At 46.3% G+C, this 72,089-nt stretch overlaps 1 protein-coding gene across 1 annotated transcript; it reads left to right on the forward strand.

Annotated features, from left to right (window-relative positions):
• The first annotated feature begins 3,042 nt into the window (after window positions 1-3,042).
• On the forward strand, window positions 3,043-42,334 carry LOC310779304 (ATP-binding cassette sub-family E member 1-like). Its single transcript, XM_083639836.1, has 18 exons — window positions 3,043-3,153; window positions 5,784-5,869; window positions 6,926-7,023; window positions 9,033-9,150; window positions 11,392-11,529; window positions 15,586-15,655; window positions 15,916-16,012; window positions 16,132-16,221; window positions 19,225-19,346; window positions 23,344-23,468; window positions 28,888-28,984; window positions 30,010-30,069; window positions 30,158-30,216; window positions 30,936-31,046; window positions 34,243-34,385; window positions 34,713-34,835; window positions 40,593-40,704; window positions 41,475-42,334. Exons 1-18 carry the CDS (start codon window positions 3,051-3,053, stop codon window positions 41,520-41,522), a joined length of 1,800 nt encoding a protein of 599 aa, XP_083495962.1. The 5' UTR covers window positions 3,043-3,050; the 3' UTR covers window positions 41,523-42,334.
• The last annotated feature ends 29,755 nt before the right edge of the window (window positions 42,335-72,089 follow it).

The raw sequence follows: 72,089 nt of genomic DNA on the forward strand, positions 1-72,089 counted from the left end.
TGGCAGCGGTTTTCACAAGACACTTTTTCTTCATCAACATCATTATTGTCCTTAGATGCATGCAAACATGCACTCAAAATATTTGAGGCCTTCGGCTTCAATGTAACCACTTCTGGTTTGCCATTGATTTATGTAATGATTATTTGATCATCACTTCAAGCTATTGTTAAGTTTTCACAGTTAGGTCTCCAAGTGCAACCATGTTCTTCATCAAAGGTCTGAGGTATTTGTTTTTTGCTACAGATATATGGCATCTGCAGCATGAAGATCTTGGGCAAATGAATCCTGAAGGTCTTCTTCCTCTGTGGTGTTTTATGGCAGTTGGCATCCTTTATGTTGCATTACCGCCTCCTTCTGAATTTATCAATCCACCGTTTCCCTACATTCTGTAAAACCCGATCCCCTCTCCTCTTCTGTTGGTCTTTTCTGAAAGTCTTCTTCTTCTTCTAATTGCTTTCTGGCAGACTGATTGATGCCTTGCGGTGGTCCTAAAAGGAAACATAAGTGGGCGGGCGGCGTGTGTGCCACGATTGTGATGTCACGATTGTCATGTATCAGTGACGTCATCAGTGATGTCACTTGAGCAATTGTGATGTCATCAGTGATGTCACTCGAGCAATTGTGATGTCATCAGTGATGTAATAAATCCTTTTGTGGTGTTTTATGGCAGTTGGCATCCTTTATGTTGCATTACCGCCTGGCTGAGGCTTTATAAGTCCAGAGTAAGTGTTTATTGTTTATTTATGTTTGTTTATTGTTTATTTGCACAAAGAAAATGAATAACAGATAGTACAAGTATCTTAATAAGCTATTATTAAGCTATACCTAATCTATTATAGCTAACTAGTAAGTGCTTATTAAGCTAGCCTGCTTTGAATGGTAACAGACAATGACTGTCATTGGTAACAGACAATAAATGGCGGTCAACTTACCCATAACCTTCGGATATGGAGACTTACGCTTAGTTCACACAGACAACCTACGCCTTGCCTTGCCTCAACCCACGCCTACGCCGAGCTGGGCGTGAACCTGTTACACGCTTTTGCGATCACACCGCACGCCTTTTGCACGCCGAACCTGGAGCCGAGTCACAAGCGCCTCTCCTCTCTCCCGACTGTATTTTCTCACGTGTTGTCCAGAATTGTCATGGGTAGCCTAGGTAAAATAAATCTGATATATTTAATGTTCTATTGATGCTGGATATGTATAACCAGGTCTGACTATAGTCTGACATTTTAGAGAGGTGATCTTGCAAGAATATGTGCTGGCACAACAACATTGTCCATCTTGCTTCTTCGGTCGCTATTCTCTCTCATGAAGATTTGTTTGCAGACAGGGAGAAAGCCCCACGTGATAGCCACCCGTCAATCTCTCTGTCTCTCTGCTCAACATGTTGTAGTAACTCCATTTTATTTTGAAATTCAGTTGACTTTGCCATTTCCCATGGATATTGTCGCGTTTTTCTTTCATGGCTTGACAGAAGAAGCCTGCCTGCATGCGTGAAAATAGAACTCACGCCTAAACGATAAAATCGGCAAGGCACAGGCAAGGCGTGGGTACACGCAGGGTTCACACTCAGGCGCCCTGTGTACACAGCCTCGTTGACTAAAACGGACGCCTATTTAAAAGCATGGGTAAAGGCAAGGCATAGGCAAGGCTTGGGTCGCCGTTGTGAACCCAGACTTAGCCTACCTGTCCACTCGTCTGCATGTTTGAGCTACAACTTGTGCTGTGCCTTGCCGAAATCAAATTGCCTCCAATGCGAGACTCGTGAATGACATGACTATGAAGTTATGGTTTGCGATGGCTGTCTGAGGGAACAAGATGTGCATGAAAACTCACCATTTTCCACTAACTGTAACATTAGAACATATTAGCCACACTTACATTTTTTATGTTTTGTTTTGTTATGTTACAGTATGTTTGGTAGGGATTTTCCCTAGCCCCGCCCCTTTCCTGACCACACCCCCTCCCACCTCCCACATACACTCCCCCCCGATACACCTGTCCATGCCCCCCTACCCACCTCTCGAATCCAGACTCTCTACGACCTTCCTAGCCCTAGCAACGGACCCTTTTCCCTAGCCCCGCCCCCTCCATTGAGCTGACCCAGATCAGATCCACCCCAAAATGTAATGGGTTCTTCCTTGGCCCATGTTACACCCTTCCACCAAGTTTCATGAAAATCGGCCCAGTAGTTTTGCCGTAATCCTCCTGCTAACAGACAAACGGTCAGACAAACGGCACCGAAAACACAACCTCCTTTGTGGAGACAATGCCAATTTTTCTGGGATTTTTAGTATGTTAAATTGGAAGGTTTCAAGAACTGAATACAACAAAAAATATTTCTGTTGCAATTAGTTTAAGGTTGGGTAATTTTTTCTAACAGATTCCCTAGACTATAAGTGCTCCAGCCAGTGCGTTTTCCATGCCAAAACGCCAACGTTGTGTGAACAGCCGCTACACAGCAGACTACCCCTGCTCTGTCATTATTATCATTGTAATAGATATTCTTACAGGCATATGGCTAATGCGAATTGAACCGCAAACTTGGATTCTGCTTGTGTTGTTTCCACACAGACCACCCAACCCCCCCGGCGAGTACCCGATTACTCGTCCATAATAGAAGGAGAGTACTCGAGTATTTAAATTACTTAAAAATGCCCATCCCTATTAGAAAGGTGGTGCACCTATGAGTGAGATAGGGAAAACCCTGCTGTTGTGCTGTTGATTTCAACCATATCGCCCAGCAATATTCAAGCCATTACTGTCAAGTCTAAATGTAGAACAGCAAACCAAATCAAGAGTCCACTTCCACTATCAATTTAATATCTTAAAGAAAACTATGGAGGACCTGTCAATGCAATATGGTCTCAATAGGATAAAATCGTGGTAAGAGCAAGAGCATCATGAGTTTGACATTTACACAAACTCCCTCTCTCTCTCTCTCTCTCCCTCTCTCTCTCTCTCTCTCTCTCCCCCCCTCTCTCTCTCCCTCTCTCTCTCTCTCTCTCTCTCTCAGCTCCTAGCCCCCCTCCTCCCGTTCCATCATGGCAGATAAAAACACCAGGATAGCCATCGTCAACCACGACAAGTGCAAACCCAAGAAATGCCGTCAGGAGTGTAAGAAGAGCTGCCCGGTCGTCCGCATGGGTGAGTCCAACCAGAGGGACTGAACTGTGACTGCTGGCCCTAGTCTGGATGAGACCATGTTCAGATCAATGTGTTGCTTATAGATTAGGGCTGTCCTCTAAAAGTCGGAATAGTCAAATCATCAGTCGAGAGAATTCCAATCTTAATTTCATTTGTTAATTTATTCTGGTTTAGATTTATTTAGGCCTATTCGTTTTTGAGAAATAGGCTAAAGAACTGTTTAAGTTATTATCCATGTAGGCTAACAGTGTTTACCCTAGAAAAAATGTCAGGCCTGGAGGGATTTCGAAACGTACCCCGACCGCAACGGCGGGCCCTCGCTGGCGACGCTAAACTTTTAGCTAACCTGTTCGCAATGGCATCTCGAGTATCATCATACTATTATGTGATGCGATGTGAACAGTTGTATTATGGGATGTGCGTTTCCCAGGCAACAACGTTTTGGAACAGCGCTGCACGCTGGCGCGATGCTCCTAAAAGCAAAATGCGTATTGTTTTGAATGATTTGGCATCTTCTATTACTGTCAACACCAGTAGTAATAGTATGCCATAAAGGTTTATTGAGATTTTGGAGAGAGCAGGGAAAAGAAGCTTAATTTGTTTTGTTGTTCTTTTCCCCCCAATTTTTTTCTGGCCTGGCGGGCCCGCCAGGCCTGTAGACTGGTAGGGGAAACACTGGATGTTGTTTTATTGTTTAAAAGGTGACATCAAAAATGCCTGCCTGTCTCATTATTCAGACAAATCCATTATCCAATAGCCCGGCGTCAGCAATTCAAATCTTGTATGATCACAAGTCTCATTGATTTTTAAATGCTCAAAAATGTGTCCCCATCACTCTGTTGCATTGACTGTTAATGTGGTCTAAATAATCACTGAAGATATTCTTATTTTTATTTTGTGTGTGTATAGAAGAGTAGTCGAATATTCGTGTTCGACTGTCAGAATCCTGAGTCGAGGACAGCCCTACTTATAGACATGATTCATTCATGTAGCTGTCTACAGCAGGGGTTCTCAAATGGGGCTCCGGGGACCCCCAGCGGTCCTTGAGGGGGTTCCAGGGGGTCCCCAGCCAAAAGGGGGGTCATTTATTTTCGCTATAATTCCATTCATAAGTAACACAATGACTATTTTGGTCACGGGTTTTATACACTTTCTGTAATAAAACATCTAAAAGCATCAATCTTATTATCATATTATGGGGTCTGTGGGGCAAAATCCTATCAAATGGGGGTCCGTGGTCTAATCGTTGTCAGTTTAGGGGTCCCTCATGTGAAAACATTTGAGAAGCGCTGGTCTACAGAGGAAGAGGAGCACTGGTCTACAGAGGAAGAGGAGCACTGGTCTACAGAGGAAGAGGAGCACTGGTCTACAGAGGAAGAGGAGCACTGGTCTACAGAGGAAGAGGAGCACTGGTCTACAGAGGAAGAGGAGCACTGGTCAACAGAGGAAGAGGAGCACTGGTCTACAGAGGAAGAGGAGCACTGGTCTACAGAGGAAGAGGATCACTGGTCTACAGAGGAAGAGGAGCACTGGTCTACAGAGGAAGAGGAGCACTGGTCTACAGAGGAAGAGGAGCACTGGTCTACAGAGGAAGAGGAGCACTGGTCTACAGAGGAAGAGGAGCACTGGTCTACAGAGGAAGAGGAGCAGTGGTCTACAGAGGAAGAGGAGCACTGGTCTACAGAGGAAGAGGAGCACTGGTCTACAGAGGAAGAGGAGCAGTGGTCTACAGAGGAAGAGGAGCACTGGTCTACAGAGGAAGAGGAGCACTGGTCTACAGAGGAAGAGGAGCACTGGTCTACAGAGGAAGAGGAGCACTGGTCTACAGAGGAAGAGGAGCACTGGTCTACAGAGGAAGAGGAGCACTGGTCTACAGAGGAAGAGGAGCACTGGTCTACAGAGGAAGAGGATCACTGGTCTACAGAGGAAGAGGAGCACTGGTCTACAGAGGAAGAGGAGCACTGGTCTACAGAGGAAGAGGAGCACTGGTCTACAGAGGAAGAGGAGCACTGGTCTACAGAGGAAGAGGAGCACTGGTCTACAGAGGAAGAGGAGCACTGGTCTACAGAGGAAGAGGAGCACTGGTCTACAGAGGAAGAGGAGCACTGGTCTACAGAGGAAGAGGAGCAGTGGTCTACAGAGGAAGAGGAGCAGTGGTCTACAGAGGAAGAGGAGCAGTGGTCTACAGAGGAAGAGGAGCAGTGGTCTACAGAGGAAGAGGAGCACTGGTCTACAGAGGAAGAGGAGCACTGGAGACAAACGTCATGATGAAACTGAGCCTGCTCACTTTCAGCCAGTCCTGTTTTCTGCCATCAGTTTAGGGCTGAAGGATTTTGAAAAAAATATTGCGATTATTTTTGACAGATTTGTAATTGCCATATGATTTGATATTAGAGGGAACGATCATGTTTACATCATTGTTTTAATTTTCATTGAAAAATGTGTTAAATGATAACTACTTCTTTTTTTGGCATGAAAACGGTCAAATTTAACAATGTTGAAAATCAGCACAAAATACCGTCTGATTGGCGACTTCATATAATATCAAACCCATGTGGGTGGAAGTGGAACCCTAATGTTGACACCAAGGATTCATTTGGATCCTAACCTGCGTGTGTTTGTGTCTGCAGGCAAGCTGTGTATCGAGGTCACCCCACAGAGTAAGATAGTGTGGATCTCAGAATCTCTCTGTATAGGCTGTGGCATCTGCATCAAGGTAACCACTTTCTCTTCATGACACTTCACACTGTTTTGTTTTATGTTTGTCAAGAAAATGTCAAATCCATCTCAAATACAACTGAGTCACCGAAAAGAAAATTAACTTACAAATATGAACTCGCTTACGAAATAAAAATGGACCTGAAAACGACTAACGGATGTAAATGAAAACATGAGTAAAATAGCAGAAATAGTACAGAACTAATAATAGTTTACACAAACCAATAACAAAACAAACACAAAAGTATAAAACAAGTACCGGTAAATGACAGAGTGAAAACGATTGATCCATACGGATAGAAGATAGAAATATGAATAGATAATAATGTTAAAGGTCCCAATTCGTGCAGCTGTAACCTCTTAAAAACGTGTGTCTCGTCCATAAAACATGATTCTGGATTAATTTGTCGAAAATATAGCAACCCCGTTTGTTCTGACGGAGTTGTCACTTCCTCATCTCGTCGCTTCCCAAGAATGGTCTGTTTCTATAATATATTCAGAACTAACAGTTCCCATTGGCCGCTGAGGGAGAGCCCGCCCCAGGCTCCCAGCGGCCAATCAGATTAGCGTCCGTGGACCAGCACGCTAGTTTGTGTCCACAACTAACGTTAGCAACGAGCTATCGCTAACTTAACGGTTGCTACGCTAAAGAGGACATCTCAAAATGCCTAGACTTACCGAATGCACCTCCGCAGTTGCTGGATCACGTACAGTTGGCGTCGCTCCAGCTAGAAGTGTTAATTTTGTGGCTATAGACAAAATGGTGCAGGTAGCTTGTGTGAGAGACACCGCGCGCAGTATGCTTAAGGACCCGAGTGACATCACATTAACCCGTCTGGGGGAACAGAGTGTAAGGGGCGTGGCTTGAAGGAGACTGCAGGGGGAAGCTGGATAGGGACAAATCCAACTGTGGCAGTTCTGAGGTTGTGACCACTCATTACAGGGAGGGATGACAGCAGTATATATGCATTTACAAGTAAAAACAGCTTTTGCACGGAATGGGACGTTTAACAGTTACAGATTGATTTGTGTGTGTGTGTGTGTGTGTGTGTAGAAATGTCCGTTCGGGGCGTTGTCCATCGTCAACCTGCCCAGCAACCTGGAGAAGGAGACGACCCACAGATACTGTGCCAACTCTTTCAAACTGCACCGGTGAGCCGCCAGTCACTGCATGCTGATCACACTCAGTACAGCCAGTCACTGCATGCTGATCATCACACTCAGTACAGCCAGTCACTGCATGCTGATCACACTCAGTACAGCCAGTCACTGCATGCTGATCATCACACTCAGTACAGCCAGTCACTGCATGCTGATCATCACACTCAGTACAGCCAGTCACTGCATGCTGATCATCACACTCAGTACAGGGCTCATGTTCATAGAGGCATAACATGTGAATATTTGTTTATTTGTTTAATATTTGTTTATAATATGAAGTATGAAGTAATTGGAAACCGACACACTCAACTCTCGCTTCACCAGAATGTGTTTGGTGCTGCTGAACTCTGTGTAAAAGATGTAAGATGAGTATATAATAGGGGTGTCACGATACACTCAGTTCACGATACGATACGTATCACGATACTGGGTTCACGATAACGATACGATACGATACGATTTTAACAATATTTTTTTAAACTTGAATAATGACAATATATGACTGGAAAAGTAGTATTTTATTTGAAATGCACAAATACAAAACATGCTGTTGTGGGAAATTGTTATTACAATAACAACTAGAAAAAACATGAGATTGGAGATGAGGCTTATCTTGAAATAGAATGAGTTACACCGTCACTTAGATTTACTTTGAACTAAAAGGTTTCTCAGCAGTATAAATTCTCATTATGCATCTTCAGTTTTTCTTCAAACTCAAACAACAAGACTTTTCTTAGTCTATTTTTTATGCATCTTCAGTTTTTCCTGTCAAGTAAACAGTTTTGCCAGAAACTCAATTGAATGGTTTCTCTCCTGTATAACTTCTCATGTGTCTCTTCAGAGACTTGTTCAACTGAACTACTTTCCACACATTGAACTTCAACAAACAAAGACGTTTCTTTGTCTACTTTTGAAAAAAAAAAAATCACGATATGAGATTTCATCTCAACGATACATATCGTGACGTTTTACTATCGCGAAATTTTGTGGGACGATATATTGTGACACCCCTAGTATATAATATAACAGCCAGTGGCTTTTCTTCATGAAAAGAGATGGGAAGCAGCCGCAAGGTGGACAAAAAGGCGGCCGATCTCGAAAAGCATAGTTTTATTTCTTCAGAACAGAGCGCTTTCAAACTTGAGAAATGTTCCACTTTTCAGATTAGCGCTGGGTGACGTGAGAGAGGCTCAACAGGCACGTGACTTTTCGCGACGTAATTTGCCCCGGAAGTAAGTTCTGCGTCCATTTTCTCCATAGACATTTTCGAGTTTTAAGGCTCGAACCAAGTCAAAAAGTCTTCCAGAGAATCTTGAGTGACCATAAAACACTCTGTTTAAGCGAGAACAAAAAATAACAACGGGGAGGGGGAATGGAAAAAAAAGTTCCTGTTATTTTTTGTTCTCGCTTAAACCGAGTGTTTTATGGTCACTCAAGATCCTCTGGATCACGTGTTGGCTTGGTTCGAGCCTTAAAACTATTTGGATTTATCGAAACGTCTATGGAGAAAATAAACGCGGAACTTACTTCCGGGGCAAATTACGTCACGAAAAGTCACGTCCCTGTTGAGCTCTATAACAGCAGCAAATATGGAGAAAGGGTATTCAGTGAATTGACATGACTGTAACAGCGATCATAAAGGCAGTATGCATACTGGACATGTATTGTAAATACCTGGTAAGCCTTTGCTTGTTGCACAACACTGTATTGTCTGCTAGAAGAGCTAACCAGCTTGGTTACTGAGCTAGCAGCTGCTAAGCTAACGGTTCACTTTTTATTTCTCCTCACAAAAAGCGCTCCTTTTTCCACACACAAAAAGACAGAAAAATGCTGTATGGATACACGCCCTTAAGGCCGCTTCACACTTAGAACTCTAACTTGAAAGATAACTCTTAACTATAAAAAGATGTATATAGAACAGAAGTGAAGTTCACACTTTAGTGCAGTTTCTTCATGATTGATAACATTGGATTTGATCTTGTGTGTGTGTGTGTGTCCAGGCTGCCCATTCCCCGGCCGGGTGAGGTCCTGGGTCTGGTCGGTACCAACGGTATCGGGAAGTCCACGGCTCTGAAGATCCTGGCCGGCAAACAGAAGCCCAACCTGGGCAAGTATGATGTGAGTATTAGCATGCAACAACCTACTAGTCCCGCGTAGCCACACAACAACAAGTTATCTCCGCCTACAAATTGTGCGGGGCTTCTTCTGATTCAAGAAAGTTGCGAGATCACCCGCTAACAACCCGGAGATACAGAGAATCACTTTTCAAACGAAGAAGCAACGTTACATCCTTTGATTCTGTTTACAAGCACACGACTTCTGCCTGTCACGTTCTGCACGAAGGGCTCCTCTAAACACTTTGGATTGTTTCCACCCAGTTTTGACAACAATCCAAGCTGAGAGGAAGTCCTCTAGTTTTGAGCCAAGCGGATAGAGCCTGAGAACTGAGTGTAGGAACAAGCTTCAAGCCTGAGGGGAGGCCTGGTGGAGAGCCTGGGGGGAGAGCCTGGGGGGAGGCCGGGTGGAGGGCCTGGTGGAGAGCCTGGGGGGAGAGCCTGGGGGGAGGCCGGGTGGAGAGCCTGGGAGGAGGGCGGGTGGAGAGCCTGGGGGGAGGGCGGGTGGAGAGCCTGGGAGGAGGGCGGGTGGAGAGCCTGGGGGGAGGGCGGGTGGAGAGCCTGGGGGGAGGGCGGGTGGAGAGCCTGGGGGGAGAGCCTGGGGGGAGGCCGGGTGGAGGGCCTGGGGGGGAGGCCGGGTGGAGAGCCTGGGGGGGAGGCCGGGTGGAGAGCCTGGGAGGAGGGCGGGTGGAGAGCCTGGGAGGGAGGCCGGGTGGAGAGCCTGGGAGGAGGGCGGGTGGAGAGCCTGGGGGGAGGGCGGGTGGAGAGCCTGGGAGGAGGGCGGGTGGAGAGCCTGGGGGGAGGGCGGGTGGAGAGCCTGGGAGGAGGGCGGGTGGAGAGCCTGGGGGGAGGGCGGGTGGAGAGCCTGGGGGGAGAGCCTGGGGGGAGGCCGGGTGGAGGGCCTGGGGGGGAGGCCGGGTGGAGAGCCTGGGGGGGAGGCCGGGTGGAGAGCCTGGGAGGGAGGCCGGGTGGAGAGCCTGGGGGGGAGGCCGGGTGGAGGGCCTGGGGGGAGGGCGGGTGGAGAGCCTGGGGGGGAGGCCGGGTGGAGAGCCTGGGGGGAGGCCGGGTGGAGGGCCTGGGGGGAGGCCGGGTGGAGGGCCTGGGGGGAGGCCGGGTGGAGGGCCTGGGGGGAGGCCGGGTGGAGGGCCTGGGGGGAGGCCGGGTGGAGGGCCTGGGGGGAGGGCGGGTGGAGAGCCTGGGGGGAGGGCGGGTGGAGAGCCTGGGGGGAGGCCGGGTGGAGAGCCTGGGGGGAGGGCGGGTGGAGAGCCTGGGGGGAGGGCCTGGGTGGAGGGCGGGTGGAGGGCCTGGGAGGAGGGCGGGTGGAGAGCCTGGGTGGAGGGCGGGTGGAGAGCCTGGGTGGAGGGCGGGTGGAGGGCCTGGGAGGAGGGCGGGTGGAGACCCTGGGTGGAGGGCGGGTGGAGAGCCTGGGTGGAGGGCGGGTGGAGGGCCTGGGGGGAGGGCGGGTGGAGGGCCTGGGAGGAGGGCGGGTGGAGAGCCTGGGAGGAGGGCGGGTGGAGGGCCTGGGAGGAGGGCGGGTGGAGAGCCTGGGTGGAGGGCGGGTGGAGAGCCTGGGAGGAGGGCGGGTGGAGAGCCTGGGTGGAGGGCGGGTGGAGGGCCTGGGAGGAGGGCGGGTGGAGAGCCTGGGTGGAGGGCGGGTGGAGGGCCTGGGAGGAGGGCGGGTGGAGAGCCTGGGTGGAGGGCGGGTGGAGGGCCTGGGAGGAGGGCGGGTGGAGGGCCTGGGTGGAGGGCGGGTGGAGGGCCTGGGTGGAGGGCCTGGGAGGAGGGCGGGTGGAGAGCCTGGGTGGAGGGCGGGTGTAGAGCCTGGGTGGAGGACGGGTGGAGGGCCTGGGGGGAGGGCGGGTGGAGGGCCTGGGTGGAGGGCGGGTGGAGGGCCTGGGTGGAGGGCGGGTGGAGAGCCTGGGTGGAGGACGGGTGGAGGGCCTGGGTGGAGGACGGGTGGAGGGCCTGGGAGGAGGGCGGGTGGAGAGCCTGGGTGGAGGGCGGGTGGAGAGCCTGGGTGGAGGGCGGGTGGAGAGCCTGGGTGGAGGGCGGGTGGCGGTTACAGCCTCCTGCTGTTCCCTTCCTGTATAGACAGGAGGTTACGGGCCCCAGATATTGGTCAAACCTCTGGATATATCTGGATCTATCGCATACCAATCTATCAGATCTATCGGATCATTTTCTGCTCAGGTGGTTTAAAAAAAGTTCCTGCCTGACGTGTAGACTTGTGCGTCTGTCTCCTCAGAACCCTCCAGACTGGCAGGAGATCCTGACCTACTTCCGAGGCTCGGAGCTGCAGAACTACTTCACTAAGATCCTGGAGGACGACCTGCGGGCCATCGTCAAGCCGCAGTACGTCGACCAGATCCCCAAGACCGTCAAGGTAACGCCACTCAGAGTCACAGTCAAACATTCTACAGCAAACACACACGTTTGTTTGGTGTGCCACGATGGCCGTCTGTCCTTGTTTGGAGATGTTTGGTCAGATTCCACATGTTCAATCCCCGTTTGTCTGTGTTAAGTCCATGGCACCACAATCAAACATTATCCAACAACTGCCTTGAAGGGCAATAGAGTACAGCAGGGATGCTGTAGTTTGGTACGCCAATCCAGAAGTCATGCACATCCTGGTTCCCTCCTCTCGAAGTCAATGGGATTTTTGTACGGGGATTTTGGTTAAATGTCTGAAATAACATCAACAACAAACAAGAACGACAGTTTATCAAACGGCGAACCTTGTGTTCAGCAGGATAATCTAACCAAAATCCCCATACAGAAATCCCATGAGGAGGGAAACGGAAGTGCTAACCATCTGGGTCTCAGGCAGGTCTTAGGACTCACTCCTGCAGTGATGTATTTTTGTAGGCTTACCCAGAAGTCCCTGCACTTCCTGGTTCTTCCTGGGATTGTTGTATGGGAATTTCGGGGTAAATGCATGAAATAAGCTATGTGGTTAACAAAGGTACTGTATATGAAACAGCAAAGTTTGTGTTCAGCAAGATCATGAGGAGCACTTTGATCGCTTGAAGCGTATTCTGAATACAAAAAGGCCATTTACACTTCCAAGATCATAACAGTGGTGCTCATTTGTGAAGAGGATCTTGCTGAACACAAACTTCACTGTATCATAAAGCTTTGTTGAGCACAATCAATTAGTATTATTATTATTTGAAGCATTGAACCAAAATCCCCATACAAAAATCCCATTGACTTTTACACCTAAGAACTGGAAGTGCTGACAAAGACATCCTCCGGACTCCTGCCTCCCTGCCGTACTCTGTGTAGCAGTGTTTCCTAGCCAGGGGTACCAGTACCACTAGGGCTACTTGAGCAGCTTGCAAGCGCTACGTGGAAAGATTGGGGATTACAATTTATTTCCCAAATAATATATATATTTCAAGTCATTTCGTAAGCCCATTGCTTACCTACGGTAGTCCCCACCCCATCCCCCCCCCCCCTGGCAGGTGTCAACTAGGGATGCAGCGCTTTCCGGTTTGAAGGTATACCGCAGTTTGAAAAAGTCACGGTATCAAAACCACTAAGATTTGCCGTCATACCTTCCTCACGGTATCAGCTGTTTCCCCAAAACAACGTGCCCAGGTCGCTTTGCAGAGTGCAGCTTACGTGGCCCCTCCCCCTGGCTGCATGCCTACCTAGACGCACAGTAGAGAGGAGCTGTGAGGAGCTGTCCCTGTGTGTTTACAACCGTGTGTGTGATAAAGCAGGAGAACGCAAGGACCCCCCTGAACTTTCCCCCATCTGAAAACGTTGGCTGTATGGGAATATTTCGGCTATTGTAAAAATACAGATGGCCATAGCCTCAACGCAAGACTCATCCGAATGACTGATGAGTCTCGCGTTGTTGAGCCTAGGATGGCCAGGGCTTAGATCTGCGTGAGCACGACCCGTCGTAATTTGTCAAATTCAAGGTACATTAAAACTATGGGTGGGGGAAAAAATCGATTCACCTAAGTATCGCGATTTTTAATGTCACGATTTTTTGAATCGATCTTTTATTCCAGAATCGATAACCGCAGTCAGGCCACTCACTGAACAGCAGGCCAGGCGCCGCCTACTGGTTTACTAGTGGTTTTATTACTTTATTAGTTAGTCTGAAGTAATAATTACACTTCAGGGTTAAAGTGGGTGCATCTCATTGTAAAATTGGACTTCAAACGGCCCAAATCTGGCTTCAAACGGCCCAAATTGGGCTTCAAACGGCCCAAATCTCACACGCGTCGGCCCATATCGGCCTGGCCTGCTTGGTATCTAATGCCCGGCCTGAATTATGATCCCAGTCCGCCCCTGTTTTTAACTATATTGATATAACTTTGTGTGTGTGTGTGAGAGAGAGAGACAGGGACGTGTGTGTGTGTGTGTGTGTGTGTGTGTGTGTGTGTGTGTGTGTGTGTGTGAGTGAGAGAGAGTGTGAGAGAAGGGACAGGGCTGTGTGTGTATGTGTCCTGTGTGAGACAGAGTGGGGGTGTATGTGTGAGGAAACAATCATTATGTGTCCAGTGTTCACCCACTACAAAAGAAGTGTGTATTTGATTTTTATGTTTTAGTTTTACATCAAATTAATTAGATGAACTAAATCGTTTACATACTATATTACCAAAGCACACACATACTTGCCAGTTAACTGTCATTACAGTTGGAGGTTACATTAACATGACTATTTTTTCTCAGTCCACATTTCAGCAAACTGTTAATAAAATACATTTTGTTCATTGGCATTTTTTATGCCACATAAAGGTCCGCGATACCGCGATACCGTGAAACCGTGGTATTTTTGTCCAAGGTTATCATACCGTCAAAAAATCATACCGTTGCATCCCTAGTGTCAACTGTTTTGCACTACTCTGTGAAGAAGTCACGTTCACACATGTCAAAACGGCAACTAGCGATATAACCAGCTATAAATTAACTACCGTAAATTCCGGACTATAAGGCGCACCGGTCTATAAGCCGCACCTTCAAAGTTGACTATTTTTTTCTTATATAAGCCGCACCGGTCTATAAGCCGCGGGTGTTTTGATGTTTAATTACCATATGTAAGGCTTCGTGCACAGAGGGGATTGTCGGGAAAGAGATGGCTGTTTGGGGAAGCTCCCATTTATTAACATTTCAACAAAACAAAAGTCAGGTCACTAATCCCCAGACAAAATCACACATTGTGAGATGCTTAAAAATCACCATCGGCGGGAGCTTTACTCCAGATGCTGTGCAGCCAAGAACACAAGTGAAATTCGTTCTCTCGTGACCTGTGGTTCTCAACGTGATGGACGATTCACCTTTCTTGTTAACAGTCCTAGTGAGAGGCAGGTCGAACGTCAAAGGCACTTCATCCATATTTATGATCTGCTCCGGTCCGATGGAATATTCCTTGATCTTTCTTTGTGTGAATTCGCCGAAGTTTGTAATTTTCTCCTGGTAGTCGGGAGGGAGTTGCTGACACAGTCGTCCGCGCCCTGACGGACAGTCCCTTTCGTCTCGGGTTTGTGCATGATCCTTTGCTGCTGCTGCTGCTGTTGTTGTTCCTGTCTCGCTACTGTCTCAGACATGGCTTTCAGGCTCAATCGCCGCCATCGTCGTAACACAGCCAGTTCTCCATCTTTTGAAGCATGATGTTAGATTACAACGAGCTAGTTGTGTGGCTTAGCCTTCCAAAATGTTGCTGTTAGTTTTTTAGAATGTAATACATAGAATTGGGAATGTTACATTCAATTTCATTCAGACTGTCTTTCAGGCTCAATCGCTGCCTTTTTCCCCCCGGAGCGAGGGAGGAGGGAGGGTGTTTTACCGTAGTGGCTGAGAGAGAGTAGTGGCACAGTGCTCCAATCAGGTCGCGAGGCACATTTTTTGCAACATCATCCAATCAGGGTCTCGCTCTCATAATGTCTGTCTTGCTCTCGTTCTGCCTCATACCAACATCCATAGATTTTGGAGGTTCCCGAGTGGCCGTTTGCTGGAAAAATCCATAGATAAGCCGCACCGTTATATAAGCCGCAGGGGGCAAAAAAGGCCAAAAAACGGGAAAAAAGCCGCGGCTTATAGTCCGGAATTTACGGTAGCTATAAATGGATATATGGCTCAAAAAGTTCCAGATTCAGCTTTAGTGGAAAGAGACCACGCCCAAACGCCGTCAGTTCAGTTACAAATACATTTTGTATGGATTTACTTGCATGTCTGTGGATCCACCGCAGCCACGGTGTTTTCTTTGCAGCACAAACAAACGTGCGTGAATCAATGAGACAGAGGGTACTATAATTGGCATGGCAAAACAGCTCAAGGGTACATAGAGTAAGACAAAAATGGTTGCTCTATAGTAACTTGTCTTGTACTGTTTATTTTTGCGTTTAGGGATTCATTCCATCATGAGTTCAGTTGTCATTGGTGTTGGTCTGCTCTGTGTTGTAATTCTCCTCTCTGCCACCAGGGGTCAGTAGGGGCCATCCTAAGCAGGAAGGATGACACGGACTCAGCGACCCTGGTCTGTAAACAGCTAGGTAACTCTCTCTCTTTCACTCTCGCTCTCTCTCTGTGACTGTCTCTCTCTCTATCCACGTCTCTCTCTGTCTCACCGCCACCTTCTTGTTGAACAGTTATGGACAAACACACACACCTCTGTACAGTAAGCTGTTATAAATGGTGTCAGTGCGTTACACTCAGTATTGATCGTCTCTGTGTGGGACAGTAGCGATTCTGAGGTGTCATACAGACTGTGTGCTCTGTGATTGGTTGACGTTGTTGCGTTGTCGCCGGGCAGATCTGACCCACCTGAGCGGGAGGAACGTGGAAGACCTGTCAGGAGGAGAGCTGCAGAGGTTCGCCTGCGCCGTGGTCTGCATCCAGAGGGCTGACATGTGAGCCAGGACACACACACACACACACACACACACACACACACACACACACTGTTGACCTCACACACACTCTTAACGAGCTCTGTCTCTAACGAGCCCCTGTGGTGTGTGTTGTCAAGTTTCATGTTTGACGAGCCGTCCAGTTACCTGGATGTGAAGCAGAGGCTGAAGGCTGCCATCACCATCCGCTCCCTCATCACACCAGACAGGTACCTCTCACATTCTACTGGCCTTTCAAAGTGTTTCTATAAACAGGTGGGAGAGTACATTTCCACATTTAAAGAGCATGGTGCAGGTCGGAGACCACATTGCATCCGATCCAAATTTTTTCAGTTCCCATTCCGATTCCGATACCTGAATTTGGATATCTGCCGATGCCGATATTATTTCCGATACCAGAGCAATTCTTTCTTGAATATACAGTACAGACGCAGGGTTTAGTGCTGACCTAGCAAGCTAACTAGAGACTGAACTAGAGATGGTGAGTTCCCAAACTCCACACAAACCACACATATAAACAGAGAGCTGCCCCTTGTTAGCGCAATATAGTTGTAACTAAGATATTCGATTAAAAAAATATTTTTTTCCAACCACAGATTTAGCAAATACCGTACTTTCCGCACTATAAGGCGCACCCTAATATAAGCCGCAGCAGCTAAATTGCATGTTTGTTACATACATAAGCCGCACCGGACTATAAGCCGCAGGTGTTTTAATGTCTTATCAGCGGAGACCGTTTTAAGTCCTTACCCTCATCGTCGTAACACAGCCAGTTCGCCATCTTTTGAAGCATGATGTTAGATTACAACGAGCTAGTTGTGTGGCTTAGCCTTCCAAAATGTTGCCGTTAGTTTTTTAGAAGTTAATACATAGAATTGGGAACGTTACATTCAATTTCATTCAGACTGTCTTTCTGGCTCAATCGTCGCCATTTTTCCCCCGGAGCGAGGGAGGTTGGGAGGAGGGAGGGTGTTTTACAGTAGTGGCTGAGAGAGCGTAGTGGCACAGTGCTCCAAGCAGGTCGCGAGGCACATTTTTTGCAACATCATCCAATCAGGGTCTGTCTGTCTTGCTCTCGTTCTGTCTCTCGTACCAAAATCCATAGATTTAGGAGGTCCCCTAGTGGCCGTTAGCTGTAAAAATCCATAGATAAGCCGCACCGTTATATAAGCCGCAGGGCCGAAAAATGGGGGAAAAGCCGCGGCTTATAGTCCGAAATTTACGGTACATCAACGAACTTCACATGTGGCCTTAGCTAATCGCTCCCTGCTAACGTGAGCTCCTGTTGCCAAATCTCACCAGAGTGCGTTGCTGAGACAGAGACGTGTTCTTGACTAAATTAAAGTTTGTCCTGATCTGTCTGTCTGAAAAATGCCATTTTAGTGTCAGAATATTCTGGAGATATTGTGGCTTCGGAGAATACGCTACTTTGATGAATATGGGGCGAAATAATCTGTCATCTGAGGTAGTGCTGCACGATTTGGGGAAAAGGTGCGATTAGCGATTAGGGTGGACAATATTGCGATTGCGATTGTGATTGCGATATAATAAACAAGAGTTTTTTTTTTTTTACCTTTATTTATACAGGGGGAGTCTCACTGAGAGCAATGCTCTCTTTTTAAGGAGTGCCCTGTTCACATTCACACACACATTCATACCTGGAAGCTGACCAGTACAACCACAGTCTGATCTGCTGGCCACTGATCAGCTCCACTGGAGCAGTTGGGGTTAAGGCCTTGCTCAAGGGCACCTCAGTGGTGGTAATGAGGGAGGGGCAAGCGCTGCCTTTTCACTTTCCCCACCCAGATTTATCCTGCCAGTCCCTGGGATTGAAGCTCGCTTCTCTAACCGTTGGGCCACCACTGCCACTAGGTATCTAGGGATGTGCCGGCATGAGTTTTTGACGGTATGATAACCTTGGACAAAAATACCACGGTTTCACATATCACAGACTAAAATACATGAAATATGTTACAATTTAAAATATATTAAAACTAAAAAAATAAAACAATTTGAAATTAAATTATCTTTACAAAAAAATAAAACATTTTGAGACATTTGCCTGTCCCAAACATGTAAAAAAGAAACACCAGTCAAATAGAAACTGCACTGTGTTACAGCACATAGAAGATGGCTCAGCAAAGTTGCAAAGTTAGTTACATGTCTGTCCAGCAATACTAATGAATGATACACCCCGTTTATTTATTTTGTAGCGACAGATGGCCTTAAACGCCACACTCACGTGACGCTTCTTGAGAGAGAGAGGTGAGAACGTGCATCTGCAGACTTTTAACGAGGGGACCATGAAGGCGTCATGTGACAGGCTAGTTAGCTAGCCTGGAGGTGATTCTGCCAGTGCTGGCAGCTGCGACAGTGTTTTGCTATCAACCTTGTTAATCTCGTTATATTCTTCATCACAGCGGGTCATCCCCACGGTGTACTTAATCGCGCACTAGTTCTGCATAAGCACCTGCAGCTCTCTCCTTATTTTACTGACGTTCTCACTGATCACACGGCTGTTTACATGCGTTTCTGAACGAACGGCTAGCTAGTTATTAGCATAGCTTGCTGTTAGCGATCATGGATGTTCTCTCTCGCCCTCTCTGTAGATAATATGTACCTTGCTGCACATAACATTACTTATTTGCGGGAGTGCATGGGAGAAGTCTCCCGCTAGTATTGATGCCCAGTGTGATGGCTGAGAAACGTGTGTTTGCTGCGTCGCGTGTAACGTTAGTTTAAAGGAGGCTCTCACACACACACACACACACACTCAAAAAGACGTGAAAAAAATAAAATAATCGCACACTTTTGCGGTTATGCAATCGCACGTGCTGACATCGCGATTGCGATTGCGATTCGATTAATCGTGCAGCACTAATCTGAGGTCACGTTCACTCCAGCCCCAGCACTGTGTCACTGTGTCAGCCCCAGCACTGTGTCACTGTGTCAGCCCCAGCACTGTGTCACTGTGTCAGCCCCAGCAGAAGCTCCAGCATCAAGTGATGTCACAGGTGTGACACGCCCATTTCAAATGCCACCTTTTATTTTCTCCATACGTCTTTTATTTCTTTTCTATTTTTAACCTGCACCACGCTTTTTAACTGAAGATATCAGCTGGGAGTCGGGGCGTAATCTGTGTGTGTGTGTGTGTGTGTGTGTGTGTGTGTGTATGTGTGTGTGTGCGCGCGTGTGTGTGTGTGTGTGTGTAGGTACATCATCGTGGTGGAGCATGACCTCAGTGTGCTGGACTACCTGTCAGACTTCATCTGCTGTCTGTACGGCGTGCCCAGCGCCTACGGAGTCGTCACCATGCCCTTCAGCGTGCGGGAAGGTACGCGCACGCACGCACACACACGCACACGCACACGCACACACACACACACACAGGCCCTGACACACCGGGTCAGTATCTGTGGGTCGAGTCTTTGTGGTGTGTCCCGTGTCGTTGGCTCCTCCTGAAGATGGAGCTTGTTGAATGTGTGTGGGTGAGAGGAATCACTCTGCTTGGTGCTTCAGTCAGTGTAGCTGCTGCTGCTGTAAGATGATCATGACATACCAGAGCAGGGCTCCAGACTCACTCCTCCACTAGTAGCACCAACCAGCTAGGGGTGGGAATCACCAGATGCCCACGATACGATACTAAAACGATACTTGAGTCACGATACGATAGTATTGCGATATTGCCGATATTGCGATATATTGAATATTGCGATATATTGAATATTGCGATATATTGAATATTGCGATATTTCGATATATTGTCTAACTCCTTTTCCTACCTTTTCCTTGACCTCACCGGAAGTATAACATGCAGTGTTTTTTTGTTTTGTTTTGTTTTTGCCCCACATGTTAGGCTACATTATTAAGCTTCTTTGGACTCAATATGCCACTGCAGGTGCGGACTGCAACATCGGGCGCTTTGGGCAGATGCCCAGTGGCCTGGCATGGCATGGCCTGCAAAATATATATATATATATATTTTTTTTTAAATATCGATACTAAATATCGATACTTTTTTAAATATCGATACAATATCGTCAGGCAAAATATCGCGATACCATGGTGTATCAATTTTTTCCCCCACCCCTACAACCAGCACATGATTTGGTGACACCGTTTTGTGTGTGTGTGTGTGTGTGTGTGGTGTGGGGGGGGGGTATTCTTGTATTGGCTTATATTGTCAATATATAGGCTAATAAAGGACTGCTGCGTTTGGCTGTGAACAAAGTGACTGTTGTCTTGTGCAGTGGCTCAGATCTGGTGTGAGGCAGACAGACAACAGGCAGACAAACAGACAAGCAGACAGACAAACAGGCAGGCAGACAAACAGACAAGCAGACAGACAAACAGGCAGGCAGGCAGACAAACAGACAAGCAGACAGACAAACAGGCAGGCAGGCAGACAAGCAGACAGACAAACAGGCAGGCAGGCAGACAAACAGACAAGCAGACAGACAAACAGGCAGGCAGGCAGACAAACAGACAAGCAGACAAGCAGACAGACAAACAGACAGACAAACAGGCAGGCAGGCAGACAAACAGACAAGCAGACAAACAAGCAGACAGACAAACAGACAAGCAGGCAGACAAACAAACAAGCAGGCAGACAAATAGACAAACAGGCAGGCAGACAAATAGACAAACAGACAAGCAGACAGACAAACAGACAAGCAGGCAGACAAACAGACAAGCAGGCAGACAAATAGACAAACAGGCAGGCAGACAAACAGACAAGCAGACAAACAAGCAGACAGACAAACAGACAAGCAGGCAGACAAACAAACAAGCAGGCAGACAAATAGACAAACAGGCAGACAAACAGACAAGCAGACAAACAAGCAGACAGACAAACAGACAAGCAGGCAGACAAATAGACAAACAGGCAGGCAGACAAACAGACAAGCAGACAAACAAGCAGACAGACAAACAGACAAGCAGGCAGACAAACAAACAAGCAGGCAGACAAATAGACAAACAGACAAGCAGACAAACAAGCAGACAAACAAGCAGACAGACAAACAGACAAGCAGGCAGACAAACAAACAAGCAGGCAGACAAATAGACAAACAGGCAGGCAGACAAACAGACAAGCAGGCAGACAAACAAACAAGCAGACAGACAAACAGACAAGCAGGCAGACAAACAAACAAGCAGACAGACAGACAAACAGGCAGACAGACAAACAGGCAGGCAGACAGACAGACAAACAGGCAGGCAGACAGACAAACAGGCAGGCAGACAAACAGACAAGCAGACAAACAAGCAGACAGACAAACAGACAAGCAGGCAGACAAACAAACAAGCAGGCAGACAAATAGACAAACAGGCAGGCAGACAAGCAGACAAACAAACAGACAGACAAACAGACAAGCAGGCAGACAAACAAACAAGCAGACAGACAGACAAACAGGCAGGCAGACAGACAAACATGCAGGCAGACAGACAAACAGGCAGGCAGACAAGCAGGCAGACTGACAAACAGGCAGGCAGACAAACAGACAAGCAGGCAGACAGACAAGCAGGCAGGCAGACAGACAAACAGGCAGGCAGACAGACAAACAGGCAGGCAGACAAGCAGGCAGACTGACAAACAGGCAGGCAGACAAACAGACAAGCAGGCAGACAGACAAGCAGGCAGGCAGACAGGCAGGCGGACAAACAGGCAGGCAGGCAGACAAACAGGCAGACAGGCAGGCGGACAAACATGCAGGCAGACAAACAGGCAGGCAGGCAGACAAACAGGCAGACAGGCAGGCGGACAAACATGCAGGCAGACAAACAGGCAGGCAGACAGACAAACAGGCACTCAGACAAACAGGCAGACAAACAGGCAGGCAGACAGGCAGGAGCGCACGCTCTCACGAGAACACGCAACGCCTATGCAATCCAAATCTGCCTGTTCATCATGTTTATTTGTGTGTTTTTGTATGAAACCTAAATGTATGTTTTTTATGCTACCAATGCCAAGTTGGCCAGGTTTTTTACCTGGTTAAATGTAATGTAAATAATAATAACAATAATAATAATCAAATATAAATTTTTCATATTTGAGCATTATTTTAATTTAGATATTCGAAAATATATTCGAATATAGAATAGTCTTTGACAGCCCTAGTTCAAGTGCAACTTTTTGGCCTCGAAACAGGTGACGTGACGCGATGCAACAGTCTGCCTTGATCGCTGCTAGTTCGTTGACGTTAGTGTGTATGTTGGTCTTTGACGTTAGTGTGTAGGGCTGGCACGGATCACGGATAATCCGTGACCCGTACGGATCAGCCCCCACGGTTCGGAACGCGGTTAAGAACGTCAATGGTCCGCGGACCCCCCCCCCCTTCGTTTCATTCAACGTTTAACGTTAGTGTATGAGAACGCCCAGCGCAGCCAGACACAGACAGGCATAATCATGGCAAGCACAAGTGAGCTTCCTCATCCCTTGTCGCTGCTGTAAAGTCTCTCTGAAGGCTGTGGCTAGTGGCTACTAAAGACAGCGTCACACAAACTTATTTCAACACCTCTGAAAAAGCACAGGAATGCGATCAGCGTGTTGCGCGCTGCACAAGATAACGAGAGCCACAACACACACGCACACGTTTCACAAACACATTATCACCGGACGGTGAAATGTTGCCTTAGGACACATAACAACAAAACAACACGTGGGGCCACTGAGTAGCTTAACGTAGCATCAACGTTATATTTCCAGACTGACCTGGTCTGGTCTGTAGGTCTGTGCCCGTGTCATGTGACTGGTGCAAGCAACAGCCACGAAGTTAGGCATAGCAGTGCCACCTAAAACAGGAAGTTGAGTTGTTCTGCCTTCAGAGTAAAAGCATACATTGGGTCACTTATGAGAAAAAAAATTTTTTTGAGCTGTGCAGGAAAACAAATGGTTAGAGAATTATAATAGTATTAAAAAAATCTAATCGAAAATCTAATTTTGAGAGAAAAAATCTGATATATATATTTTTTTGCTGATCCGAAAAATCTGTGATCCGTGGCTCAAAATCCGTCACGCGATCCGATCCGTGGGTTTTCTGATCCGTGCCAGCCCTATTAGTGTGTATGTTGGTCTTTGACATTAGTGTGTATGTTGGTCTTTTGCACAAACATAACACACACGAGCTTCAGCACCGTCTCTCCAAAATGACTCAATGGTTCAAAGTATCCACTAGTATCATAATAATATAATAATAATCCATCCCTCCATCTTTTCCCATCTTCCTTCCCTCCACCCCTCCTTCTCTCGTTCTCTTTCTTCCTCTCATCACAATTCTTCGACCCCCCCCCCCCCCTCCTCTCCCTCTTCCCACGTCGCCCCCTCCCTGCAGGTATCAACATCTTCCTGGACGGCTACGTACCCACAGAGAACCTGAGGTTTAGAGAAACCTCACTGGTGTTCAAGGTGGCGGAGACGGCCAATGAGGAGGAGGTGAAGAGGCTCAGGCACTACCAGGTCAGCTCTCTTCTTCTACTCTTCTGTCAGTCGAAGAGGTCGCTCCCTCAAATCCAGATTTCAATCATCTCACATATTTTGACAATTGTGGCTGTGAAGAACAGTCTTCATCTATACAGTGATATGACCTAGTTAGCAGGGGCGAGATGTCCATCTGCCTAAATCATATTGAAACACCAAACATCTTCAAAACAAACCAAGATCCAGTGTTTTTTTTTTATTAAAATGTGTAGGATCTCTGTTTTTCTAGTTTAGTCATTTAATCTGATTATTCAGAATGACAAATAGTGAGTAGAGAGCAGGTTACTGGTTCACTCCCAGCAATCCAACCCACAGCTTTTCTGTGATTGGACGGACTGTCTAGCCACTAGGGATGCAGCGGTTTCCGGTTTAAATGTATACCACGGTATCAAAACCACTAAGATTTGCCGTCATACCTTCCCCACGGTATCAGCTGTTTCCCCGAGACAAAGTGCCTAGGGGCCGGTTGCACCAAGTGGTCTTAACTATGCCTGGTCGTAACTCCTACGTCGGTCTTAGTTAAGACCAGTCTTTAGAGTGGATTTACGCCTGTTGCACCAACACGGCTTACGTCTGGTCTTAACTACGCCGGTCGTAGCAATGCGCGTCCATGTGAATTGCCAGGGAATGCACCCTGATTGGATGATGTTGCAAAAATGTGCCTCGCGACCTGCTTGGAGCGTCACTGTGCCACTACGCTCTATCAGCCACTACTGTAAGTGCATCACTACACCCTCCCTCATCCCACCCTCCCTCGCTCCGGGGGGAAAATGGCGGTGATTGAGCCAGACAGACAGTCTGAATGAAATTGAATGTAACGTTCCCAACTCTATGTATTAAATTCTAAAAAATTAACGGCAACATTTGGGAAGGCTAAGCCACACAACTAGTTAGTTATAATCTAACATCGTGCTTCAAAGACGGAGAACTGGCTGTGTTACGACGATGACGGTAAGGACTCAAAAAGGTCTCCGCGGAGATCTCTGTTACAGGCAGGCTCTACAGCTCCTCCTGACCAGGCGTAAGAGTTACGCCTGGTCGTATTGAAAAGAAGGCTTAAGCCATCTTGGTGCAACCGGCGTAGCTGTTAGGTCGTAAAGTTACGACCAACTTAGCTTAAGACCAGTGTAAGACCAGTTGGTGCAACTGGCCCCAGGTCGTTTGCAGAGTGCAGCCTCCCCAGACTAGAGAACAGAAATGAGGAGCTGTCCCTGACTGTGTTTACAACCGTGTGTGATAATGGCTGAAGCAGAACGCAAGAACTCCCCTAAACTTTCCCCCATCTAAAAAGACGAAGTCGGCTGTATGGGAATATTTCGGCTATCAGGGACACAGGGACAGAGGCTGTGTGTGTACTATCATGTGTGAGACAGAGTGGGTAGTAGGGGTGTCAAAAATAATCGATTATAAGATGCATCGCGATGCGGACGTGCACAATTCTGCATCGATTCACAAATATCAAAAATCGATTATAAAAAAATTATATATATTTTAATTAATAATCAAATAAAATATAATGGAAGTACATGCAGTTGTTCATTTGGATCATAATACAATGCAATTCCACGTGCACTTTTATTTTAAAAGTAGCCACACAGTGAGAAAAAAGAAAGTGAGAAAAAATAAATCATGTATTGGGGAAAAAAAAGTGATGCATCGATTGAAGATGCATCGATAATCGTAATCGAATCCTAGCCCTCTGAATCGTAATCGAATCGTGAGGCCAGTGAAGATTCACAGCCCTAGTGGGTAGGGGTGTGTGTGAGTGCATACTATCATGTGTGAGACAGAGTGGGTAGGCGTGTGTGAGTGCAGAAACAAGTATTGGTGTCACGCTACGCGTGTTCGTCCCGTGACGTCACGGTTCGGTGCGTGTAGCTATACGACAAATACGTCAATACACACTCTGTTAATTACGTTCGTCATAATCGTCAATATCCAAATCGTTTGTTTATGAACATTGCACATCAGAAAACATCGACAACTCACCCTCGCACCGTGTATTATTCAGGCTAAATATAGTCCATTTAACTTTCGGACAGCTTTTGCCATCAACAAAGTTGAGTGGAAGCGTCTTGCGCAGTCATTCATTGCAATAGAGACAGTCCGCATGTCTGGGAACGCCCATACAGGCTCTAGGAACGCCCACAATAGACGCTGGGTTAGCCTGGGCCTGGGGGCGGGGTCAGGGTGGGGTAAATTCCCCCGTTCTATCCATTCAGCAAAGTTAGAATTTAGCTGATAGCCCAGCCCAGGCAGACACGATCGGGGGATTTAACCACCGCAGTAAACGCACATCTGAGCAGACGTCATGTGTTCTGCTCTAGAACCCCCAAACCTGTAGTTTAGAGCCGCAGCACCGTCTTTTGGTGAGTCAGCCCATGAGATATATCGGCGGTTTTACCCCACTCGCGCGCCAGCCGTTGAACATTTTGTGGGCGTTCCCAGACATGCGGACTGTCTCTATATTATCTTGTGTGGCTACGCGTCAGTTTGTGTGGCTAACGCGTTCAATGCTATAGCATCAGGTCTTTCTGCTGTCCTTCCTTGTGTCCACATGCCTGTGCTGAAGGTTGGTCGAGTGGTTAACGTTACATGCCAGTTTGATCTGACACAGCCTACATATACAATAGGGGTGGGAATCACCAGATGCCCACGATACGATACTAAAACGATACTTGAGTCACGATACGATAGTATTGCGATATCGCCGATATTGCGATATATTGAATATTGCGATATATTGAATATTGCAATATTTCGATATATTGCGATTTCTTACTTTTTCAACTGCAAATTATGTCCCCAAAGGAAAACTTTGTCAACATCTGGTTTATAAAGGAACAATTTTCCAGTCTGTACTGGACCATAACCATTTTATTGCAGCAACATTGTCAAGTAGACAGACCAACAACTTTCATAAAGTCATGTCATAGTTGCATGCAGCTGACAAACTGAACTGTTTGTTACAGTCTACTTACAGTCCATCTTAACTGGATGTGTGTGTGGACTACTGTACTTAGGTAGTTTATGAACAATGCAACTTCACTTCACTTGCACAAAACATCTTGTGCAGCCCATTCAGTAACTGGGGAAATGTAAATTACTGTTATGACACAACTGTTACTGTTAAAACAAAATGAAAATATGCTACCGTTTGTTTACTGCTGGCCTTGGAACTAAAGTTTATAGCAGCCCGGTGGCCTGGCATGGCATGGCCTGCAATATATATATATATATATATATTTTTTTTTGCTATATCGATACAATATCGTCAGGCAAAATATCGCGATACTATGGTGTATCGATTTTTTCCCCCACCCCTAAAATACAACCATATTTTCATTTACTGGATCAAATACTGTCAAACTGCGCTTTTTGTATGTCTTCCGCTCCTTTGACTCCGCCTGGTTTGTTTACATTACTTTAGATCTGGGCATTAGAGGAGGGGGTCTCTGGTGGCTGGTAAAGACGCAGCAGTTCCCGCCCATATTGTTGTTATGATAATTTAATTATTAGTTTAACCGACTAGTATTTTGGTGCCGACTAGCGAGGGTAGCGGACATTTAAACGTTTAAGCCAGTGGTTCTCAAATGGGGGTCCGGGGCACTTTGCCAGGGGGTCCGCGAAAAGTTTTCAGGAAAATAAAACTAAAAACGTTTTTGTGTGTGTGTGTGCAAAAGCTTCATAGTTCAACGAAAATATTTTATGCTTTATTAAATCTAAAATGCTTCATGGATTACATTCTAATCTAACAAACCTATCAATTTAAAAGTCAAGCACGTTACCGCGGAAACAATTAAGCTTAGCCCAAAATCACAAATCAGAATGAGGGGGTCCCAGATATATTTTCTATCTTGTAAGGGGTCCTTGGCTGAAACACATTTTAGAACCTCTGGTTTAAGCGACTAGTTGCCTGCATCCCAAGCAAGAGAGTCTCACTGTTAGTGTTTACTGGTTTAATTAATGCACTACAGGGCCATGCTGTACCAATTTATGACACTAGGTGGAGCACTGGTACTGTCTTTTCAAAATCAATGCCACAGGTTCAAAATAAATGAAAACAAACCTAACCCTATGCATTTGGGATTTTTCTGTTGCTTTTTTCCCCGTTGTACCGAACCGTGACTTCTGTGTACCGTGACACCCCTAGTGTCCAGTGTCCAGTATTTTACAAAAGAGAAACATTTATTTGATATTATTATTATGATGTTTTAGTTTTACATAAAATTAATTAGTTGAACTAAATTATTTACATTTATAAGTAAGAATAGTACTTTATTATTACCAAAGCAGACACATAACAGTATTAGCAACAGTTAACTGTCATTACAGATGTACATTACATTAAAGTCGAACCGAACCTGTTCGTCACGTGCGTCGCAGTCTTTCAGACTGAAAACATAATTTGTCTGAGATGACAAGTTGAGAGGCGGGTCATAGTATCATGTTGATGATTTGATTTGACAATTCTGTCGACTGGCTTTGGCATTGGTCAATCATGGCGTGTTCCACCCCCAAATCGAGTGGGATTCAGCGTGTTGTCGTGCTACGCGAGTGGGATCCACGGAGTACCAGGCAGCCAGCTGCTTCGTGCGGAGCGAGCGGACAATCCGATGCATGGGTGCTGCCCGCCCGCCTAGAATCTCTGAGGGCAGACCCCTGACAACCACGCTCTCAAGCGCGCGCCTTTTACGCTATTTCTGTAAATACAATATCCCTGGAATGCGCGTTTTAATAAGCCAGTTACATTTCTTTGCATTCTTAGAGATTATAGTTTTAGTTTTTTGTTCATGTTTCTAACAATTGGCCAAGTTAGTAGTTAGTTTATGGGATAGGAATTCTGCCAGATGACAGGCACTAGGTGCCATTTACTACTTCATTTGGAAGAGAAAATTATCCTGAAATTAAGATTTGATTGACAGCTGCATGTCGTGATATGATTGGTTGAAATGGGGTAGAAATTTGATAATACTAGGTGACGTCAGCAAACTGTACATTACTGTTATCAATTAAATCTTGAAAAATGAACTTTTGATGTGAAAAAGTGTGAAAAACTAAAGAAATTAGATTTTTGTGATTTTTTTGCATACATTATTAAATAGGTGCACTGCATACCCAGGTATTTGAACTAAAAGAAAAGAAAAGTAATTTTTGGCGTCAGCTCGACTTTAACACGTCTTTATTTTTTCTCAACCCACAATTCAGCAAACTGTTATTTAAAAATAAAATACCTTTTGTTCAGTGGCATTTTTTATGCCAGATTTTACAACTTACAACACATAAAGCTCCGCGATACCGTGGTATTTTTGTCCAAGGTTATCATACCGTCCAAAACTCATACCGCTGCATCCCTAGTAGCCACGAGCTGCAGGCTGACCTGTCGTTGTTGCTGCAGTATCCAGACATGACGAAGACGTTGGGAGACTTCACCCTGGACATCAAAGAGGGAGAGTTCACCGACTCTGAGATCATGGTCATGCTGGGAGAGAACGGTAAACAGTGTGTGTGTGTGTGTGTGTGTGTGTGAGAGAGAGTGTGTGTATTTGTGTGTGTGAGTGAGTGAGACAGAGAGAGAGAGAGGGTGTGTGAGTGAGTGAGACAGAGAGAGAGAGAGAGAGTGTGTGTGTGTGTGAGAGAGAGAGAGAGAGAGAGTGTGTGTGTGTGTGTGTGTGTGAGTGAGTGACATGTTGGAGTGTGTGAGCGAGATACATACTGTATAAACCCTTTTCCACCAAGGCAGTTTGAGGGCCGGTTCTGGGCCAGTGCCCAATCTGGAACCAGTTCTTTGCATTTCGACAGGCATAGAACTGGCTCTCGGCCAGGAAAACTGCTTCCACAGTGGCACCAACCGTTTGCTGGACGAGAAGAAAAACACGTTTATGTCAGGGCCGAGGCTAACGTCAGGGGCGGAGCTAACATCAGGGGTGGGGGGGGGGGGGGGTGGGATTATCTCTTCTGGATTAATGGAGAGATCATTACATCCTCGTATCTACAATAACATCCAAAATCTGACTAAAACTAAAACAAAGTAGCCTGGTACCTGGTAGTTGCTCACTGCAACTGCGGCCAGCAGCAGGGAGCCATGAGCAGCCAGCAGCAGGGGACAGACAGCCTGAATGGCAATTTTTCTGAAATGCGTGTTAGAACGAGCCAATTACAAAGTCCTTTGCATCTACATTAAACTAAGATATTTCCCTTTTATGGGCTAGCCATGTTAGCCATGTTTCAAAGTATTCAGAGGCCGTAATGACGTGGCTCTCTAGCCAGCTCTAGCCCGTGGATATTAAGCAAACCGGTTCTTAGAAGGTTCACCGTTGAACCAACTTTGAAGCGGCACCAGTCCAGCACCAGCACTAGGTTCCAGTTGGTGGCATGGGGTGTGAGTGAGTGGGTGAGTGAGTGAGAGAGACTGAGGGATTGAGAGATTGTGTGTGAGAGATTGTACATATGCAGTAGGATGGCAGTGTATTTATGTGTGTGTTAATGTGTATTGTTGTGTGTGTGTGTGTGTGTCCAGGCACAGGGAAGACGACCTTCATCAGAATGCTGGCTGGAGGACTCAAACCTGATGGAGGAGGTGAGTTTTGACACACGCACACACACACACTCTCTCTCTCTCTCTCTCTCCGAACACAGACACACGCTGACCCGTCTCTCTCTCTCAGGTGACATTCCCATCCTGAACGTCAGCTACAAGCCTCAGACCATCAGCCCCAAGTTCAAGGTCTGTACTCTTCATCACCACCATCCAGGGACGTGCAGAAAACATTAGAGGGACAGGGGCTCAAATTCTTAAAAGGGCACATCGGTGCAGAAATGCCGCCGTCCGGAGGGCGGCGGCGGAAATTTCAGACAATTTGAAGGCCAATTTAGGGGTATAACTCATTTTAAATATTCAGATTTAGAGGAATATCTCATTTTACGATGATACTACGGAAAAATAACTCCACAAACTGAATAATAACTGTGCTGCTGTCGTTCAGTCTGCATGTGGCTGAGTGCGCACTGCTGGAGTGGGCGGGGACGGGCCGTCTCGCTCTCAACAGTCAATGGGCAAGCCACGTGCGGTTTTTGGGCTGCTGCCTTCAGGGGCGGCTTAGAAAAACACTGGTCCATGCAGAGGCCTATTAGAAATGGTGCATTCAAGGCCAAGAGAGCTCAGAAAAGGCATTTCACTTTGAATGCTGCCTTCAGTGACGGCATGGAAAGGGCATTTTCCATACAAAGCACCATTAGAAATGCTGCATTCATGGTCAGGAAAGGGCACTTTTTACAGACTGAAAAAAAGGCAGGGGCTCAAGCCCCCTTTGATGTCTATGTGTGCACGTGCCTGCCACCATCATATTCATCACTTCTCTACCTGAGTGAGCTCTCTGCTGACTGTGTGTGTGTGTGCGTGTGTGTGTGTGTGTGTGTGTGTGTGTGTGTGTGTCTCTCCCTCAGGGCAGTGTCAGGGCTCTGCTGCATGAGAAGATCCGGGACGCCTACACACACCCTCAGTTCATCACCGACGTCATGAAGCCCATGCAGATAGAGAGCATCATCGACCAGGACGTATGTAGACACACACACACACACACACACACACACACACATGGATTCTAATAGTGAAAAAAAGACATTCTATGCCAGTGATTCCCAAAGTGTGGGCTGTGTGGAGGTACTGCAGGTCAAAGTGTGGGCTGTGTGGAGGTACTGCAGGTCAAAGTGTGGGCTGTGTGGAGGTACTGCAGGTCAAAGTGTGGGCTGTGTGGAGGTACTGCAGGTGGGCCACCGACATTCCCGATTGTCACGGGAGGCTCGCTATTTTGAACCCTTTCTCCCGCTGTGCTCGCGATTGGTCATTTCTCCCGTTGCTGTCTGTCAGATGCTGCAGTGGGCTGAGATTTAAAGCCACAATGAAGTGGTAGCATGAAACTAGCTGACGTAAGGCAGCGCTTAGCATGAAACTAGCTGACATAAGGCAGCGCTTAGCATGAAACTAGCTGACATAAGGCAGCGCCTAGCATGAAACTAGCTGACATAAGGCAGCGCTTAGCATCAAACTAGCTGACGTAAGGCAGCGCTTAGCATGAAACTAGCTGACGTAAGGCAGCGCTTAGCATGAAACTAGCTGACATAAGGCAGCGCTTAGCATGAAACTAGCTGACATAAGGCAGCGCCTAGCATGAAACTAGCTGACATAAGGCAGCGCTTAGCATGAAACTAGCTAACATAAGGCAGTGCTTAGCATGAAACTAGCTGACATAAGGCAGTGCTTAGCATGAAACTAGCTGACATAAGGCAGTGCTTAGCATGAAACTAGCTGACATAAGGCAGTGCTTAGCATGAAACTAGCTGACATAAGGCAGTGCTTAGCATGAAACTAGCTGACATAAGGCAGTGCTTAGCATGAAACTAGCTGACATAAGGCAGTGCTTAGCATGAAACTAGCTGACATAAGGCAGCGCTTAGCATGAAACTAGGTGACCTAAGGCAGTGCTTAGCATGAAACTAGCTGACCTAAGGCAGTGCTTAGCATGAAACTAGCTGACCTAAGGCAGCGCTTAGCATGAAACTAGCTGACCTAAGGCAGCGCTTAGCATGAAACTAGCTGACCTAAGGCAGCGCTTCCAACCTTTTCGAGTTCGAGGCCCACTTCAAAATATCAAAAATGTTTGTGGCCCACATCTGACTGTAAACAGTACGGAGGCCAAACGTGTTCTCACAGCACTTTTTATTTGAATGATAAAAGGAGCTGTCCATCAGCACCACACTGACATCACAAACTACAAGTGAGGGGCTGTGTGCAGTAGGCTAATTAACAAATAATTCATTATAAATTACAGTGCAGAAATGTGTTCTCATGCATAGTAATAGTAATAATTATTATAGTCATAATAATAAATCACAAAGATTGTAATGTTTTGCAAATGATTTGGTGGCCCACTTGCAATAATTACGCAGCCCACCAGTGGGCCCAGGCCCACAGGTTGGGAATGGCTGACCTAAGGTATCCATTGGTACCAAGCAGAGCATTTGAGCTTTGAGACGGAAAAACCGTCTCAAAGGGGTGCCTTGACCCCTCACCTCAGTATCTGAATGAAAATGGGTTCTATGGGTACCCACAAATCTTCCCTTTACAGATAAAGTAGCATTTTTCACAGCAGGTTTGGGCCATTCACATTAAAAAAAAGTTTTTAATTTTCAATTTTGTAGCCCAAGTTTGAAATGACCATGAAATATTTATGATTAATAAATAAAAATGTAATAAGAAAACCAAGCAGAGACATGTTCTGTTCATGAGATAAGAAGGGAAATACTTGTCTTACTCTTGTGTGTTGTGATTAAAGGGTTTGGTGGACTCTTTTCTGGGGCTGTCCTCGACTCTGCCAGTCGAATCGGATTCCACTGTCCAATACAAATATTCCACTATTCTATAGAGAGCCAAAGTGAAACGTCACTTCCTGCTTCCTGATAAGGTTACTTTATTTATCCTGTTTGAATTGGGCCACGGGGTGCCAACGCAAATTTTGTCAATTTAAAACATAACGTTGCATGTCAAGAAAGTCGCAGTTTGTCGCCAAACTGTTGCACTCTTATAGCCCTTTTTTTCCACTTTTTAAACATTAAAACAACAATGTACTACATGGATAACAACTTGAACAGTTCTTTAGCCTATTTCTCAAAAACGAATAGGCCTAAATAAATCTAAACAAGAATAAATTAACAATTGAAATTTAAGATTGGAATTTAGATGGGGGGGAAACGACTGCTCGACTTGAGGAATCTCCATCGACTCAGGGGGGTCAGGGGTCACTGATGATTCAGGGGTCTCTCCACTGATGATTCAGGGGTCTCTCCACTGATGATTCGGCTTTTAGATTTTGGCAATGGCTGTCTTCTGTCTTTTCCTAACTCATTGAATGGTTAGGACACTTTCCCTGCCTAAAGGATGGTGCAGTGTGTCCTATGCTAATGGAGCTAAGTGAAGTAGCATTCAAGCACCTTTAGAGAATTTGAACAGCTCTCATCATGGCTGCCACTCAGGTACTTCTGGGTCATTTTGCTCAGGAACCTAACTAAGCAAAAAAGACAATCCAAACACGGCCTGGGTCTGAGTCTTTGGTGAACTTGTTTTATTATTTATTTATTTTTGTACTAAAGTCCATGACTGTCTGTCTCTCTCCCCCCTCAGGTGCAGAACCTGTCTGGTGGGGAGTTGCAGAGGGTAGCTCTGACTCTTGTGTCTGTCTCTCTCCCCCTCAGGTGCAGAACCTGTCTGGTGGAGAGATGCAGAGGGTAGCTCTGACTCTTGTGTCTGTCTCTCTCCCCCCTCAGGTGCAGAACCTGTCTGGTGGGGAGTTGCAGAGGGTAGCTCTGACTCTTGTGTCTGTCTCTCTCCCCCCTCAGGTGCAGAACCTGTCTGGTGGAGAGATGCAGAGGGTAGCTCTGACTCTTGTGTCTGTCTCTCTCCCCCCTCAGGTGCAGAACCTGTCTGGTGGAGAGTTGCAGAGGTTAGCTCTGACTCTTGTGTCTGTCTCTCTCCCCCCTCAGGTGCAGAACCTGTCTGGTGGAGAGTTGCAGAGGTTAGCTCTGACTCTGTGTTTGTCTTTCTCCCCCCTCAGGTGCAGAACCTGTCTGGTGGAGAGTTGCAGAGGTTAGCTCTGACTCTGTGTTTGTCTTTCTCCCCCCTCAGGTGCAGAACCTGTCTGGTGGAGAGTTGCAGAGGGTAGCTCTGACTCTTGTGTTTGTCTCTCTCCCCCCTCAGGTGCAGAACCTGTCTGGTGGAGAGTTGCAGAGGGTAGCTCTGACTCTGTGTTTGGGGAAACCAGCTGACGTTTATCTGATCGACGAGCCTTCAGCCTACCTGGACTCTGAACAGCGTCTGATGGCTGCCAGGGTCATCAAGAGGTGCGCATGCACACACACTCACACTCATACACGCGCACACACACACGCACATGCACTCACACTCACAAGTGTCTTTCTTTCACGCTCAAAAATTGCTGTACTTGAAAATCTGTGTTCACAAAAAAAATCCATCTCTCCCTCAATCCTTTCCTTTCATCCCTACATCCCTCACTTCATTTCATCTTTTGCTTTCCTTTGTCCTTCCCTCCCTCCCTACGTCCTTCACTTCCTCTCTTTTTCCTCACTTATTCCCTCCTTCCTTCCAGCTGCTAGACATGTAGATCAATATGTGACTGTGTGTCTGTGTGTGTGTGTGTGTGTGTGCAGGTACATCCTCCATGCTAAGAAGACAGCGTTTGTGGTGGAGCACGACTTCATCATGGCCACCTACCTGGCCGACAGAGTCATCGTGTTCGACGGCACGCCCTCCACCAAGACCGCCGCTAACACGTAACTCACACACACAAACACACACAGACGCACGTACACACAAACACACACACACACACGTACACACAAACACACACACACGCACGTACACACAAACACACACACACGCACGTACACACAAACACACACACACGCACGTACACACAAACACACACACACGCACGTACACACAAACACACACACACGCACGTACACACAAACACACACACACGCACGTACACACAAACACACACAGACGCACAACACGTAACTCACACACACACGCACGTATACACAAACACACACACACGCACGTACACACAAACACACACAGACGCACAACACGTAACTCACACACACACGCACGTATACACAAACACACACACACGTACGTACACACAAACACACACAGACGCACAACACGTAACTCACACACACACGCACGTATACACAAACACACACACACGCACGTATACACAAACACACACAGACGCACACAGACGCACAGCGCCACGAACAACACGTAACTCACACGCACAACACGTAACTCACACACACACGCACCTATACACAAACACACACAGACGCACAACACGTAACTCACACACACACGCACGTATACACAAACACACACAGACGCACAGCGCCACAAACAACACGTAACTCACACACACACGCACGTATACACAAACACACACAGACGCACAACACGTAACTCACACGCACACGCACGTATACACAAACACACACAGACACACAGCGCCACAAACAACACGTAACACACACACACACACACGTATACACAAACACACACAGACGCACAACACATAACTCACACACACACGCACGTATACACAAACACACACAGACGCACAACACGTAACTCACACACACATACACACGTATACACAAACACACACAGACGCACAGCGCCACGAACAACACGTAACATACACACACACGCACGTATACACAGACGCACACAGACGCACAGCGCCACGAACAACACGTAACTCACACACGCACGCATGCACAAACACACACAGACGCACAGCGCCACCAACAACACGTAACTCACACACACACGCACGTATACACAGACGCACAGCGCCACGAACAACACGTAACTCACACTCACTCTAGGGCAGGGGTGGGCAACTATTTTTCATGGGGGGCCACATGAGAAACCCAGATTGTTGCCGGGGGCCGAACAAATATTGTCATGCCGTAACCCATGGATGGGCAACTTTGATGATAGAGAGGGCCACAAAAAAATTTCCTCGCTACCAGATTTTGCTGAGGGCTGAACGGCGCCAGCGTTAAAAATTTGGGGCATTTGAAGCCAGGTTTAGAGGAATAACTCATTTTAAATTAACAATTGTGATGTCATTATTCAGTCTTAACCACCAATATTTGATCCTTTTCCTCACTCACTCCTATGTCACCACCTGCTCTCCCTTCAGGGCTTGAAATTCACTTTTTTCACCACCTGCCAATATGGCTGCTAGATTTTAAAGTTACCAGCCAATTAGAATTTCCACTAGCCGAAATGTTTTTCTTGAAATAAACCAGAATATGAGTGGGTTAATTTAAGCATAAGTATCAGTAAGTGGCCCGGGATTCTCAAAGCCTGTGTTGAGGGTCACGCAAGAACAAAAATGCACTCTTGAAGCTAAATAAATCCAAAACCAACAAGTTAATTATTTAAATTTCTACTTCAATGTAGAACAGTCATTTCTTACACATGAGACTACTTTTAGCCTTTTAGTCATAAATATTATTGAAAGATATTCCATATTCCAGACTGAAATGATATAACAAGAGTATTGCCCAGAATGACATGAACATTTGGACACTTATTCAGCGGGTATATTGCATGTTGCGTTCAAGTGCACTGTAAAAATCTTTTTTTTTTATATTTTGTGTGCAATTCCATCGCGGGCCATATGTTGCCCATGTATGCTCTAGGGGTTGCATAGACTCGGCGACGTTACTGCCACAAGTCGACGCCTACCGGGACACGAGTCGTCACATGGTTTGAGACTTGCCCCGCCCCCTGGCAGCAGCCTCCCAGAGCGAGCAGTAGTAACGTAGCCACCTGCAGACTTGGAGAATGACAAATAAAACAAGTCATGCCACCCCTAAGTCACACACATGGTACGCCTTCCTCCAGGAAAGCAACCCCTAAATCACACACATGGTACGTCCCCCTCCAGGGATGCAACCCCTAAATCACACACATGGTACGTCCCCCTCCAGGGATGCAACCCCTAAATCACACACATGGTACGTCGTCCTCCAGGGATACAACCCCTAAATCACACACATGGTACGCCCTCCTCCAGGGATGCAACCCCTAAATCACACACATGGTACGTCGTCCTCCAGGGATACAACCCCTAAATCACACACATGGTACGTCCTCCTCCAGGGATGCAACCCCTAAATCACACACATGGTACGCCCTCCTCCAGGGATGCAACCCCTAAATCACACACATGGTACGTCGTCCTCCAGGGATACAACCCCTAAATCACACACATGGTACGTCGTCCTCCAGGGATACAACCCCTAAATCACACACATGGTACGTCCCCCTCCAAGGATGCAACCCCTAAATCACACACATGGTACGTCCCCCTCCAGGGATGCAACCCCTAAATCACACACATGGTACGCCCTCCTCCAGGGATACAACCCCTAAATCACACACATGGTACGCCCTCCTCCAGGGATACAACCCCTAAATCACACACATGGTACGCCCTCCTCCAGGGATACAACCCCTAAATCACACACATGGTACGTCCCCCTCCAGGGATGCAACCCCTAAATCACACACATGGTACGCCTTCCTCCAGGAAAGCAACCCCTAAATCACACACATGATACGTCCCCCTCCAGGGATGCAACCCCTAAATCACACATGGTACGTCCCCCTCCAGGGATGCAACCCCTAAATCACACATGGTACGTCCCCCTCCAGGGATGCAACCCCTAAATCACACACATGGTACGTCCTCCTCCAGGGATGCAACCCCTAAATCACACACATGGTACGTCCCCCTCCAGGGATGCAACCCCTAAATCACACACATGGTACGCCTTCCTCCAGGAAAGCAACCCCTAAATCACACACATGATACGTCCCCCTCCAGGGATGCAACCCCTAAATCACACATGGTACGTCCCCCTCCAGGGATGCAACCCCTAAATCACACATGGTACGTCCCCCTCCAGGGATGCAACCCCTAAATCACACATGGTACGTCCCCCTCCAAGGATGCAACCCCTAAATCACACACATGGTACGTCCCCCTCCAGGGATGCAACCCCTAAATCACACACATGGTACGCCCTCCTCCAGGGATACAACCCCTAAATCACACACATGGTACGCCCTCCTCCAGGGATACAACCCCTAAATCACACACATGGTACGTCCTCCTCCAGGGATGCAACCCCTAAATCACACACATGGTACGTCCCCCTCCAGGGATGCAACCCCTAAATCACACATGGTACGTCCCCCTCCAGGGATGCAACCCCTAAATCACACATGGTACGTCCCCCTCCAGGGATGCAACCCCTAAATCACACATGGTACGTCCCCCTCCAGGGATGCAACCCCTAAATCACACATGGTACGTCCCCCTCCAGGGATGCAACCCCTAAATCACACTCATGGTATGCCCTCCTCCAGGGATACAACCCCTAAATCACACACATGGTACGTCCTCCTCCAGGGATGCAACCCCTAAATCACACACATGGTACGCCCTCCTCCAGGGATGCAACCCCTAAATCACACATGGTACGTCCCCCTCCAGGGATGCAACCCCTAAATCACACATGGTACGTCCCCCTCCAGGGATGCAACCCCTAAATCACACACATGGTACGCCCTCCTCCAGGGATACAACCCCTAAATCACACACATGGTACGTCCTCCTCCAGGGATGCAACCCCTAAATCACACACATGGTACGCCCTCCTCCAGGGATGCAACCCCTAAATCACACACATGGTACTAGGGATGGGCATCGAATTTCGAATTTTCGAATAATCGTTGTTATTATCAAGGTCGACTTTTATTATTGAAATTCGAAATTCGAAAAAAAAAAAAAAAAAACTTTTTTTTTTTTTTTTGAGTGAAATGTTGCATTGTCTCCCCTGATTCTAAGTACCGTATAGTCAAATTGCTTGGTTTGAGCAAGTAAAACAATTTTTATAAGCATTTTAAGCAAGGTTTATGGAAAAATGAATGGCGGATTAAATCCCATGAAGAGGGAGAGGGGGTGACTTTGGCACCCCTTTGGCACTCAGACCTGAGCCTACTAAATATTTAATGAACCACTCATGATTGTCAAAACTGTTTTTTATTTTCGAAAATGTCAATGTCATGTAACATGTTCTTTACTTCAGTGGTGCAATGCTTGTTTGAGCTAAAAATCCACAGCAGAAGCTTTTCATATTAATTAATAAAGCCGTAGACTTAGAATCAGGGGAGACAATGCAACATTTCACTCACAAATTTTTTTTTTTTTTTTTTTTTTTTTTTTTTTTTTTTTTTTTTACATTTTTTTTTTTTTAACATTTTTTTTTTTTCTTTTCGAATTTCGAATTAAATTCGAATTTGGCCAGCGAATTTCGAATAGTGTTTTTGCTAGAAATGCCCATCCCTACATGGTACGTCCTCCTCCAGGGATACAACCCCTAAATCACACACATGGTACGCCCTCCTCCAGGGATGCAACCCCTAAATCACACACATGGTACGCCCTCCTCCAGGGATACAACCCCTAAATCACACACATGGTACGTCCTCCTCCAGGGATGCAACCCCTAAATCACACACATGGTACGCCCTCCTCCAGGGATACAACCCCTAAATCACACACATGGTACGTCCTCCTCCAGGGATGCAACCCCTAAATCACACACATGGTACGTCCTCCTCCAGGGATGCAACCCCTAAATCACACACATGGTACGTCCTCCTCCAGGGATGCAAACACGGCGCTTGTCGGCACATCCCGCTTTTTTCAGGTGAATTTGGGGTGACTTCTGTGATTGGTCCAGATTCGAGGAGCTGTTTTCAGTATTGGGTCACCGGCGAATCGTCATCGATTAGCCAATCAGAAGACACTAGGCCAGGTCTTGCCAAGTGAAGTCCAACTCCGGATCCATAATACTATCGCCAACGTTCAAACGAGCGTGTGAGATTCAGTTCAATTAAAATTCAAAGAGGTCCAGTTAGAGAAAATGTCCTCAAGCAAGGGTCCGGAACATCGCAACGTCTAACTTCTGTGACTATTCAGTGCCATATATATTGAAGTAGCCTAATAGTTCTATCAACAGCTGCATGTAGTCAACAACTGACTGTTAAATCAAATAAAGTAATTCAGTATTTCAACAATGTTTTTTTTTCAGAAAGAAAATATGTTCAAATATTTATATTTTCCCCCCCAGTTTTCACATTTAACTGGTATTACGTGCTTTAATAATAAATACATTATCTTTTCTCTTTCAAGTAAAATAAGGGCTGCACAATACAAGAATAAACTTCCGCACACTGTTGAATAAAAAAGTTGAATAAGAATAACATTTCGGTCGTGAGACCTTCATCAGATTCTCTTCAAAGAGAATCTCTTGAAGAGAATCTGATGAAGGTCTCACGACTCACACTCCTTTGGCAACACTTTTTACTTTATTCTCCCTCCCTCTCTCACTCTGTCTTCCTCTCTCTCCCCCTCCCTCCCTCTCTCTGTCTCTCAGTCCTCAGAGTCTGTTAGCAGGGATGAACAGGTTTCTCTCTCTGCTGGAAATCACGTTCAGACGGGACCCCAACAACTTCAGACCGCGCATCAACAAAGCACACTCCATCAAGGTACACACACACACACGCACACACACCTAATATTATACTAGAGTTGTAGCAATGGAACCTGGGAGATTGTCCTCAGTCTCTAGTTGATCAAAGCGTTTAGAGACTGACTTGTGAGTAATGTGTCGTGCCTCATTGAATCGATATCTTGTGTGACTTGTAAAATTGATTTTGTATCCTGAAAATTGTATTGTGATTCATAATAAAGATAGTGTATTGCAGTGATACTCAACTTGCGGCCGCCTGTGTGGCCCGTGGGCCTGTGTGGCCCGCGATGGAATTGCATTTTCTTTTTTTTTCACAGTGCACCTGAACCCAACATGCAAGATACCCGCTGAATAAGTGTCCAAATGTTCATGTCATTCTGGCCAATACTCCACTTCTATTATAGCATTACAGTCTGGAATATGGAATATCTTTCAATAATCTATGATTTAGCTGCTAAATTGTCAAATACCGCCGTCTGCTTGCTACCCAGGCACTTATGTACTGTATGTACTTAACCTAACTAATTTAACCTAACTAACTATCCGGTGTGCACAACATTGTCAGACTAAACTCCGGCTGACACCCCAAAAACCTACAATCCGCTACAGAAAAATGTATATTGTTTGTTTATTAACTGGTCCCTGGCCTTCTATCATTTCACAAAAGTGGCCCCCGGGCAAAGCAAGTTGAGTATCCCTGGTGTATTGTATCGAAAGGAACCTATAATAACATATTATGTGGTGACTCGTATTGTGGCTCAGGATCTCTCTCTCTCTCTCTTCCAGGACACAGAACAGAAGAAGAGCGGCAACTACTTCTTCCTGGACGACTAGGCGGACTTCCTGTCTGACCGACTACAACTTCCTGCTATGCCCTGGGGCTGCCTTCACCGCCCGGGAATGTTCTGCATAGGCGTTGTGTAACAGTCAGTCTTGACATATATCTTAAATGCAACCAATAGACCCTTCTCACGGGGGCCATTTTGTGTCGAAAAGGCAGGGTTAACACGGGTCCAAGCAAAACACTAATGAGGGTTTCAAACTTCCATGATTGGAATGTGGAAACCCTCATTAGTGTTTTGCTCACACCTGTGTTTATTCTGCCTTTTCGAGACAAAATGGCCCCCGTGAAAAGGGTCCATTGAGCGGCTGGCCTGGGGCTGCGTTCAACAGCCAGCAGTGTGTGGAGATGTTAAAAGATAAACAAATAAACTGCTTAACATTCTGTAACATTCAGCCTATTATACATGCTGGGCTGCAATCAACAGCCAGCAGTGTGTGGAAATGTTGAGACAAAACAGTGCATTACATTCTGTCACCCAGCCTGTACATACATGGCTGCATTCACAAGCCAGCGATGTTGTGGAACATAAAAAAAAACAGCATTCTGTAACACCCATGTATTTACAATAAAGACAGCTGATACTACCTGATAAAAGAGAAGTATTTTCTGTTCTCATTCATGTCATTCTACAGTAATAATCTGCTGGGTTGTGTTCAGGACAGGAACACTATGAATAGAGGGTATGCATGTGATGTCACAGAGGCAGAAGTCACTGTGGGGTCACGCCCACTGAGTCACAGCAAGACTGAGCTTGAATGCAGTAATCAGCCTAGATAACTGACACCTGCTGCTCAGGGAGGAATTTGACACTCGTTCCTGATTGAGGGGGCGTGTTCCAGTGGGTGTGCATACCCTCTATACACTGTTCTGCAGTGTTACACAACACCGCAACATACTGTCAAACAACATTCTGTCACCCAGCCTGTACATACATGGCTGCATTCACAAGCCAGCGATGTTGTGGAACATAAAAAAAAACAGCATTCTGTAACACCCATGTATTTACAATAAAGACAGCTGATACTACCTGATAAAAGAGAAGTATTTTCTGTTCTCATTCATGTCATTCTACAGTAATAATCTGCTGGGTTGTGTTCAGGACAGGAACACTATGAATAGAGGGTATGCATGTGATGTCACAGAGGCAGAAGTCACTGTGGGGTCACGCCCACTGAGTCACAGCAAGACTGAGCTTGAATGCAGTAATCAGCCTAGATAAGTGACACCTGCTGCTCAGGGAGGAATGTGACACTCATTTTGACACTCATTCCCGATTGAGGGGGCGTGTTCCAGTGGGTGTGCATACCCTCTATACACTGTTCTGCAGTGTTACACAACACCGCAACATACTACTGAAATACCCTCAGCATTACATTCACGTTTGCGCGCTGCTGCTTCTTTCTTCTGGAACGATGAGTCAACAGTTTCTTTTTTCATCGCCGAAAAAGACAAAAGTCCGTTTCCACATCGCTCCAGAAGTGAGACTTGGCTGAAGCCGCGCCTGCGCAGGTAGTCTGCTACAGTCAGAAACCAGGATAAGGTGTAGCCCAGTGGTAGCCAACCAGTCGCCCGCGGGCGACCAGTCGCCCGCGGGGTGGCGCTGTGTCGCCCGCAAGCCACGTTCAGAAAAATGAATTTTTTTTTTTTTTTTTTTTTTTTTTTTTTTTTTTTTTTACACAAACAAGACAAAACAGACAAACAGGCTCAGCCACAGGGGAAAGAAAGAAAAAACAAAAAAACGAAACAAAAAAATATAATCAGAAAAATTAATTTTTTATTTGTTTTTCTCCTCCCTTCCCACAATAACACACAAATGTAGAAAATAATTTGTTTAACAATGCATACGTTTTAAAAACGTTTATTGTCTGTGTATAATTTATTGTCTGTGTATAATTAATTATTGATTAACTATTTTGATCCGCCTGGGCTGGGGTCAAAGTTTAGTTTTACGTTACGTCACTACGTCATTCACTCTGCGACAGTGCGACTGCCAGCTGCCAATGATTATATCAGTCGGCTAAGCTAAATGATGGAACGCAAGAACAATGGCAGAAAAGTGAAAGAAAAAACATTACCAATTTCAAGAGGAGTGAAAGAAAAGAGTGTATGTCTCGATTAAATGCATAATACCGTAAATTCCGGACTATAAGACGCACCGGTGTATAAGCCGCGGGACCAAAATTGACTATTTTTTTCTTCTATAAGCCGCACCGGACTATAAGCCGCGGGTGTTTTGATGTTTAATTACCATATGAAAGGGTTCGTGCACAGAGAGGAATGTCGGGAAAGAGATCGCTGTTTGGGGAAGCTCCCATTTATTAACATTTCAACAAAACAAAACAAAAGTCAGGTCACTAATCCCCAGACAAAATCACACAACAATAGGCTACCGTATATGTGCAGCAAACCTGTAACCAGAGAAGTCAAGTCACTAATCCTCGTCTTCCTCTTCTTCCTGCGTACTGAAACCACCAAAGTCCTCATCTTCAGTGTCGGAAACGAACAGGTTCAGGGTGGCTTCGTCAACCACTCTCCTCTCTCCTTCAGGTGCCATGGCACGAGTCCGATACCTCACGAGTCCGACACCTCACGAGTCCGAAAAAAGAGGCTAACTTCCCCCAGACCCTAACCCAAAACCTAACCTCTCCCACCCCCACGCCTAAACCTAACATCCCCCAGACCCTAACCCAAAACCTAACCTCTCCCACCCCCACGCCTAAACCTAACCTCCCCCAGACCCTAACCCAAAACCATGAGGTGTCGGACTCGTGAGGTATCGGACTCGTGAGGTATCGGACTAGGGGGCAGTCCCCGTGGCGTCATCCTCTTCATCCCGCAGCAGTCCAGCGTTTTGGAACCCGTTGGTAATTGTGGATGTTTTCACACTCCTATAATATTCCGTGATCTTCCTTTGTGTGAATTCGCCGAAGTTTGTGATTTTCTCCTGATAGTCGGGAGGGAGTTGTTCAGTAGTTCTCCCCCGGACGGACAGTCCCTTTTGCCCAGGTTACGCGCGGCTGCTCTGTTTGATCGCTCTCTTTTAATGCGAGATTGACTGCTTTCAACTTGAAAGCTGCCTCGTGTGAATTTCTGCGTACCTTCCCCATGGTAAGTGAGAGTGTTGCTTCTACTGCTCGTCTTGTTGTGAATATTCCTTGATCTTCCTTTGTGTGAATTCGCCGAAGTTTGTGATTTTCTCCTGGTAGTCGGGGGAGGGAGTTGTTGCCCGAGTGGCCGTTTGCTTACCGTAATTACCATATGTAAGTGGTCACGCACAGAGGGGATTGTCGGGAAGAGATGGGTTTGAGGAAGCTCCCATTTACCGTATTACAACATTTCAACAAAACAACATAACACAACACCACCGTTGTTTATTTTTACAGTGCACACAGTGTCCGCGGTGTGGTGAAAAGAGGGCAAGAGAGGAAATTAAAACAGAAGTGGATTTATAGTTAGAAAGAGTGCTAAAAAAGAGAGATTTTTTTTTTTTTTTTTTTTTTTTTCTGAAAAAATCCATAGATAAGACGCACCGTTATATAAGCCGCAGGGGCCAAAAAACGGGAAAAAAGCCGCGGCTTATAGTCCGGAATTTACGGTACTCATTATTTAAAGGTAAATCGAGCAAATTTCAACAGGTAGCCCCCGACATGACTCTACCCTTCAGGTAGCCCTCGACCTCAAAAAGGTTGGTGACCCCTGGTGTAGCCTATACATGCAACAGTATCCCGGTTTCTCTTGGAGTACTCCAGCTAGCATAACCGGGTTTCTCAAAACCGGGATAAGGGCTTATCCAGGTTTCTGAAATCGAGATATGATGTTTACATGCGCAAATACAAAAACAGGATGCTCCAAAACTCCGACACTGTGAACCACCCCTCAGACAAGCTTAGAGAAAACTGAATTGACTTGCTTAGTTTCAATTCCTGGATGATTATTAGATCAAGATTGCTAGTTGATCACATAACACTCAATAATTGAGCCCCATAATCTTATTTTGTGAATTTCCCCTATGTTTCAGCATACAGTACTTCCAGGCAAAGTTCATACATGCATGACTATAAGACATTGCAGTAGCCTACATTAATATTTGCATTTACATAATTTTGTGAGAAACAAATTTTTTTTTTTTTGGGCCCCTGACACCGGCCCAGAGTTGGGGTGGTCGTGATGGAGAATGGTGATGGCTCGAGCTATAGGATAACAGGAAATAATAGTGGAAAAAAAGGTAGCAGAAAACACCCTGAGGGCTGGACCTGGCTCCCGGCCTATAAGCAGTGTTGGGCAAGTTACTTAAAAAATGTAATATACTACATATTACTAGTTACTTTCATTTGAAAGTAATAAGTTACTTTACAATATTACTTTCTGTGTAAAGTAACTCGTTACGCATTACACTACTTTTGCATTACTTTTACCAAAACAACAGCAGCAGCAGAATGACATCGCTGCCCCAGAACCATCCCGATTTTTTTTTCAACCGCCTTGAAGTCAGTGTAAACAATCCAAAATTCTAAATTTTATTCTTTTCCTCCAAAATTCTAAATTTTATTCTTTTCCTTTGTTATTGTCATCGGTAGTGGTTATTTGCATAAAAACACACAATTTGATTAGGAAATTATTGTATCTTTTTTTAAATATGTGCTTTGATTTAATCAAATGTAACTCAATTTGTAACTTGAGTTACTTGACAAAGTAACTGGTATAATATTACTGAAATCCTATAAGTAATAAGTTATATTACTGAGTTACTGCTAAAAGTAATATATTACATGTAATAAGTTACTTTTGTAATGAGTTACCCCCAACACTGCCTATAAGAGCATCTGGTTTGTCGTCACATAGGCTACAGACACATTGTGGCATTACATTACATTACATTACGTCATTTGGCAGACGCTTTTATCCAAAGCGACTTACAATAACACCTTTTTGTCAGCAATAGAGCAATCAACTATGCAACACAGTCTATGACAGCTACAACTTCTGAAGGAATAGTGGTACAAGTTTAGTTTAGTTACCGGTAGACGGTAGTTTAGTTTTTTTTTTTTTCGGGTTGGCATTAATGTTTTCAGCATTTTTCCTGTGACTTTCTTTTCTCTTACTTAGAACATATTGAGGACACCAAATCCATTGAGTTTGCTTCTGTTGCAATTTGAGTTGACCCACTTTTTTTCTCTTTTTGTTTTTGTTTGCTAAAATACCTGTACGGTCTTATCAGTGCTCTGGATGGATTATGGCATGATATCTGTGAGATAGGAAGGCACCGGATAGGGTACAAGTCATTATCATTATTTCCCATCAAAACAGCCTTACACATAGTGTTGTTCAGCCCATTTCAATGGTCTGGCGTATCTCGCAAGATGAAGTGAGAAGTTGGCAGCTCTTCTGGATGTGGGTGTGGGTCTCGTTTGACCAGAACTGCTGCAGTCAAAGCAGACTGCAGCACGGAGAGAACATGGCTGTCACTTGGCTCGGTCTCATCCTCGGTGAGAAACTTTACTTTTTTAACCATTTTGCCTCGAGCTCTCTCTTAACCCTAGAACACTAACGTGATTTAAAGTCACACCATCACTAACGTCGGGTGTATTTCACCCGATGCAATATACCCCATAAAACATACTTCTCATCAAAATATCTTAAAGTACAACAATACATGGCAAATTGAGGTACTCTTCTTTTGTTTTTACATGTGAAATATCACAAAAAACACAAAAAAGTTTATTATGGGGGACACTATAAAAAATATGTCAAATTCAGGAAAAATGAGGTAATCGTTACAAAAAATCCCCCCCCCCCCCCCCCCCAAAAAAGGAGCTCCCAACTTCTCCTTTGGTCCACCCATTCATGGGACTTGTGTGGTGAAAATCACCACACAAGTCGCCACAATACCATTAACCCTAACCCGAAGATATTTTACCCTCTATCACTAACGTCGGGTGAAAATCACCGGTAGAAAAAACCATGAATGGGAATAGGGAAACAAACCTACATTCAATGACGTCAGTGAGCATCCTGAAGGTACCTAAGGACCCGCCCACCTCAGACAGCAGCAAGACAATGAAAATCACGTGAATTCAATCACCCGACGTTAGTGTTCTAGGGTTAATCACTTTCCTCCCTCCTCTTTTTATTATTAGCCTATGGACCCATTCCAGAGCAGCCGTTTTGGTGTAAAGCAGGTGTGACCAATACCATTAATGATTGCTCCATTCCATGTAGGTGTTCCAGTGCCAGGGTCCCTCATTAATGTTATTGTTACGCCTGCTTTACAAAACGGTACCTGTGAAAAGGGCCACACGGATCATGCCGTTTTATCTCATCTAATTTGATCTGAAATTGCAGGTTGTGTTATCAATATCAAATTCACTCCTGAAATAGTCTAGAGGAATATTCTTGTGTGAAGCAGTATCTTTCTCACAACTCTGAAGTTGCATGCCATGCATCCTATACTTGCAGCATCTGGTTGGAATTTTCCGGTCCACCTTAAAAGGGGCATAACACCTGTAGGTGGGGTGGTTCAGTCATTTTCATAAAATGAATCCTGGGTTGTGATCATTTTAAATGTAGTTTCTTCTTCTTTTCTTATTGCCCTTACTCATGGTAAACCGATTTTCAGTTGTATTGCTATTTATTTTGCTGTGGACCGTCTTAAACACACACACACACACACACAACCAATACTCCATATGGCAGGGGACATCATCACACAGTATCATAATTAAACAAACATGTTTTCTTGTTGACCTCAAAAGCTACTTGTGAAAGCTGTAAAAAAGTGATTTCACTGCTTTTCTTCACGTAAAGACCAGACCACAATTAGACCAGTTCCACATAATGTATTTAGACCTTTCAAATCTGGACTAGATTACTAGGGTGAAAAATGAGGAAAACGACAGGCGTTATGCCACTTTTAAGGTGGACTGTAAAATTCCAATCAGACGCTCCGAATCTGGTGCCAACTTCAGTGTCGTCTCTTTCTCATTGTTTTCTTTGATTTACCAAAATCCTCAAATTGCAATGTAGTCTCTGACAGTAGTGAGAATCCACTTCTTGCTGGTTCTCTTTCAATCCTCTTTCTGTGTTTTCTGTCATGTGTCGTCACTGCAGAGTTGTTGTCTCCAGTTGTATTATTTTGCCTCACATGCCCTTTCCTCCCCATCTGTTGTTACAGGGCCTCCCACATCCGACCCCCCCCCCCCCCCCTTCTTTCAAGCCATGTGTATGTCTTCACTGTCAAAGTGGGAGGGGAGTTTCAGGGGAGGCTCAGTGAATAGAAGTTGGGGGAAGGGACATTACATTAGTTATTACATGTAGTTATAAAAAGTTATCAAATCACATATAATAGCCTAAATGTGTGTGATTTTGTTAAAGATAGAGATACAGTAGTTTTAGAGAATTGTACACACACACACACACACACACACACACACACACACACACACAAAGAGGCATTGTGACAAGACTGCTCAGTGGCACACACACACACACACACACACACACACACACACTGATGATGTCATCATTGATATAATGAGGCACACACACACACACACACACACACACACACAAGGAGGCAGTCTGACATCACTGATGCAATAACATTTAGTGGGCAACACACACACACACCCGCTTGCGCCAATAGCTCCAGCAGCAGCAGCACTTCCAGGTATCAATATTTTTCATTACTGTTAGGCACTCGTTGTAGGCTTCCAGCAAACATGGGAGCCGTGATTCATCGTTCCAATTTTAGTAGCCTATAGCCTACTAAATTGGAACGATACACGACCGCACGCCAGTCTTCTCTGTATCATTCCAATTTTAGTATAGCCTACTAAATTGGAACGATACAGAGAAGACTGGCGTGCGGTCGTGTATCGTTCCAATTTAGTAGGCTATACTAAAATTGGAACGATACACTGGCCAGCCGGCAGGAAAGTATCGCGGGACTTGATGAGACTTGGTGACCGAGATCACGAATGAGGTAATTTGATCCCTGGGAGACAACAGGAAACAGCCCGGGAGGAAATATCAGTCTGGTGGTTGTTGCGGGATGAGATTATGATGATATGTCGTGAAAACGGGAATAAAACTGGCTATTTAGATGCAGGAAAAACAGGCTGCCACTTGGCCCCCTCGGAGCTCCATTTTAGGACTGGCTTGGACGCTATTGATCTCAAAACAACGCTAGGACGGCCAGAAACGCTGCGGAGATCGCTGAGTGAGTCGTCAGATCATAATTAATGTGAGGAGAGGGGTCCAGGTTAAAAAAAAACTAAATTCTCCTTTAACTCCTCCCATAACCTGGTGCAATTCACCACAGCATCAAATAGTTTAACAGAGTTGTCAGAGCTCATTTTCAAACAATTTCAAGTAAAGCAATCATTTTACTTTTACTTTCATATCTTTGAAGAAAAACTCCTCACATCTCTCAGGACAGGTGCGCAGCGTCGGGCAAAGACAAAGTCCGTAATAGTGAAGCCTAGGTGTCCCGCACACTGTTAACTTGCAATCAAATTTGTTTTAATGTGACGTTTCGGTCACCGACCTTTTTCAAACAAACATTCAGCAGCTATAAGTGAAAAAACCCAGCTTAAATAGGGGCTGTTTAGTTGCAGCCAATCCGATTTCCCCACAGAGACTGGTATTCAGATCTGACAATTATCAAGACAATTAACTAAAAGGTAGGAGCACAGAGTGATATACAAATATATAGAGTATCAACATTTTACAAATACACTTCAATAGGTTAAAGGAGAACTTACCTCCAAAACACTTTTTTTCAGCTTTTAACCAATATATATGACTTTGGGGGTGATGTGTGAAGAATTCTGGTCAGAATTTCCACATTTGACACCAAACTGTTGCCATTTTACCATTTGTATCATTTTTCAGCAGCATATCTGGCATAAGCGCCCTCTAAGGGTCTAACACTGCTTTTTTTTCTTTCTCAAATGAATGGGATATTAGGAACACATTGACGTCACAGTGTTCCCAAAGACTATGGGATTTCAAGATAATTACTCCCCTACCCCCCCTGTACCCTTTCGGCTCCTCAGAACTCCAAGCCTATTCATATTGAAGTTTGCTCTTAAAATACTGAACCAAACGTCGTCAAAGTTGGCACATGTCTTAATTATAGTTAGTTTCCCGCTGAATGTGTCACTACTTTATTAATATCTTACCTGGATAAGCTCGAATGATGATGTATATATTATCAGTCCGAGTTGGAAGCAGCTGTCTCCAGCCCAGGCAGGCAGGCGGGAGCGAGCGGGAGAGAGTCGTACTGTAAACCTCATGCACTAGCTCCAAGCTCCGCGGGCGCGCGCAGCAGAGCTGGGCTCTCTCGGACTCGGCCAGAGCAGAGAGAGCACAGTCTGACATTTCCGCGGCTATCAGTCCGACTCGGAAGCACTTTCTCTCGGCCAGTCAAACGGGAGAGGAAATGTCAGCAGAGTAGAGCGACTGGGGACTGGGGGGGGGGGGGGGGGGGGGGGGGTTGACTCGCTGTGTGCGAGCACGAGCTGCTGTGTGCTCAGGCAGCGGGGACAGTGAGAGGCGGGGGCTTTGAAGAGGAGAAGAGCTCTGCGCTGCCTCTCCTGCGCCCTGAGAGGAAAAATGCTGCTGTCATGCTGTAACTTTCAACAAGAATCACGAAAAGCCCCAAAACGCAAATTAAAAACGGATTTCATTGCGCGGTTTATCTCTAGTTAGACGAGGGAATTACGTGGAGAAATCTCGCATTGTGTTACCCCAGAGCGAGAGGTTTGTCCTATTGTGGGTGTGCTGCTGTTAACGAGCCCATGTCACTTTGCTCCCGTAACGTAGTTCGAGTAGTTTCCATAGAGATACATGCAGAAAAATAATTAAATTTCTAGTTCGCCACTGAATTACCAAATTGATATAACTTAAAACCATTTTCAGATTTTCTGTTTCCATACAGACCAACAGCGTTGGCTAGTTGTTGATATTTATAGAGATATTGCCCCTCTCAAATAAATTATTTTTGAGGCAGTAGGCAAACTGTAATGGCGTCGATTTCCGAAAAAGAATCTCGACTCGAACACAGCCAAAGAGTCCAGTATAGACAAGAGCATATGTCATTTCTTGGTTTTTTCCATAGGTATTTTCAAATCACTGTTCTAATACATATCTAGGGGGTAAGTCCTCCTTTAATAAGTTAAGGTGATGCTCCACAGGGAAATAGACAAATAGGCAATGATAATAAATAGACAAAAAGGCATAATAATACAGTGGTTAATTTGGGCCAGACTGTCTTCAATTAGGTCCTGAGCAGCAGGGTCCCCGCAGTGAAAGGTTAAAAGGGGAAACCTATGCACAGATAACCTATACACATGTGAGTGAGCTTCACAGTAAACAAGAACAAACATGAATAATCACAAGAGATAAATAGACAATAAATTTAAGGGAGAACACACAGAGACTTCTCTAGATAATCCATAGTGTATTTCCATACGTGTGTGGAAGTGGACACAGTCGACAGGGGTTATGAGGAAAAGAGCCTGACTGTTCTGTGCCCAGCACACACATGTAGGGTTTAGGCTCCTTGGCTCCTTGAGAAGGAATAGAAAAATATTTAAAATATATAGTAGAAAAATACAATATAGACTTAGAGACAGGGATCACAGGAACATGTTGAATAACAGTTCATCATTCAGTCCTTTTGGTGCCAGTGTTTGTAATGTGTGGATCCAGAAAGATTCTCTTTGTTTTAGCAGTTTGTCGTGGTCACCGCCTCTAGGTGGTGTAAGGAATTTAGATAGAAATATGGATTTTGATATCACTATTGATTCAATAAGTTAATATCAAAACCCCGGAGCACCACCACGTTGATACGTAAATTTTATATTACCACTGCCGTAGGTCACAGTGAAATCAGAATCAGTTCTAAAGGAAGGGAGATCTTTAATCGACTGATATTATTATAACAAGCAAAGAACACGTTTTAACTTCAAAACATAATGCGTTTATTTAATCCACAAAATAGTAAAATCACAGTATTATGCATAACACCTTGTTCGATTGAGTTAAGAAAGGAGGAGAAAAGTGAAAAGGAAGGGAATAAGGTATTCAAAGAAAGCCTAGTTTAAACCTAACCAAATTAAATACATATTCTAATTCAATAGATGATTAATCTAAGTTAATCTTCACAGCACTCTCAAAATTGGCAGAAAGGCGTGTGGTCACTTTGCCTGTCTGAGAGTCGAGGATTCTCTCCCTCTGTTCGTCTGCGGGAGAACGGCCTTTCCTGGCTCGGCTGGGAGCAGGAGCTGCCATGGCAACGAAGGGTGGCCGTGTCTGCTCTTGGACGGGCAGGCGAGGGGTCTCAAAACCGGCTGGTTGTTGGTTCAATTGTCTTTTAATGATCCTCTTGGTTAGAGGATCTTATCCCGTTGAAAAGGGATAATCAAAAATGATTTAAGCTTCACCTATCAAAAATAAAGCAACAAAAAGGTATCTAATCTCACTATATTTAGTTCGATGAGAGCCAGGTTTTCCTTGAAATCTGTTTCCACTCTTGGAAAACTATATCGTCTGGAACTGAAAAGCCATCCTTAAGAGTCAGCGTGCCTATTTGTGGGAAGACGGCTGCCTGAGTACAGCGGTCGGGAGCGGCTGTCCTTCCTCGATAGGGCCACGTGACACTCTTTGTTGGTGGCAGAATTATATGAGACAATCACCATTTGGTTTGGTGAAAGCTGCAATGGCCTTCAAAAGCATGGCATCTTTTGAGGCCTAAAAGTATAGGACTACATCTTGAATGCAGAGGGCTCTGCCTGTTCTAAAAAGTCCTTGTTGTGCCAAAGTTCTTCTTTCGTCTGCTCAAAAACTGTTAGAGAGCAGCCAGCCACAGTTTTTCCAAGGGCCCACCCCTTGCAACATGGCTCTGCCTTTTATTGCATTGAGATAAGGGTTTAGTATAGTTTTTAGAACTCAACTAAACTATGCACTTCTTTTAAAAGCTTATTATTTCTTGACATCACTCTTGGTGTGAGAAAACAAAATATAGATGGAAAAGATAAAGGTAAATAGACTAGATAGATAGCAAATATAGATATAGACAAGCATGGGTCTTGTTACACAGTCATGGAGTCAGGCTGGCCGAGAGATTTATGGCCATGTTTTACAGGGACAAACATAAGACTTATCACATGCTTAAAACATCTCATCAAATGACTTCATGGCCATGACACTTTCATAATTACAACACACACATTATTCTGATTATTTTAAGACCAAACATGGATGATGTATCCTTATATTAAGGAATAAACCAAAATATTTCTGGGACAATATATCTTTACTGAATCTTGTATACGTGTACGTAACAAAACCATATCTTAATGTCACACACACATTAACACACTATACATTCCTACTTATTAAGTACGTAATACTAATTAACTTGATTAAATCTCACATCTTGAGAATAGTCAGTTCCTCTTAGCGCCATACAGCCCACTCCTGCTGCTCTTTGACAAAAAGGAATGTGAAGTGGTTTATAGCCTTTGACCCCCCACTTCCATTCGATGACCTTTGGTTTAAGGAGGAAGATGGGACCATGTTGTACATTTACAAAGCATTATTAAACATACCCACGATTTATATAGATCAATGGGGGTTGCGATTTGGAGAATATTGATACCAAACACTCCATGAGTTGCACGTACGCTACACAAGTTCCTAAACTGTTTGCTTCAAGAGTCTTGTCCGTGTGACCTGTGAAGTAAATCTCCGCCAAGAGAACGGACATTCTCGGACATTGACGAAACACACTCGTCAACAGTTAGAAATCACTCCTTTGGTATTTCCAGACAGGCTGGCGCCTTGGGCCTTTTTTGGCTTCCCCCAGATGCAAGGCGCAGCCAGAGGTCAATTCTGCCCTGCGAATGTAGCACCTGTAAGAATGGTCAAAGAAGCATTTGTTTTGATACATGCAGATCCCTTTGATTTAATATGTTGTGCACTGACTGACATTAGTTTTCTGTTGATTTCTGTTAGATACACTTATTTTCACTCACCAGTAGGTGGCAGTGTAAGGTGTCTGTGACATAGCACTACAAGCCTCTGTAGAAGAAGACGAGTAAGAGAGAGACTTGAGAAGCGTGTGTTTGATGCGGTTGTATCTTGAGACATCAGAAGTTTTTGCCAGCCTTGCCGACCGTGTGAAGTAATAAATTAATATTTTCCTACACCTTTACTGCTGTCGCTGTGTAAGTGGTGTAACACAAAGCTAAAAGGGGGTAACTCAATTTTTGTCAAAAATGAGTTTTTGTCATTTTTGGAACATTGAAGATCTGCTTTATCATGTGGAAAAATATCTTGAGTCAATTGTGTTGTTTTTTTGGAGAAAATAGGGGGTCACATTTACAGTAACTTCCAAAAGCCATAGAAAAGCCAAGCAAGACTAAGGTAACATCAGTTACGGTTGTTTGGTTTGGTTTGACTGCACTCTGAATGCTCTGCCCTGCAACGCAAAAAGGGGGTAACTCACCAGAATGCTCAGGTTGAGTTGAGGTATGAGTTACCTTACTGGGCAGGCCTAATATCACGATTATGACATCAGACCGATACCACCCCCACCCACACAGACACCCACATTAACTCCCAAGGTTGCCAGCTCATACGGCATTAACCCCCTAACCCTTATACATTAACCCGCGAGGCAACTCATATGACATTACCCCCCGAGGCACCAGCTAATACCACATTTACCCCCGAGGCTCCAGCTCGTACAACATTAACCCCAGAGATGCCAACTCATATGACATTAACCCCCGAGGTGCCAGCTCATACCACATTAACCCCCGAGGCACCAGCTCATACGACATTAACCCCAGAGGCACCAGCTCATACCACATTAACCCCGATGCGCCAGCTCATACCACATTAACCCCGATGCGCCAGCTCATACAAATTTAACCCCGTGGTGCCAGCTCGTACAACATTAACTCCTGAGGCGCCAGCTCATATGACATTAACCCCCGAAGCACCAGCTCATACGACATTAACCCCCGAGGCACCAGCTCATACCACATTAACCCCGATGCGCCAGCTCATACCACATTAACCCCGATGCGCCAGCTCATACAAATTTAACCCCCGTGGTGCCAGCTCGTACAACATTAACTCCTGAGGCGCCAGCTCATATGACATTAACCCCCGAAGCACCAGCTCATACCACATTAACCCCGAGGCACCAGCTCATATGAAATTAACCCCGGAGGTGCCAGCTCATACAACATTAACCCCTGAGGCGTCGCTCATATGAAATTAACCCCAGAGGTGCCAGGTCATACAACATTAACCCCTGAGGTGCCGCTCATATAAAATTAACCCCAGAGGTGCCAGCTCATACGGCATTATCCCCCGAGGTGCCAGCTCATACAACATTAACCATCCAGGTACCAGCTCATACAACATTAACCCCTGAGGCACTGCGCATATGAAATTAACCCCAGAGGTGCCAGCTCATATGACATTAACCCCCGAGGCACCAGCTCATATGACATTAACCACTGAGCTACCAGCTCATACAACATTAACCCCGAGGCGCCAGCTCATATGACATTAACCCCTGAGGTACCAGCTCATACAACATTAACCCCCGAGGTGCCGCTCATATGAAATTAACCCCAGATGTGCCAGCTCATACGACATCAACCCCCGAGGAGCCAGCTCATACAACATTAACCCCTGAGGCGCCAACACAGACACACAATGGGCCAACAAGAGTCCCACCAAACTAGGCTTGAAGGATGTGTAGCGGCCTGATAATCTAGTTATATTATATTTATACGTATATTATATTAAGCGTAATTGTGCCATGAACATGAGACTTCATGTCTATGTTATCATTATTATCATATACTGGTTTTATATAGTGATAAGCAACCAAATGAAGGATCAAATTGAAGTTACTGTCTTTTTGCTTGGCATCACCCCTTATTATTTTGCAGACAATGCAAAGCCAGAGTAAGGTAACTTCCAAATAAGGGTCAAAGGTCAAGTTTGAGCTAAAAAAAAAATGTAGATAAATAACTACATTAAATAAACAAATAATTAACACATTTCCAGTTTTCTTCCTACAATACATTTGGCTGGACAACAACAAAACTGTAAAGTCATTTTTCTCAGTTCTACACTCTGGCGAGTTACCCCCTTTTAGCTTTGCAGGGCAGAATTCCTGTGACCTCTGGAGAGGAGAGATCTGTACATTAAATATTCAATATTTAATGCACGTTACTAGATGAGTTTCGCTACAGTGGCAAGGTGACCTGCTCCACACTGCAGAAGCGCAACGTAGAAATGTCATGGTGAGTGTCATTGAAATGCACAGAGATGGGATAGTCCCGGTCATTTTTCCGTATTGTGCTGTTGTGCTCACTTATTCTTAATTTAAGTTTTCTAGTCGTTTTCCCAATGTAGCTCAGTCCACACGGGCAAGTAATCATGTAGATGATGTAGATACGTCCTACCTGTGTGGGGATCATAGACTAAAAATAAATGGTTATCCCATTGAATTTCTTCTCCCTGCCGGAGTTCAAGTCATAAACGAGCTGGACGTTGCCATTTTGGTTTTAGTGTGAAGGTGGGGGTTGAGAGGGTGGAGCGTGAGATGAGCACCGATTAGCATAACCTATGGGGGTGATCTTACGCGTGACAAACACGCCCACGCCAGTGCAAACACGCCCACGCCGTGGGCGTGTTTGTCACACGCCAGTTCTCTTCAAGCTAACTGAAGCTAGGTCAGACTGCTAGCAAGCTAGCTAACAGGCTACATCCACTTCTGTTCTCCTTGCTCCGGTCGGGCCCGTGAGGAGGTGAAGAGTCATCGTTCCACATTCACGTTACGTTGAGGTAGGCTAAATTAACACTAAACTACAATAAAAGTTTAACCAAAGATTGATCTGATATTGATATTATCGCTATTATAACGTACTAAGCAAATAGTGGGCAATTGCAGAATTATGGCCAGATATTAGCTACTGTGAAACAACATTAACGTTAATCAATGTATAACCACCACATTATCTAACTTTTTAATGTAATTCCCTGAAGCATACATTGTATTTTTACCCCTACAGCAGCATTTATCTTGGGTGAGTGTGGCACTGTGGCAAGGTCTTGTGGATCTCCTTCAGGTGGACTGGTCTTCGGTCTCTCGTCCAGCAGCTGCAGATGTCATCATCATCATCGAATTGTTTTAATAAAAGTACTTGTGATATCTCACATGTGGCTTTGATTTACCATTGCAAATTTAGCCCAATTTGTAGAAAATGCAGATGTGAACAGGTCTAATGACAAATATGGAATATCACCCAAGGAAATACCACGGTTTAATGCCAACAGATAAACCATACAGATTTGTTGTAATTGTAAACACAAATAAGGGAGCAGAGACATGGTTTTCAAGTATAACACAATGTACAACTTTTATTCAAAGACAGGATTGAAAAATATAGTTCACTTGCATTCACCTCAGACAAGACGGTACACTACGTTAAACTCTGAAATTTACCTAGATTTGCTAGAAAAATTGACATTTCAGCTTGTCACATGATGTCACTATTAATGGACAGTACAGTAGTAAGGATTTTGAAAGTTTTGATGAATCAATCCACGTCAGAAACAACATATGCTGTGAGCCTTTTAGAATTCAAAAACCTTACGTCCAACAATTAACTAGCCTGCACTAACTACTGCACAGTAACATGTAAAAATATTGAATGCAACAGTCTCGTTCTGAAGGGAACCCCTCAGCTGAATTCACGTTGGAATATGATGTCAAGGCTTGATACATTTGATTTTACTCCTACAGCAGTGTGGAGCTTAAAGGAGGACTTACCCCCTAGATATGTATTAGAACAGTGATTTGAAAATACCTATGGAAAAAACCAAGAAATGACATATGCTCTTGTCTATACTGGACTCTTTGGCTGTGTTCGAGTCGAGATTCTTTTTCGGAAATCGACGCCATTACAGTTTGCCTACTGCCTCAAAAATAATTTATTTGAGAGGGGCAATATCTCTATAAATATCAACAACTAGCCAACGCTGTTGGTCTGTATGGAAACAGAAAATCTGAAAATGGTTTTAAGTTATATCAATTTGGTAATTCAGTGGCGAACTAGAAATTTAATTATTTTTCTGCATGTATCTCTATGGAAACTACGTTACGGGAGCAAAGTGACATGGGCTCGTTAACAGCAGCACACCCACAATAGGACAAACCTCTCGCTCTGGGGTAACACAATGCGAGATTTCTCCACGTAATTCCCTCGTCTAACTAGAGATAAACCGCGCAATGAAATCCGTTTTTAATTTGCGTTTTGGGGCTTTTCGTGATTCTTGTTGAAAGTTACAACACCTCTGATTTTTCCTCTCAGGGCGCACTGCGCAGAGCAGGAGAGAGCTCTTCTCCTCCTCGGAGCACACACACACAGAGCCAGTTGCTCTGCTCTGCTGACTGAAAGCCCCCGCCTCTCACTGCTGCTGTGTGCAGTGTGCGCGCGCCCCGCGGGTGCATGAGCGAGCAGACTCTCCCGTTTGACTGGCCGAGAGAAAGTGCTTCCAAGTCGGACTGATAGCCGCGGAAATGTCAGACTGTGCACAGAGAGCACTGGAGAAAGTGCTCCAGACAGCAAAACACACACACAGCGAGTCAACCCCCCCCCCCGTTGCTTGTACACAGTGACGATATTACAGTAGCCGATGTGTTTAGACCAGCTTTGTCACGTCGTAGTATAGCGTTATATTTTACATGTGCGCTATACTGCGATAAGATTTGTTTGCGGAAATATCAGACTGCTCTCTCTGCTCAGCACAGAGAGCCCAGCTGCTGCTGGCCTGCTGCGCGCGCCCGCGGAGCTTGGGGCTCGTCCATGTTACAGTACGACTCTCTCCCGCCTGCCTGCCTGGGCTGGAGACAGTGCTTGCAACTCGGACTGATAATATAAACATCATAAAAAAAAAAAAAAAAAACAGTGTTCGACCTTTAGAGGGCGCTTATGCCAGATATGCTGCTGAAAAATGATACAAATGGTAAAATGGCAACAGTTTGGTGTCAAATGTGGAAATTCTGACCAGAATTCTTCACACATCACCCCCAAAGTCATATATATTGGTTAAAAGCTGAAAAAAAGTGTTTTGGAGGTAAGTTCTCCTTTAACATCTAGCTAGGTTGCATCTGGAATATGATATCAAGCCATTAATGTCAGGTCACAGTCGCATTCACGTTAACCTCTTAACGCCTAGCTATAGCTAGGTTACATCTGGATTATGTATAATATACAGTATAATACTACGCTCACTAGGTCATGACCGATGGTCATGACATTCACGTTAACATTATAGCCTCCAAAAATCTACTGTAGCTAGCTAGCATTAGCTAAATAGGTTACATCTGTAACCACGCTGAAATGCGAATGCATTAACGTTAATATTTATATTAGCTAGGTCAAACACACCTTAACGTTATGAGTGTGGCAGTTTTTGATTAATATTAAGTCCACGATCAAGTCTAGCATTTCGGTATATTCCTACCTCTTAACATCTAACACTAGCTAGCTAGGTTGCATCTGGAATATGATATCAAGCCATCAGGTCTCAGTCGCATTCACGTTAACCTCTTAACGTCTAGCTATAGCTAGCTTACATCTGAAATATGTATAATATAGATCTAATACTACGCTCACTAGGTCATGACATTCACGTTAACGTTATAGCATCCAAACCGATGCTCCAAACATTTACTGTAGCTAGCTAGCTAGCGTTACCATGCTGAAATGTGAGTGCATTAACGTTAATATTTATATTAGGTCAAACACACCTTAACCTTATGAGTGCGGCCGTTTTTTATTACCATTAGCGTTAAGTCGATGATCAAATCTAGCATTTCGGTATATTCAGTGTGTGTGTGAAAAGGATAATGTTATCATGCTAGCATTATTAGCACAGAATTTATACAGTCCATGGTAAAACATTAGCAGTGACCACTGACAACTTCATTCACTCACCGAAAAAAGTGGAAACCACCTTTCTTTGAGGTACGGTTAATACAACCAACTGCATCGCAAGAAAACATATTTACTGTCCAATATTGACAAAAAGACCGCAACACCACAAACGCGACCGCCAGGTCAGACAATTAGCCTAACGTTAGCCACAGTACTAGCAAACAGGCTGGGCTGTGGCAGCCCCATGGTGGCAGCAGAGCAGCGCTCACTCACTCGGACACGCCCTCAATTATGCATAACTTAATTATGCATAATCCCCGCATAACGGGGGGAGGGGGGGGGGGGGTCAGAGTCAGTATACCCTCTGAAAAAAGGTAGACTACACCACTGCAGATCCTTCTTAGTCGAAAAAAACTGACCCCTTCTTTAACTCATTGAATGCCATGGACGGACATGTTCGTCATTTCAAATAGTAACGTAGAGTGCCAAGGACGGACATGTTCGTCAATTGCGTTTTTTGACGGTGGGGCGTCGATCAAAGCCTTCTGCCTCTCCTGTACAAATATTATAGCTATTGGAGGTCTATAACCTATTTTACAGAACCCTTAGGTGGCGACAGTGCTCTCCACATAACAGAAAGGCAAGGAAAAAACAAAGAAGAAGTCGTTATGGAAACGGAAATCGCATCGCATCCGTATGCATCGATATGCTGAAGCACGTTACTGCAGCTGTGCCTGCAGCAGCCAATCTGCTCCCACAATTGAGCCGCTCCGTGTCGGTTGCGACAGCACATCCGCACATCCACACCGTGGAGTTGTTATTATTCTCAACTGGAAGCATCATTGCCGGTGACAAACACACGCGGAACGCTGTAACAAAGCTGGATGTCGCGCACAGCAAACTCAGCAGAGAGCCACCACAGACAGGAGGAGGAGTGTGCAGTTGAGGCGAGGCGGGGCGGGGCGGGGCGGGGGGGGGGGGTCACGCAGAGCAGCACGCAACACCCAGACAGACCCAGGCAGCAGGACAGGATTGACAAACGCAAGCCAGAATATCCGATGCCCACCAGCAGCAAGCTTCAGAGTCAGTGATGTGCTTGAAATGTTTAATTTCACAAAAGGCCAATTATCTCAGCTTCTAGAAAAAAATTGCTGTTTTTGGATGAATCAAGCTATTTTCTCCGGCTCATAACTAAAGAACGGAAAATGGGATCAATATACTTTTTTTGCAGATGATAGAATAGAGTCTCATCGTTCTTTGTGCGTGTTCAGTGTTTACATAGTAATATCACACAATATTCTGTGGGCCTCGAGAAATCACTGAAAACGCTCTGAAACTCTGGCACTGGGAGCGTCCGTTCTCCAAAAGTGGCTGGCACTCAATGAGTTAAGGGTGTGTGGTGAAAACTTGAAGCCAACAATAAAGTGTTTTTATCTGTCTCTTTTCTATACAGTGTTGTTAGGAGGGAGCCATTCTTGTTCAAGACCCACATGTCCAGGAAACTCACTTTTACGTTACTGTGTTTAGATGTAAACATTAGGGTTGTGCTACAACCCAGGTTTTACGAGTGAGAACGAGAGCTCTCACTAGTGCCTACAACGCTGCGTACGCAGCCCTATGGAAGACTGTCATTTTGCTCCAAAATTACTTTTCATTAAAACCGACCACCCACCCGTAGGTGGCGTGGTGCCCCCTCGGGCTGACACGGATCCACGTGACTACGTCACGTCCTGTCAGCCCAGGGATAATCACTCTAATTTCTTCCAGCCAGCTGAGATCCGATGCACCCCGTGATGCATCGACGCAGCAAGGCTGGGTAGTGAGAGCTCTCGTTCTCACTCGTAAAACCTGGGTTGTAGCACAACCCTAATGTTTTACTTCGTTTCGAACTCAAGCTCTCACTACTGCCTTAATTCAACCGACCTTGCTGCCGGGAGCACCCCACAGGGCGACCCGAAAGGCACCGGTGAACCACGGCCATATGGCAACGTTCATGCCTGACTGTCTGACATATTAGAGTGGCAACGATACTACTTTCTTGCCACCGACAGCACCGCGTGCGCGAATTGCGAACCGGACACGTCGAGACTGTAGTACCTAACAAAAGTGTGATGAGAGGACCATGAGGCCGCGGCACACATGTCCTCCCCTAAACACCGCGCAACAACGCAGAGGATGTCGCAACACCCCGCGCAGAATGCGCCTTGATACCCCCCGGGGGTATCTTACCCACGGCAGAGTATGCCAAAGCGATCGCCTCCACTATCCAGTGTGATAAGCGATCCTTGGAAAGGAGGCCACTGGCCTTCTGCCAAAGCAGACCAACAACTGGTTTGGAGTGCGTAATGAACGCGTCCTGGCCACATAGGCAATAAAGTGTTTTTATCTGTCTCTTTTCTATACAGTGTTGTTAGGAGGGAGCCATTCTTGTTCAAGACCCACATGTCCAGGAAACTCACTTTTACGTTACTGTGTTTAGATGTAAACATTAGGGTTGTGCTACAACCCAGGTTTTACGAGTGAGAACGAGAGCTCTCACTAGTGCCTACAACGCTGCGTACGCAGCCCTATGGAAGACTGTCATTTTGCTCCAAAATTACTTTTCATTAAAACCGACCACCCACCCGTAGGTGGCGTGGTGCCCCCCTGGGGCTGACACGGATCCACGTGACTACGTCACGTCCTGTCAGCCCAGGGATAATCACTCTAATTTCTTCCAGCCAGCTGAGATCCGATGCACCCCGTGACGCATCGACGCAGCAAGGCTGGGTAGTGAGAGCTCTCGTTCTCACTCGTAAAACCTGGGTTGTAGCACAACCCTAATGTTTTACTTCGTTTCGAACTCAAGCTCTCACTAGTGCCTTAATTCAACCGACCTTGCTGCCGGGAGCACCCCACAGGGCGACCCGAAAGGCACCGGTGAACCACGGCCATATGGCAACGTTCATGCCTGACCGTCTGACATATTAGAGTGGCAACGATACTACTTTCTTGCCACCGACAGCACCGCGTGCGCGAATTGCGAACCGGACACGTCGAGACTGTAGTACCTAACAAAAGTGTGATGAGAGGACCATGAGGCCGCGGCACACATGTCCTCCCCTAAACACCGCGCAACAACGCAGAGGATGTCGCAACACCCCGCGCAGAATGCGCCTTGATACCCCCCGGGGGTATCTGACCCACGGCAGAGTATGCCAAAGCGATCGCCTCCACTATCCAGTGTGATAAGCGATCCTTGGAAAGGAGGCCACTGGCCTTCTGCCAAAGCAGACCAACAACTGGTTTGGAGTGCGTAATGAACGCGTCCTGGCCACATAGGCCGAGAGCGCCCTTACTGGGCACAGCATGTGCAACCGTCACTCCTCACCCGAACTGAACGGCGGGGGACAGAATGCTGATAAGTCTATGACCATAGACCTAAAGCTGACCTTAATATTCTTAGGTTGGTAAGCCGGGTTAGGTCGCAACGTAACCCTGCGCCCATCATTCCCAAAACCATACAGGCCTGCTGCACCGAGAGGGCAATCAGGTCACCAACTCTCTTTCCTGACGACAAGGCCAGCAGCAGCAGCACGGTCTTTAAAGACAGAACCTTTAAATCGGCGGAGTCCAAGGGCTCAAATGGATGACCCGTTAGCCCGTCCAGCACCGTAACCAGGTCCGATTTGGGAAAAAACGCAACGCGTCGGCGGGCGCAGTTTACGCGCCCCCTTCATGAAGCGCGAGACCAAAGGGTACGCCCCCACGGGGCTCCCTTCAATTCCCATGTGGCAAGCAGAAATCGCACGCGGACTTGTCCGGCAGTGCGGTCCCCAGGAGAGCTCACAACCAACAATGGGCCCACGGCGCCATTGATGGTGGGCTTGTCCTGAAGCAGAGCCAGGCGAATCGCCTTCAGCTCTAGCACGTTTATGTGGCGAAGCTCCTGAGCCTCCCACCGGCCGTTCGCCGAAAAATGCCTGCAAATCGCACCCCCTCCCCAGACGGAGGCGTCTGTGCGAATCACCATCCTGAGCGGGACAGGGCCCAACCGAGTACCTCTCGAGAGGTAACGGGGGTCTGCCCATATGGCCAGCGCCTGCCAGGCCTGACCTGTCAGAGGAACCCTGCGATGATGGTCCCCGGTCGAGTCCAGGCGAAGCCTGAGAAACCAGATTTGGACCACGGGAGCATGTGTAGCCTCCCCAGCGGGAGCACATGCAGTGCTGAGGCCATCAGGCCCAACATCACTGTGCACTGATGCACTGACACCGAGGGCACAGACCTAACGTCCTTGGCTTGCTGTCCGCACCGTGCAAACCTGTCGCTCTGGCAAAAGGTTCGCAGGAAGTCTAGCTCAAGCCCCAGGAAGGTCGCCGCCTGCGCTGGGACGAGGCAACTCTTCTGCCAGTTCACCAAAAACCCTAAGGTTTGCCGGTGATCGGTCACCACCTTGGTATGTTCCGTGGCACGGACCCTCGAGTCGGCCGCTAAGAGAACGTCGTCGAGATATAGGAAGACGCGGATCCCCCTCGCGCGGAGGGGAGCCAAGGCTGTCTCCACGCACACCGTGAGGGTTCGCGGGCTCAAGACATGCCAAATGGCAAGACACAGAACTCGTAAGCCTTCCCCAGGAAGGAGAACCTCAGGTATTTCCTGTGTCTCCTGACCACGTGGACATGGAAGAACGCATCTTTCAGATCCCCGGAAGTAAGAAATCCCCCTGTCTCAACTCGTTGAACAGGCGGGGAAGAGAGCATTCGGAACGGGACTTCCTCAGCATCTTGTTGAGACGCCGAAGGTCCAATTTTGGACGCATGGAGCCGTCCTTCTTGGGCATGACAAAGTACCTGTGGTAGAAAACCCAAGCGCACATCTGCCTTGGGAACCGAGCGAATCGCCCCTTTGGCGAGGAACGAATAACCTCCTTGTGGAGTATGTCCATGGCCTCCCCCCTCCACGGCCGGATCGGGGGTCCCGTCGAACGTGGGTGTGGGCCTGGCAAACTGTAGAGCGTATCCCTTCCTGGAGGGTGCGCCGTAATGGGGACGGGGAACATAGATGCTCACAGGCATCGAGCCTGTTGGACAAGATGGTCTCTTGTGGCCAAAGGAGCGGCACCCGTCATGAGCATATTGTTGGGCACCGGGACCTTTTGATCCGGTACCCTGATGGGGGGGCGGGACGTGAGAGGCTACGCCCCCCTGCCGCATGGTCAGTTCCGTAGAAGCTGTGCATGCTGGGGGAGAACTTCTTACGCAAGCGCCGCCCACTGACGCGCCCCGTGGGTGTGTTGTATCGAAGTAACCCCCCCCCCCCCCCCCCTGCCGTGCGACTTTCGCAGGCTGGGGGGACTGCGGAGGTAACGTTCTCTCTCGAGACCGGCCGCACGTGGACTTGTCCGACAGTGCGGCCCCCAGGCGAGCTCCCGACCAGCAATGGGCCCTCGGTGCCATTGATGGTGGGCTGTCCTAGGAGCCTCTAGCCGAGGCCAAGCAGTAGCCATGGACCAAGGCGAGCCTTGATGATGGGTATGAGACCCTGGGCGAGCTCCCGACCGAACTCGGGCCTTGGGCACAGAGGACGGTGGGTCTAAAGCTACAAGCCGCAGGCTGGAACTGAGCCCAGCCTTGGTGAGCCAACCGGAGGGCTTGACCTGAGCGCTGCCAACCGAGGCCAGGCCGTGGCCATGGACCAAGGTGCGCTGTGCCCCCTGCCAGGCTCCCTGTGCTTGCAGGGGGCGCTCCAACGAGGGAGTGCGACCCATGGAGAGCTCCCCACCACCCCGGGCCTTGGGCACCAAGGGCGGTGGGCTTGTCCTTAGGGCTACAAGCCAAAGGCTGGCACTGAGCCCAGACCTTGGCGAGCTGTAACCCCTGCTGGACGCGTAGCGCCAGCAAGGGGCGGTACTTCTATTGTAGCGGAGGTAGCTCGTGCCCAATGTACTTAGCACACAGATACTAACTGCACGGGTACACGCCAGCTATCTGCAACAATACTATCGTTCTGTGCTAAACAGTACTAATGCTATCTGCACGTATGCAAGCTAGCTTTCACACTCCTTTGAGAGCGGACCTTGGTCCGCTCTCAAGAGCTTAGCTGCGGCCCTGGGCATCGCCCCACAAACTGCTCCCTTGGAGGGCTCGCTCGTGAAGATAGCCCAGCAGCTGCAAGACCGAGGGTTCAAGGCGCCTGTGCAGCGTGCTCATGCCCAAGGCAGAACACGCACTTATCGTGCCGGTTCATACTCGGCCAATGTAGTGATACACACGGCCCATATACAGTCGTGTAGTGATACACACTTTCCCTGCTAGTAGCAAGAGAAAGCCGGAAGCTAATCACTAATAGCAAGCCCCCGAGGGCCGCACCCTGTTAGCGGGAGTACCGTTTAAGTAAGCTAGCAGGCTAGCAAGAAGCACAGGCTAGACAGTAAGCAACCCGGAGGCTAGCGAACGTGCGCGTGCAACGGTAACGTAAGCGGCAATAGCCCAGCCCGAAGGGGAGGCAACAATACCCACAACCTGTTAACCCGCGAGAACAGGCATGAACAAGCCACTAGCTAAGCTAGCGTAAGCACTGAGAGACAAGCCTGCGCTAACACAAGCCTGCGCACAAGCCGGTGCAGCGAGTCTCTACCCTGAGTAACACGGGGAAGCAAGCGTGACCGCAGGCAGAGGCCAGCGGCCCGCGAAGCTAGTCAATCTCAGAAGAAACTCCTCAGAGGGAGTTACAATCTAGTAGATGCTATTTGCACGAGGCAAGCAAGACTTAGCAGACAAGCAAGCTGGCTAAGATGGCGTAAGAACTGAGAGAAGTGGCCAACACAACTTTTAGCTAGCGTAGTCGCTCAGCTAAATCTCAGAGTGCCCCCTTCGGGGCCGACGCCAGTAAAATCTACACTACAAGCAGTATGTAGGTCCCAGCACGCCTGTGCAGCGTGCTCGTGCCTAGTCCCCAGTGCACACATTAATTTCATTGTGCCGGTCCTAACCGGCCAGCGTAGCCTCACAGCTAACACAGCACCTAGCTGTTCCCCCCTCTCTCTGCTAACAGGAATAACGGGGTTACCGTGTAAGCTATAGCCTGCGACGGTAAGAAGCTGGAGTGCTACACAACACTAGATACTGGCTGCACGGGAGCAAGCTAGCTATCTAGCTAACTGAAGAGCATGGCTTCTAGCTACTACTCTCGCTTAACGCGCGCCCTACACAGAGGTAGCTGGCGCCTAAAGCACACAGACACTAACTGCACGTGTGCACGCTAGCTATCTGCCACAAACTGGGTGCGTTACCCTGTCTGGGGACGCAGCCAGATAGCTGGAGTGCTACAAGCTAGTCCAAGCTAGCTGCACTGAGCAACTAGCTAACTATCTATCTAACATTACTCCTGGAGTAACGTGCGCGCTCTGACAATATAGCCGGCGCCTAAAACAAGCACACGGACGCTAACCACATGGGTGCACGCTAGCTTATCCGCAAGAACCAGGCTAGCTAGCCTATTGTTCTAGTGCTACACTGTAAGCTAACAGCACGTATGCAACCTAGCCTAACAGTTTTGAGCGCGGACCTAAGTCAGCCCTCAAAAGATAATGCTGCCCCAGCCGGGGGAGCGAAGCACAGCTACACGGCGGCAGCAATAACCCACTACACGGCGGTAGCAAGCACAACTACACGGCGGTAGCAATAAACAGTTAACTAAGGAAGATACTCTTAGCTTTTAGATGACTTGTTCCGACGCCGCCGGTGGAGAGAACAGGATCGGGTCCCCGAAGCCTGCTTTTACCTCGCTCCACGCAAACCTCTTAAGGTGGGCAATAAGAAGGAACGAGCCTAGTATCTAAAGCTATGTAGAGAGCTAACTCAGAGTTAACCGCGGAGCTTTCGAAAACACGTCTTCTCAGTGGCTGGAAGAAACGTAAAGTGATTATCCCTGGGCTGACAGGACGTGACGTAGTCACGTGGATCCGTGTCAGCCCCAGGGGGGCACCACGCCACCTACGGGTGGGTGGTCGGTTTTAATGAAAAGTAATTTTGGAGCAAAATGACAGTCTCCCATAGGGCTGCGTACGCAGCGTTGTAGGCACTAGTGAGAGCTTGAGTTCGAAACGAAGTAAAACTGTAGGTTACAGTCAAAACTGTTGACTAGAGAAACGAAATCTGCCAGTTCATTATGACCTCCATTATATATACAGAAGATGTCATCAATATATCTGTACCACTTGATGATTTTTGATAGATGTGTGTTTTTGTCTGGATTAAACACATAATTCCTTTCAAACAAACCCACAAATAAATTGGCATAATTTGGTGCACAAATGGTTGCCATGCTCGTACCAGAGACCTGCAAATAAAAGTCATTTTCAAAACTAAAAAAGTTATATTTCATAACAAAATTAGCCAGGTCAATGATGAGTTGATTGTTTTTTTTTGTGTGCTGTCACGATCCTGTAAATAAAAGCCCAACGCCGCCAAACCAGCTTCATGCGGTATTTTGGTGTACAGGCTTGTGACATCGAGGGTTAACAGGAGGACATCTGGTGGTAAATTGTTAAGGCAGGAAATGTTGTCAATAAAATCAGTGGAATCCTTGATGTAGGCAGGCAGGGCTCTGGACAAACGGCTTAATGAAGAAGTCAACATATTTTGACAGTGGAGACCAAAGGGAGTCTGTTTGTGCCATGATGGGACGGCCTGGGGGCAGTGTTGCCAGATGGCAAATGTTGAATTATCGTACCAGAGGGTCAAAATTATCGTTTTTGGAGTGAAATTATCGTACGCTTCCTCCCCAGCGCGGCGCGCCTATGTCGGGGGGGGGGGGCTGCGGCTGATCACAGGCTACTTTGGGGATTTGGCATGATTTTTCAACACTGTGATCTCAGCCTGTGTTGCAACAACAACAAAATACCCTGCAACAGCTTTGAGCCAGCCAGTGATTAAAGCGTTGCTTTCCCATTCAGTCCGGTACATTTGTTTTCTGTGTTTACTTTTTGGCTGTCCAGGCGGCTCCCCTCTCGGCTCTCCCCTGTCGTCACATTCCTCTTGGTCAGCAGCACGCTTCGTTTTCTTTATGTTTTATTTGATAGTTTACAAGACTCGTCCCGTATCTTCCCGCATTCTGCTCTGTGATGCGCACCTACTGTCTGTGACTGTCTGTGTTTATGGTTTTCAGGTTGTGCGCGGCCGTGCCGGTTTCTATTTCCTTTCCCCTCCCAACCAATCATGACTCACGTTCACATCACGTGCCTCACGCACACATTGACTGCAAATATGTTGTCTGAAGAGATGATTGTATAAACAGATAGAGTGATAGACGTAGGATTCGACTGAGTGTCACAAAATGATGAAATTATCGTACATTTGGGGGATTTTGGGATTATTGATCGTACATCGTACAGAGGTCGAAATTATCGTACAAATACGATAATTATCGTACGTCTGGCAACGCTGCCTGGGGGGGTTGGTGAGTGATTTGTGTACTTACCGGCCGTATAGGATGTTTACAATATAAAAAGTCAAATTCTGATACGGAGATCCAGCCCCTAGTTTTAGCGTCCTCAAGGTAGGTGAGGATTTCTTTTTGAAAGGAGATAGGGTCATGATTTAGCTTTTTATAGAATTTGGCATTTGACAACTGGGAAATGATCTCCTCTTTATATTTCGTAGCATCCTGGACACAGATACCACCACCCTTGTCCGCCGGTTTTATGACAATAGTTTTATCGTTCATCAGTTCATATAGGGCAGTTCTTTCATTATAGGTTAGATTGGGTGAACTGGTATGTGGTCCTGCCACTCTCTCCATGATTTCTTGCTCCACAACTCTACAAAAGGTGTTTATGGACGCATTGTTAGTGTTAGGGCAAAAAGTGCGTTTGGCTTTAAAAACGGGGACATTAGTGTCAAAAGTGGAGTCTTTATTCTTAGAAAAAAGGTGGCACAGCTTTATCTTTCATATCTTTGCCCACCTTCAGAACTAGCAGGACCGAGTACACGCAGAGCAGGGGCGTATCTACGGGTGGGCCTGGGTAGGTAAAAAAATAATTAAAAAAAAATAATTAATTGGTTGTTTTCTAGAGGCAAACTTGCTGCTGCCTTGCTAGCTAATGGTTTTGTAGCTTAAAAACGCAGGGCACATCATCTCTAGAGTCTAATGCATGACAACTTCATGACATCTAGGACGAAAATTTCGTCATGCAATTGCCCCACCAATTTTATCCAGGCCCACTAGGATTGCCAACAGTCCCGTATTAGCCGGGACATCCCGTATTTGGGTCAAAAGAGACGTGTCCCGTACGGGACGCCACTTGTCCCGGGTTTAAGGGAAGAGCAATATATATTGCGACCTGTCTGTCTGCTTGCCTGTGTGTTTCTGTATGAGATAGCCGAAGGGCGCTAGGACCCTGGGGGTGCCGGCGTGCCGCAGCCGCTCAGTTGATGACAGGGGCCAGGCACAGCTGCACAGAGCGGGTGTGTGTGTGTGTTTGTGTGTGTGTGTGTGTGTGTGTGTGTGTGTGAGAGAGACTCTCAGGTGGGTGCGGGCGGCTATATTATCTGACAGCGTGTGGTGTGCCACAATCACTCATGTGGAAAAATGAGCGCACGACGTGAGCATGAAAGAGATGGAGACGGCGATGCGGGCCCCGGCCCTCCCAAAAAGAAAAGACTGTGTTCATATAGTAAATTCTGGGAAGAAAGGCACACGTGGGTTAAGCCGGTGAGTAGAGAAGTGTCACAAGCCTTCTGCACACTCTGTAGAAGAGAGTTTTTAGTCAGCCACGGGGGAGAAAGTGACATAAAACAACATGCTGCCACAGACATGCACAAGCGGGCTGCACAGGCTAAAGGTGCATCTAGCATTAATCCATCCTTCGCTGCTTCAACTACCGAAATTTATACTTTGTACCTGGCTAAATAAAATTTAGCAGTTCAGCAGTTATGCCATCTTCTTTGGTGTGTGATTATTTTCAAAGTCACATTTGAAAGACCAGATTCAAATCACGCATTTTCAAACCTTTCAATATTATGTGAAATGTTTCTCTATCAAGGGAAATGGCAATAACAGCTAGTAATGAAAACAGAAAATAAACACTGTAAAGGGAATAACATAACACATTTTTTAGAGTTGAATGTAATTTTTTTTAATATCAAACCCCCCCCACACCCCCCTCCAAGTAGCCCTGACTGCAGTAGGCAGATCGGGGAGTGGCTCAACCTCAACGTTTGACTCATTTGCATCGACGTTTGCATCGGATAACGTCTTCACTTCACGTGAAGACTCTGGTAGGAGCCGGCTTTTAGACCTAGACGTGAAAATGGCACAGTGTAAAATGGGAAATGCGTGACGTTCGCCGGGCTGTTGAGGCTACATTCATATAAGCATTAGACAATCGAATAGACATCATCTGAGTAATCTGCAGGAAAGATCAACTGATGTTTAATTAATGAAATATTGTGTTGCTTGTGTTTGTTGTTGCTTGCGTTTGTTGAGTAAAACAGAAGATCAGGATATGAAATAACAATTAAATGGTAAATAACAGTAAGCTATATATAAAAAAATCTGATCATTTGTTTTGGGCCGGTCTGGGCCAACATTTGTTGT

This window comes from Poromitra crassiceps (assembly GCF_964638095.1).
Source record: "Poromitra crassiceps genome assembly, chromosome: 7".
In the NCBI taxonomy this organism is placed as follows: domain Eukaryota; kingdom Metazoa; phylum Chordata; class Actinopteri; order Beryciformes; family Melamphaidae; genus Poromitra; species Poromitra crassiceps.

Coding starts and splice junctions, on each gene's coding strand:
- LOC310779304 (XM_083639836.1), top strand. CDS start 3,051: ATGGCAGATAAAAACACCAGGATAGCCATCGTCAACCACGACAAGTGC. Junction 19,347..23,343: donor GCCCTTCAGCGTGCGGGAAG/GTACGCGCACGC, acceptor CCCTCCCTGCAG/GTATCAACATCTTCCTGGAC. Junction 34,386..34,712: donor GCTGCCAGGGTCATCAAGAG/GTGCGCATGCAC, acceptor GTGTGTGTGCAG/GTACATCCTCCATGCTAAGA.